The sequence below is a fragment of the Hippoglossus hippoglossus genome, chromosome 14, assembly GCF_009819705.1.
Source record: "Hippoglossus hippoglossus isolate fHipHip1 chromosome 14, fHipHip1.pri, whole genome shotgun sequence".
NCBI lineage: Eukaryota > Metazoa > Chordata > Actinopteri > Pleuronectiformes > Pleuronectidae > Hippoglossus > Hippoglossus hippoglossus.
Genome location: NC_047164.1, coordinates 14,842,556 through 14,914,644, shown reverse-complemented (window position 1 = coordinate 14,914,644; position 72,089 = coordinate 14,842,556). Strand labels below are relative to the sequence as shown.

The 72,089-nt window shown below is 41.2% G+C and overlaps 3 protein-coding genes and 4 long non-coding RNA genes across 10 annotated transcripts in view; 4 read left to right on the top strand and 3 right to left on the bottom strand.

Annotated features, from left to right (window-relative positions):
- Window positions 1–2,226: 2,226 nt before the first annotated feature.
- LOC117774616 lies at window positions 2,227–2,897 on the bottom strand. Its single transcript, XR_004616107.1, has 3 exons — window positions 2,737–2,897; window positions 2,505–2,613; window positions 2,227–2,409 (listed from the first exon to the last, which is right to left on the bottom strand). It is a non-coding gene; the product is annotated as an uncharacterized LOC117774616 (long non-coding RNA).
- Window positions 2,898–21,822: 18,925 nt separating this feature from the next.
- On the top strand, window positions 21,823–22,611 carry LOC117774619. Its single transcript, XR_004616110.1, has 3 exons — window positions 21,823–22,112; window positions 22,242–22,362; window positions 22,452–22,611. It is a non-coding gene; the product is annotated as an uncharacterized LOC117774619 (long non-coding RNA).
- A 3,226-nt stretch (window positions 22,612–25,837) lies between these two features.
- On the bottom strand, window positions 25,838–26,621 carry LOC117774618. Its single transcript, XR_004616109.1, has 3 exons — window positions 26,332–26,621; window positions 26,087–26,207; window positions 25,838–25,997 (listed from the first exon to the last, which is right to left on the bottom strand). It is a non-coding gene; the product is annotated as an uncharacterized LOC117774618 (long non-coding RNA).
- Window positions 26,622–31,808: 5,187 nt separating this feature from the next.
- Window positions 31,809–32,843, bottom strand: LOC117774617. The gene is made up of 3 exons (XR_004616108.1): window positions 32,725–32,843; window positions 31,967–32,087; window positions 31,809–31,865 (listed from the first exon to the last, which is right to left on the bottom strand). It is a non-coding gene; the product is annotated as an uncharacterized LOC117774617 (long non-coding RNA).
- Window positions 32,844–37,390: 4,547 nt separating this feature from the next.
- gucy2d (guanylate cyclase 2D, retinal) lies at window positions 37,391–49,249 on the top strand. Its single transcript, XM_034607220.1, has 18 exons — window positions 37,391–38,847; window positions 38,943–39,244; window positions 39,357–39,729; window positions 39,853–39,937; window positions 40,016–40,127; window positions 40,209–40,328; window positions 40,431–40,511; window positions 40,687–40,863; window positions 40,960–41,116; window positions 41,225–41,374; window positions 41,794–41,942; window positions 42,041–42,204; window positions 43,726–43,918; window positions 44,603–44,777; window positions 45,353–45,451; window positions 46,078–46,172; window positions 46,285–46,367; window positions 46,524–49,249. Exons 1-18 carry the CDS (start codon window positions 37,974–37,976, stop codon window positions 46,606–46,608), a joined length of 3,474 nt encoding a protein of 1,157 aa, XP_034463111.1. The 5' UTR covers window positions 37,391–37,973; the 3' UTR covers window positions 46,609–49,249.
- A 2,318-nt stretch (window positions 49,250–51,567) lies between these two features.
- On the top strand, window positions 51,568–61,416 carry si:ch211-284e13.4 (insulin receptor substrate 1-B). Its single transcript, XM_034606963.1, has 3 exons — window positions 51,568–52,460; window positions 54,214–57,327; window positions 60,963–61,416. The coding sequence occupies exons 1-3, from the start codon at window positions 52,112–52,114 to the stop codon at window positions 60,968–60,970; spliced, it is 3,471 nt and encodes a 1,156-aa protein (XP_034462854.1). The 5' UTR covers window positions 51,568–52,111; the 3' UTR covers window positions 60,971–61,416.
- A 7,305-nt stretch (window positions 61,417–68,721) lies between these two features.
- slc25a15b (solute carrier family 25 member 15b) overlaps window positions 68,722–72,089 on the top strand; it is a 4,993-nt gene continuing 1,625 nt past the window's right edge. Inside the window, exons 1-5 of one of the 4 annotated variants that reach the window (XM_034607558.1) lie at window positions 68,722–68,805; window positions 70,474–70,574; window positions 70,888–71,146; window positions 71,243–71,380; window positions 71,903–72,078. In XM_034607558.1, the coding sequence (XP_034463449.1) occupies window positions 70,520–70,574; window positions 70,888–71,146; window positions 71,243–71,380; window positions 71,903–72,078 (628 nt within the window). In that variant the 5' untranslated portion in view covers window positions 68,722–68,805; window positions 70,474–70,519. Of the gene's footprint in view, window positions 68,989–70,473; window positions 70,575–70,865; window positions 71,147–71,242; window positions 71,381–71,902; window positions 72,079–72,089 lie in introns of those variants that run through there. The other 3 variants (XM_034607557.1, XM_034607559.1, XM_034607560.1) reach the window with 3 other exon arrangements.

Genomic DNA, 72,089 nt, shown 5'->3' with positions numbered 1-72,089 from the left:
TGCAAGGGTCGACTGCAGAACAGTTGCAGTTAAAACCTTATCGAGATCCATCAGAGGGCAACATGTGGGGTTGAGAGGACATAAGTCAAAGCAATTCAGACATCAGGCAGTGGTTTCTCCAATACTGTCCTCAAGAGGTATGATCACTCTACTTTCACATACAGCACAGTCACTGTTCTCGGTCTTTCATCAGCATCAGAATTGTTGTTTATTGCCAAGTAGGTTTATTTACATTAATACTTTTGCTGTGGTTTGTTGGTGCAAGTATAAATATAAAAAACATTTAAAAAAGGGAAACAAAATATAATCTGAACATATTCTAAGCACCATGCAGGGAAGGGATTGTGCAATACGTTGTAAATAGACAGTAGAGAATGGACATGGCATTGTACAACTGAGTTCAACAAAGGATTACCTCAGCAAATTAATACTCAGATGTGTAATGGCCACTGGTTGATACTGTGACTCATCAGTGAAAGTACTTAAGTAGGCAGATGTAAATACAAACACACACATTCACAATAACAGGTAGGCCACATTATCTAATAATAACATCTTCATCTTTTCGCCTTCTCACTGGCATGTGTATCGTTAAGATATCAAGGAAGTGCAATGTCCATTTCGGTGCGATTTGTTCAATACTAATAAACAGAATAAAGAGACGACCAGCGCTCTATAGCAACAGCAGCTGGGACTCATCAACGCAAGTGACATTGTCCATCATGACAACAGCGAATTCGCACCAATGGCAACGGCAACTGATTCTCCATCTAGCATCACCACAGACCAAGCAAACAGCCTATTCCAAAGACATAGAATAGGCCCTGTTCTAGTTATACTAATTGGCATATCTTTTCTTTAGAAGCAACAGTTAAATTAAGCCTTTTTTCAGCACTGGGGTCAGGCAAGTCAACAGATTAGAAAATTTGTCTTCTCCAGGTTAGACCTATACTATAACCCAGCTAAACCAAACACTAGACCAAAGTTGTATGAGCTTCTCGAAGTTCTAACTCGATCCGTACATCAAGTCTCCCTTATTCTCTGTATTTAGCAGGTTGCTATTTAAGAACGTGGAGATGAAGGGCAATGGTATTTCGGAGTAAAGCACATAGGAAACTGGCAGGATCACTGTACCACATACTGGTTTTTCATTTACTGCAAGTCGGTAGCCTGTGGCGTAATCCCTCCACTGCCAAAGTCAAATCCTCCCCCTCACTGCAAAGCATCAATAATGATGCTGCTGGAGATATTATTTAATGAGGTGATGACGAGTCAGTGACTAAAATGATTACCCTGTATGCCTTTCAGAGATAATTATCCAACTGACCAGTGTTTACTTACATTTATTTTGTTAAAGTAAGATTATTTAGTTAAAGTCACTCATTTACTTGATTCATTTGTTATTAATTTTAAAATTTCTATTCATTTATTATTCAAGAGTCCTGGAGTGTTTTCTTAATGCTGTTGAATGTGCCTTTTAAACATTAAAATGTTTACCATACCATTGTTTTGTATCTTTTCCTGCACAAAATTGCATATAATACGAGACAATTAATTTTCAAAGTATATCATAACATATTGAGCCCCAAAATACACAAAAAGCATAAAAATCCAATATAGACAATTATGTGTTATTTTACTTAAAATATGATCAACGAAGTATTTTCAAAGGTAAATGCAGGTTTTACAGGAATTTATACGATCATATCTCTATTTTTACTTGGCCAATCAACACCAAGCACAAAGAAGCACACAGTGTCAAGTTAGCGCTTTCGACAACAAATTGAAGCCAGCGCACTATGTGGCTCTGTGTTTACACTGTGATGTCTTGAAACATGATTTGATCACTTGAACACTAACTCCTCAGGGTTATGCACACAATAAATGATGTAGAAAAAAAGGACTAAGATAAGGAAAAGACCAGATGCTCTTGGAACCTTAATTGTGCATCTTTTATTTTGTGAGATAACGTTTCACGCTTCCGTTTTCTTAGGGACCCCAAATGATTATCTGCTACTTCCAAACATGTTTCACATCAATTGCAAATCCCATCAAGCAGCAAATATGAGTGAAAACAAAGTATGAACTTTAACTGAAGTAGGAGTCGAGACAGACATGAACATGTATGCACTGTACAAAATATAGTTGTAGTTTCAGATATAAATTAAATTATCCTCTGACAAGTAATTCAAAATTAATTAAAAAAAATACAAACAAGAAAGGATGTTCAATGTAACATTTTATTCAAAGTCAGCCATTGAGCTGGATTGGAACCAGCAAAAGGTCACAAGTAGTGAATTTGTCATTGTAAAGTCGACAGAGAGAAAAGCCAAAACATCCACAACGATGCCTTCTGTCTGTCCCATCTTCTGTGATGCTTGGCTGAATCATGGTCTTTGTACGCAACACCTATTACAAAGAAAGGAATAATATTTAATTTAATTCCATGAGAAAACAAATATACAATATGTATTCATGTGCTGCATATGGACATCTGAACTTACATGTTGTCCATCTCACAGCCAATCATTCCAGGAGAGTATTCTGTTGACATGCAACTGTCTCTACAGACTCCATTCAACCAGGAGCATTGAAATGCCTCATTCTCTGCAACTGAAATCGCAGATTAAACATTTAGTGTGTTTTAGGTCAAATCGTTTTGCTGTGAATTAAAAAAAAAACTAAAAAGGTGCAGATATGAGCTGCACAAACACACAGAGATGTATCAAGACTCACCATAAAGCAGCAAGAGAACGACCAGCGCCAACACAGCCACACGATAACGAGACATTGTTGCTTCTGAAACTGCGTCTGTGTCCAAAATGATGTTTAGACCCAGGACGGTTTGTCTTATATATCTGCTCACCTCTGAGGAGGGGAGGAGTGAAATAGGGGGAAATGGGTTGCTTTGTTAATTATTTTCAGTCGTTATTATTATACAAATTTCCGACTGGTTCAACTGGAGCTGTATTAGTCAACCACCTGTTTTGTGTTTATCACCACAAACATCTGTGGCAAAATAAGGTTCACAACTTATTTTACTTTGCAGTGTTTAATCACTGCTTGCAGCTCACCATGCCGAGGAGGTTTCGGGGAAAGACAAGTTGTTTTCTAACAAAGGGGTTCAAATCCTATGTCATTACGTTATTTCTCTTTAAATCATTGCTATCGGTTTATATTTTCTAAAATGAAAGTTCATGACACAGAGCATAAAACATCCATGCTTGTCGTGTTCTGTCATTTTTAATGCTCGTTTTGGCTTCCACAGCTTTCATGTGACGGATCTGCATCTATAAACATCTGAAGTTTGCTCAATAAGTTAAACCAGAGAAAACCCACCGAACATTAGGACTATTAGTTTAACTAACGGCTGTTGGTCAGATTTTCTATATATAAAAGATGTCAATATATTTTAAGTGGAGACTTAATGATGTTGAATGGGCTCTCAACTATCCAGGACAACATCCTATAAATACCACTCAACTCAGTGGCAGAACAGGAGCTACACAAAAAGTGGCTTTATTGCCACAGTCTGATGAAGATCAGATATCTGCCGTGACCAAATTGAATCCAAATAATGATTCACAACTTCTAGGGTCAAAAATAAAAGTTGGGAAATGAGAAGATGGGGAAAATTATTTGTTCATGAGTTGTACCAGATCCACAATTTTGAAAGGATAAACTATTGTTTACAAAAATAATGTATAACAACTATAATTACAAGTTTCAGGTGCTTTTCACCTCTCACCCAAGAGTTCTGAACTTAAAAAGTTGTCCTTGATTGAACCGTTTCACAGAAAACAGTAATTACATGCCCTTGGCCAATGAAAATATTTACTTTTGGGGTCATTCATTTTCCTTTTTTTTTTTCACTAAAACAAACTGGAAACCACTGTCTGAATGTTTCATAGAATGTTACTTCTTTTGTTATTTTTTTTTAATGATTTATTAACAGGAATTTGGTGAAGAATTAAAATGTTTATGCTTCAGACATGTTGATTCTGTCACAATCATGAACCTGTGAACAGTGTAGTTCATGTTTCCTCATCACGACCTGAGACACAACGTTATTCAGCTCCTCTTAAACCATCTGCCAAATGTTTTTAGCATTTTATTAGCATTTAAGTTAATATACTGCCAGTCATTGTTTATTATGGCAGGATCACTGTAGCACACCCTTATCTTTCTCGTACTGCAAGTCAGGGAGCCTGTGGTGTAATTTCAATCGTGCCAAAGTCGAGACATCACCCTCACTGCAAGGCATCAGTAATGTCTCACATCACGAGTTATTTGGGAGTTAAAGGGAAAGGTAAGGCAAAATATGTCCTCAATAAAATGAGGAGTTTAATTTTGGTGGGATTTGCAAATTGCATGATTCTTTATTCTGTTTATCAAGAGAAAAAGATGCTTAACCATTAGTGGTACTGGTTTGTCCTCACAGTGATAATAGACACCGACCCCGTGGTCTTCAAAATCAAAAGGGGTTTTACCTCTAGGTCAGGGGTCACCAACTGGCGGACTCCGGTCCAAATCCGGACCGCGAGAGGTTTCCATCCGGACCGCGACTCTCCATTAAAAAAATATGTATAAATACTTAGGCGGCCTTGTTTGACTTTTAAGAGACTTTTAATCAGGCATAACGACGCCAGCCCAGTGGAGCCACTTGGGTCCTATGGGTTGCTATCATATACTGTGCAGCCGGGTTGCTAGGTAGAGAGAAGCACGCAGACGGAGACACACGGATGAAGGCGAAATATGGCGTTATCAAAAGTTAGGAAAGTTGACGTTGAAAACCGAGTCTTCCGAGCAGAGTGGACAGAAAAGTATGTGTCTGTTCTTCCTGCAGTGAGCTCAGCAAGACCGGTGCGTCTCATTTGCTGTCGAGTCTGTTGCGGTTGTCAAAAGCGGCAATTTGAAAACGCCATTATGAAACCAAACACAGACAGTTGAAGAGTCGTACCCGCAGCAGTCCGAGGTAAGGACCCGCAGAATCAATGAGCTCAAAGCCCAGTGTGAGCGATCTACGCGTCTCTCTCGTCCCCTCTCCGCACAACAGCGGACATACGAGTGTTCGCTGAGAATACAGTGGATTTTGGGACAACATAAAAAGCCCTTTACAGATGGGAGCATTGTTAAAGAGTGCATGAATGCTGTGTCCGAAACACTTCTGAATGGAAAAGAAAGACGTGAACTGACAGAAAAAATTCAACAAATCCCCCTCTCAGCCACAAGACGCACAGACATATTAGGAGAGGATGTTCAGTCACAGCTCACTGCTGCTATTAAGAGTGCACCTTGCATAGCTTTAGCAGTTGACAAATCAACTGATATTAGTGACAATGCTCAACTTTTGGTATATGTCGGATTTTACCACGCAGAGAGGAACGATTTCTGTGAGGACATTTTAGGCATCACAGCACTAACAACACACACCAGAGGGGAAGACATATACTTAGCTATAAAAGAAATGTTAAAGGCGACATAGCATGCCCATTTGACCACAAGTTGATATGGTTCCTTGGGGTCTTAATGAAATGTCTGTAACATACTTTGGTCAAAATACCACAAGGATCATTTAAAACAGCACCCTTTTTACCCTGTCTAAAACAGCCCTCCACAGAGTGACCTGTTTTGAGTGCCTGTTCCTTTAAATGCTAATGAGCCAGCTCCCCCCTCCCCCCTCTCCCCCCATGATTTTAAACGATATAAATTACATATTTTATATGATATAAATTATCAAATATGCATCCCATACTTTGTATTCCCCTTCTGTTGTCCTGGAGTTTTAATTTTCCCAATCACATAATTAAATGTCCCCCTCTGCCCATCCACTGCAAGCACACAAGCAGATAGACAGAGAGAGAGAAAGAGAGGGGTTGGGGGGGCTATGAAGACCATCATTTACCCCCGAACCCCGACATTCAACAGGTACAACAACAAGCGGAGAAAGCAGAATCGCGGGCTGACCAGCGCGGAGAAATGCACACATCTCGTGTGAATAACAGAAAACCGACACACAGCTGATATGCGGCGGGACGACAGCCAGTGAGTCGAGAGAGTTGGGGGATCGACAGTGAAGACTGCGAGATCGACCGGTAGATCGCGATCGACGGTTTGGCGACCACTGCTATACACGGTGCACACGCCTGATTTTCCGTGCGTGTTGAGCAACATGTGTCTTAAATGAATATAAAATTGATTATGGAAGCCTGTTGGATCAAAATACAAGGGTTAACAGAAAATGCAGCTACACTACGCCAGGTCCCTGTCTACAGCACCAACTGGTTACTGGTGCATGTAAGCTACAAGAAACTGCATGGCCTCCTGCGAGGGTCGACTGCAGAACAGTTGCAGTTAAAACCTTATCGAGATCCATCAGAGGGCAACATGTGGGGTTGAGAGGACATAAGTCAAAGCAATTCAGACATCAGGCAGTGGTTTCTCCAATACTGTCCTCAAGAGGTATGATCACTCTACTTTCACATACAGCACAGTCACTGTTCTCGGTCTTTCATCAGCATCAGAATTGTTGTTTATTGCCAAGTAGGTTTATTTACATTAATACTTTTGCTGTGGTTTGTTGGTGCAAGTATAAATATAAAAAACATTAAAAAAAGGGAAACAAAATATAATCTGAACATATTCTAAGCACCATGCAGGGAAGGGATTGTGCAATACGTTGTAAATAGACAGTAGAGAATGGACATGGCATTGTACAACTGAGTTCAACAAAGGATTACCTCAGCAAATTAATACTCAGATGTGTAATGGCCACTGGTTGATACTGTGACTCATCAGTGAAAGTACTTAAGTAGGCAGATGTAAATACAAACACACACATTCACAATAACAGGTAGGCCACATTATCTAATAATAACATCTTCATCTTTTCGCCTTCTCACTGGCATGTGTATCGTTAAGATATCAAGGAAGTGCAATGTCCATTTCGGTGCGATTTGTTCAATACTAATAAACAGAATAAAGAGACGACCAGCGCTCTATAGCAACAGCAGCTGGGACTCATCAACGCAAGTGACATTGTCCATCATGACAACAGCGAATTCGCACCAATGGCAACGGCAACTGATTCTCCATCTAGCATCACCACAGACCAAGCAAACAGCCTATTCCAAAGACATAGAATAGGCCCTGTTCTAGTTATACTAATTGGCATATCTTTTCTTTAGAAGCAACAGTTGAATTAAGCCTTTTTTCAGCACTGGGGTCAGGCAAGTCAACAGATTAGAAAACTTGTCTTCTCCAGGTTAGACCTATACTATAACCCAGCTAAACCAAACACTAGACCAAAGTTGTATGAGCTTCTCGAAGTTATAACTCGATCCGTACATCAAGTCTCCCTTATTCTCTGTATTTAGTAGGTTGCTATTTAAGAACGTGGAGATGAAGGGCAATGGTATTTCGGAGTAAAGCACATAGGAAACTGGCAGGATCACTGTACCACATACTGGTTTTTCATTTACTGCAAGTCGGTAGCCTGTGGCGTAATCCCTCCACTGCCGAAGTCAAATCCTCCCCCTCACTGCAAAGCATCAATAATGATGCTGCTGGAGATATTATTTAATGAGGTGATGACGAGTCAGTGACTAAAATGATTACCCTGTATGCCTTTCAGAGATAATTATCCAACTGACCAGTGTTTACTTACATTTATTTTGTTAAAGTAAGATTATTTAGTTAAAGTCACTCATTTACTTGATTAATTTGTTATTAATTTTAAAATTTCTATTCATTTATTATTCATGAGTCCTGGAGTGTTTTCTTAATGCTGTTGAATGTGCCTTTTAAACATTAAAATGTTTACCATACCATTGTTTTGTATCTTTTCCTGCACAAAATTGCATATAATACGAGACAATTAATTTTCAAAGTATATCATAACATATTGAGCCCCAAAATACACAAAAAGCATAAAAATCCAATATAGACAATTATGTGTTATTTTACTTAAAATATGATCAACGAAGTATTTTCAAAGGTAAATGCAGGTTTTACAGGAATTTATACGATCATATCTCTATTTTTACTTGGCCAATCAACACCAAGCACAAAGAAGCACACAGTGTCAAGTTAGCGCTTTCGACAACAAATTGAAGCCAGCGCACTATGTGGCTCTGTGTTTACACTGTGATGTCTTGAAACATGATTTGATCACTTGAACACTAACTCCTCAGGGTTATGCACACAATAAATGATGTAGAAAAAAAGGACTAAGATAAGGAAAAGACCAGATGCTCTTGGAACCTTAACTGTGCATCTTTTATTTTGTGAGATAACGTTTCACGCTTCCGTTTTCTTAGGGACCCCAAATGATTATCTGCTACTTCCAAACATGTTTCACATCAATTGTAAATCCCATCAAGCAGCAAATATGAGTGAAAACAAAGTATGAACTTTAACTGAAGTAGGAGTCGAGACAGACATGAACATGTATGCACTGTACAAAATATAGTTGTAGTTTCAGATATAAATTAAATTATCCTCTGACAAGTAATTCAAAATTAATAAAAAAAAATACAAACAAGAAAGGATGTTCAATGTAACATTTTATTCAAAGTCAGCCATTGAGCTGGATTGGAACCAGCAAAAGGTCACAAGTAGTGAATTTGTCATTGTAAAGTCGACAGAGAGAAAAGCCAAAACATCCACAACGATGCCTTCTGTTTGTCCCATCTTCTGTGATGCTTGGCTGAATCATGGTCTTTGTACGCAACACCTATTACAAAGAAAGGAATAATATTTAATTTAATTCCATGAGAAAACAAATATACAATATGTATTCATGTGCTGCATATGGACATCTGAACTTACATGTTGTCCATCTCACAGCCAATCATTCCAGGAGAGTATTCTGTTGACATGCAACTGTCTCTACAGACTCCACTCAACCAGGAGCATTGAAATGCCTCATTCTCTGCAACTGAAATCGCAGATTAAACATTTAGTGTGTTTTAGGTCAAATCGTTTTGCTGTGAATTAAAAAAAAAAATGTAAAAAGGTGCAGATATGAGCTGCACAAACACACAGAGATGTATCAAGACTCACCATAAAGCAGCAAGAGAACGACCAGCGCCAACACAGCCACACGATAACGAGACATTGTTGCTTCTGAAACTGCGTCTGTGTCCAAAATGATGTTTAGACCCAGGACGGTTTGTCTTATATATCTGCTCACCTCTGAGGAGGGGAGGAGTGAAATAGGGGGAAATGGGTTGCTTTGTTAATTATTTTCAGTCGTTATTATTATACAAATTTCCGACTGGTTCAACTGGAGCTGTGTTAGTCAACCACCTGTTGATAGAAACTTTTTTGCCCAGCATTTTGTGTTTATCACCACAAACATCTGTGGCAAAATAAGGTTCACAACTTATTTTACTTTGCAGTGTTTAATCACTGCTTGCAGCTCACCATGCCGAGGAGGTTTCGGGGAAAGACAAGTTGTTTTCTAACAAAGGGGTTCAAATCCTATGTCATTACGTTATTTCTCTTTAAATCATTGCTATCGGTTTATATTTTCTAAAATGAAAGTTCATGACACAGAGCATAAAACATCCATGCTTGTCGTGTTCTGTCATTTTTAATGCTCGTTTTGGCTTCCACAGCTTTCATGTGACGGATCTGCATCTATAAACATCTGAAGTTTGCTCAATAAGTTAAACCAGAGAAAACCCACCGAACATTAGGACTATTAGTTTAACTAACGGCTGTTGGTCAGATTTTCTATATATAAAAGATGTCAATATATTTTAAGTGGAGACTTAATGATGTTGAATGGGCTCTCAACTATCCAGGACAACATCCTATAAATACCACTCAACTCAGTGGCAGAACAGGAGCTACACAAAAAGTGGCTTTATTGCCACAGTCTGATGAAGGTCAGATATCTGCCGTGACCAAATTGAATCCAAATAATGATTCACAACTTTTAGGGTCAAAAATAAAAGTTGGGAAATGAGAAGATGGGGAAAATTATTTGTTCATGAGTTGTACCAGATCCACAATTTTGAAAGGATAAACTATTGTTTACAAAAATAATGTATAACAACTATAATTACAAGTTTCAGGTGCTTTTGACCTCTCACCCAAGAGTTCTGAACTTAAAAAGTTGTCCTTGATTGAACCGTTTCACAGAAAACAGTAATTACATGCCCTTGGCCAATGAAAATATTTACTTTTGGGGTCATTCATTTTCCTTTTTTTTTTTTCACTAAAACAAACTGGAAACCACTGTCTGAATGTTTCATAGAATGTTACTTCTTTTGTTATTTTTTTTTAATGATTTATTAACAGGAATTTGGTGAAGAATTAAAATGTTTATGCTTCAGACATGTTGATTCTGTCACAATCATGAACCTGTGAACAGTGTAGTTCATGTTTCCTCATCACGACCTGAGACACAACGTTATTCAGCTCCTCTTAAACCATCTGCCAAATGTTTTTAGCATTTTATTAGCATTTAAGTTAATATACTGCCAGTCATTGTTTATTATGGCAGGATCACTGTAGCACACCCTTATCTTTCTCGTACTGCAAGTCAGGGAGCCTGTGGTGTAATTTCAATCGTGCCAAAGTCGAGACATCACCCTCACTGCAAGGCATCAGTAATGTCTCACATCACGAGTTATTTGGGAGTTAAAGGGAAAGGTAAGGCAAAATATGTCCTCAATAAAATGAGGAGTTTAATTTTGGTGGGATTTGCAAATTGCATGATTCTTTATTCTGTTTATCAAGAGAAAAAGATGCTTAACCATTAGTGGTACTGGTTTGTCCTCACAGTGATAATAGACACCGACCCCGTGGTCTTCAAAATCAAAAGGGGTTTTACCTCTAGGTCAGGGGTCACCAACTGGCGGACTCCGGTCCAAATCCGGACCGCGAGAGGTTTCCATCCGGACCGCGACTCTCCATTAAAAAAATATGTATAAATACTTTGGCGGCCTTGTTTGACTTTTAAGAGACTTTTAATCAGGCATAACGACGCCAGCCCAGTGGAGCCACTTGGGTCCTATGGGTTGCTATCATATACTGTGCAGCCGGGTTGCTAAGTAGAGAGAAGCACGCAGACGGAGACACACGGATGAAGGCGAAATATGGCGTTATCAAAAGTTAGGAAAGTTGACGTTGAAAACCGAGTCTTCCGAGCAGAGTGGACAGAAAAGTATGTGTCTGTTCTTCCTGCAGTGAGCTCAGCAAGACCGGTGCGTCTCATTTGCTGTCGAGTCTGTTCGCGGTTGTCAAAAGCGGCAATTTGAAAACGCTATTATGAAACCAAACACAGACAGTTGAAGAGTCGTACCCGCAGCAGTCCGAGGTAAGGACCCGCAGAATCAATGAGCTCAAAGCCCAGTGTGAGCGGTCTACGCGTCTCTCTCGTCCCCTCTCCGCACAACAGCGGACATACGAGTGTTCGCTGAGAATACAGTGGATTTCGGGACAACATAAAAAGCCCTTTACAGATGGGAGCATTGTTAAAGAGTGCATGAATGCTGTGTCCGAAACACTTCTGAATGGAAAAGAAAGACGTGAACTGACAGAAAAAATTCAACAAATCCCCCTCTCAGCCACAACAGCCACAAGACGCACAGACATATTAGGAGAGGATGTTCAGTCACAGCTCACTGCTGCTATTAAGAGTGCACCTTGCATAGCTTTAGCAGTTGACGAATCAACTGATATTAGTGACAATGCTCAACTTTTGGTATATGTCGGATTTTACCACGCAGAGAGGAACGATTTCTGTGAGGACATTTTAGGCATCACAGCACTAACAACAGACACCAGAGGGGAAGACATATACTTAGCTATAAAAGAAATGTTAAAGGGGACATAGCATGCCCATTTGACCACAAGTTGATATGGTTCCTTGGGGTCTTAATGAAATGTCTGTAACATACTTTGGTCAAAATACCACAAGGATCATTTAAAACAGCACCCTTTTTACCCTGTCTAAAACAGCCCTCCACAGAGTGACCTGTTTTGAGTGCCTGTTCCTTTAAATGCTAATGAGCCAGCTCCCCCCTCCCCCCTCCCCCCATGATTTTAAACGATATAAATTACATATTTTATATGATTATAAATGATCAAATATGCATCCCATACTTTGTATTCCCCTTCTGTTGTCCTGGAGTTTTAATTTTCCCAATCACATAATTAAATGTCCCCCTCTGCCCATCCACTGCAAGCACACAAGCAGATAGACAGAGAGAGAGAAAGAGAGGGGTGGGGGGGGCTATGAAGACCATCATTTACCCCCGAACCCCGACATTCAACAGGTACAACAACAAGCGGAGAAAGCAGAATCGCGGGCTGACCAGCGCGGAGAAATGCGCGTCCCGTGTGAACAGCCCGGCGGCTGCGCGCTTGGGAACGGCGCTGCGCTGCCTCGCAGCCTCGCTGCGTCCGGTGTAAACCCGGCGTAACGAGTGTGGGGGGCGGGGGGGATGAGGTGGGGGGTGGGCCAAGGCCATGTAGGGAGACTTCCAGTGTATTGTTACGACACAATACACAGGAAGCTCATTCCAGTCACTCAAGCATGACGTTTCTGACTTAGAGGAACCATAACAAAACGCGCAAGTGTTTTTTTTTCCAGAGTTTTTGGGTTGGTAGACATGCCAGATACCCAAATTAACGTGTAGAAGCACTAACAAAGTGGAATTTGCATGCTATGTCCCCTTTAACACAGAGAGGTATCAGTATGAAAGATGTTGTGTCCGTCACCACCGATGGAGCTCCCTCCATGATGGGTAAAGAAAAATGAGGAGTAACTCGAATGAGAGAGGACAACCCAGACCTCTCCTCATATCACTGCATTATCCACCAGTCTGTTCTGTGCTCTACTCTTTCAGAAGAGTATGCAGAGGTTATGAATACTGTGATGAAACTTATCAACTTTCTCAGGGCATCGTCATCACATAAACAATGCCTCCTTCGAGAATTCCTGACGGAAGTTGATGCAAATTCAAATGACCTACTGCTGCACTGCAATGTTAGATGGTTGAGCAAAGACAGAGTTCTAGCACGCGTTTGGGCCATTAGAAATGAAATAAAAATGTTCCTGGAACAACAGAAGAATCATAAGGCCAGACAGTTTGCTCAGTTTTTGGAAGATGAGAGAAAAAAAGATTTTATGGCCTTCTTAGTTGACATAACCTCACACCTAAATGACCTCAACTTAAAACTGCAGGGCAAGAACAACTCTGTGTGATTTGGTAGCAGCTGTCCAGTCTTTCCAGCGGAAGTTGGAGATTTTCAAAGTGGATCTCCAAGAGAACTTTACACATTTTCCGGGTGAGAGAGATATTTCTTCTCATGTTGAGTTCATACAAAAACGGATTGGAAACTTCAGTGATCGTTTTGATGACTTCAGCCTGGAAGAACAGGTCCTCCTTTTCATTCAGAACCATTTTCTGGTCAAAAATGTGACCACATTTTCACAGGAGGCTAAAATTACCTTCAAGTGGGTAGATATGGCATCTCTACAGATGGAACTTGTTGATCTGCAAGCAAATGTAGTACTGAAAGAGCAGTGTGGAGTTAGTGATGCTGCCATCTTCTGGCTACAGACTGTACCTGAGAAAGTTTTCGCTGGTCTCACTAAAGTGGCAGTACACACCTTGACGATGTTTGCCTCCACATACAGTTGCGAATCCGCATTCTCAACACTTAACATTTTTAAGACCAAATACCGTTCAAGAATGACTAATGAACATTTACATGCCTGTTTGAGAATGGCACTGACCCAATTCCTCCCAAGGTTCAAAATACTAGCAGAGAAAGCTAAAGCCAATTTCTCCCACTGAATTAGGGAAGTAGGCTGACAGACAATAGGCTACATGTGAATGAACATATGAAAATTATTTCTTGTTACTTTTTCTAAGAAGTTTTTGCTTCAATCTTTAAGTGGTTGTTAAGCTCAGTTCAACCTAAAGCACTTTATATGTGTGTCTTTGAGGATGTTACATCTTTATGGTTAAAAGGAATGTAGGCCTATGCAAATTCCAAGACAAAATGTTTATTGCAACTTTGTTTCATGTTTGTCCAGCATAGGCATTGTATTTTGGCCAGTTTGTGTTTGATTTTGTATTGTTACAAAAGCAACCTTGTGCAATAAAAATGTTAATTAAACTGATTTAGTCAGAGCCCATATTTGTACGTCTCTAATTATCCGGACCCCAGAACGGGAGGAGGGTTGATGTCTGGACCTCTTGCAATTTTAGTTGAAAACCCCTGCTCTAGGTGGTATATGTGAGTATGGAATTTGTTCATCCCTCTTGTAGGGAGCATCAATCAAATAAATAAATATATGATGAACCAATCTATCCAGTAGAAGTTGATTTTACAGGCGTACAAGTGCATGAACCTTCTGAGTGATGGTGAAGATGGAAGAAAGGTCATGTTAGGTGCAGCAAGGTCAGGCAGGGTCAAAGGGCCTGTGTGTTTACTTCCCTCCTTCCTGTCTCTCTCTCCCGGGGGCTGCTGCTGCTGCTGCTGCTGATGGCTGCCACCTGTGTAGATTGAGCTTCTGCATTGGTTCAGCCTATCACAACCCAGGGCTCCAGAATAAAGGGAGCAAGCCCTCAGAGTTGAGGGTCTCTTTTGGACTCGGCCTCAGATCTGCTGCAACACGTTCTGTTTAGCTGTTTGCTCTTTCAACTATTTGTAAGGTTTGTAGTTTGTTTGGACATTAGGTAAGACAGGGTACCCTATACCCACACTGAGTCACTTGTATAGACACACTAGGTTGATTGGTGTCCCCTGTGTATTTTGGAGAGCTGCTTCTTTAGATGAGTTAGTTAGGCATTTTGGTTGTTTTATTTTAAGAATAGACAATAGATCATGTTTTGTAGTATTATTTCAGTTTCTTTGACACCAACCTTGTCCTCACCTCCCCCACATTTGAAAATCCCTTTGTTTGACTACACACTTGTAAATGTATGATCAACTGAATAAACCATCACAACTTTAACCTCAGGCCCGGTAACTTCCTATAACACATTCCCAGAGGAAGCACATGTGACCACTACATTTGTAAAATGTAATTATCTTATGTAAAGGGATTCCACATTAAATGACAAAACACAAACAAGAGAAGATGTTCAATGTAATATTTTATTCAGCCATTTGAGCAAGATTCAAATCAGCAACAAGTCAGCCAAAGCAAATCCTCCACAACGATGTCTTCTGTCTGTCCCATCATCTGTGATACTCGGCAAGTCTTGTAGCTTGGCTGGATTATGGTTTGGGTCTGCAACAATTGGGGCTAAAAAAGAAACAATACATACTTTAATTCCATGAGCAAACAAATATACAATATTTATTAATTGGTTGCTTCTGAGCATCTGAACTTACAAAGCCTCTCCATAACAGCGATGAGTTCCAACAGAGACTTCTGTTGGGAGGCAAGTTTCCTGACAGGTTCCATTTATCCTGGAGCAGGGGAAACGGGGTTTGCGTGTCTGACTCTCTGCAACTAAAAACACAGATAAACATTAGTATGTTTTCGGTCAAATCCTTTAGCTGTGAATTTTAAAAAATAACTGTGAAAATGTGCAGATATGAGCTGCAAAAACATGCAGATTTGTATCAAGACTCACCAGAAAGCAGCATGACAACGACGAGCGCCAACACAGCCACACGATAACGAGACATTCTTGCTTCTGAAACTGCGTCTGTGTCAGAAATGATGTTTAGACCCAGGACGGTTTGTCTTATATATCTGCTCACCTCTGAGGAGGGGAGGAGTGAAATAGGAGGAAATGGGTTGGTCTCTAATTCACATTCAGTCATTAGTATAATGCATATTTCAGGCTGGTTCTACTGGAGGTTTGTTAGTCAACCACCTGTTGATGGACAATTGAAGGTTTGCCTGTCAAAAGCTGCCTCTTCATTTCATATAAAATGTTTGTGTTAAAATATTGCAACGTTTTGTTTTGTCTACCACATCTTATTTTTTACATTTGTTTGGACAGGATTTTCTCTCTGTTATGATGCTCTTAATCCATATTTTCCTTCATATAATTGTCATGGCAACACAATCATTTAACTGTTCAACACCTCAAATGTGGCAAACGCCGAATTAAAACCTGAAAAGGAGGGAAACAAAACATGCTGTCACTGTTTAATATCAGCAATTTTGAATAGATATGGTTGTAAACCATAATTAACAAGTAGTATCTTGCTCTCAAACCTTAATACAAACCACCACCACAGGGTTCTATTGCTGCTGTCATCAGCTCAAGCAAGTGGTATTGATAATCTCTATGTTGAAGATATAAAATACTTTATCGTTTACCATTATTCTATTAATTATTTATTTATATCATATTATATTGATTGATCTGACACAATTTATGTCTTTTAGTTAATAAACTACCTTACAAAGAGTCTATGTTCGACATCTCATGGTTTCATTGAGTCCAACAGTCACACTCTCTTCCCCTCACTTTTTTTCTCCTTCACATCTACACTGATGGAAATCTGTCGTAGCAATGGAACATTTTTAACCCTCGAATAATATGATAACTAGATATAGAATAATTACCATGAGAACTGGGTGTAACTCACAACTTGTCTCCTTCATACTCGTCGGAACAAATTGCACAAGGATCATAGACAAACCAGATACAGGATAACATTTATCAACTTGGGTTTTTTCCTATTTAAGTACATTTTTGATATCTTTCCATTCTTCAGCTAATTTTAGTCGATACACAAGTTGATGTTTCAGCCTAACAACTTGTTCCTTGAGAAAATCTCCAGAGATGATAGAAGACATTTCATTCAGTTCAACTTTAAATACAAGGACAATTTCTTCACTTTACTATTGTCTCTCAGTGTTGTAGAAAACATGGTATTGGAGCAACAGTGAAAATAATAAACTAAGACTGGACTCCTCTGGGAACCAAGAACAAGATTCACAAGGCCCTACAGAATTAGACTGTTCAGGACCAGAAGGGTTTATGCTTAAGGACATTTCATTTTTCGTCCAAGACGTCTCCTTCAAGAAAGGTGAAACTTTGTCACGTATCTACAACCAAGTCCAGTTGCTATTGATGGAACCAGTTTTGGATAAACATGAGCTTGATGACTGAGAATCTTCACAGACGACTGTGTGAACCTGCCCTGAGCATATAAAAATATACGTGTTTGGCTCATTAACTGTCTTTTAACCTTTCAGACAGCCCCTCCCTTTGCCAGAATCCAACTGACAGAGTTTTACTTATGATAATGACATAATTCAACATATCTCATTTTAAATATCTGTGAACAACTCTTGTCTCCCAGCTGTCTTTTAGCAGCTGTGTTAAACTGTCAAATTCAAACTATGGAACTTTAGGTATATTAGAAACCAGCTCACTCTAGATGCAGCAAAACTATACATGCACTGAAGGATTTTTTCACACATCTCATACTGCATCACAAGCTGGGAAAACAACACTTGCTCCACTGCAAACACTTTACAAACAAACACTCAAAGCACTGGACAAAAAGCCAGCAAGTTGTCACCACTGTAACATCATTAAAAGACATCACCTCCTGACCTTTGACAGCTTTGTGTTTGTTGCTGATGTTATTCTAGATTATAAAGTGATCAAGTATCTGGCTGCTCCTCGACCACGAGGACGGGAAACCGGTCATCGTCCTGGACTACAACCGCAACAAAGGAGGAGTGGACAACCTAGACATGGTGCTCGGAACGTACAGCTGCAGGAGGATGACCCAAGCTGGCCCCTGGTCGTCTTTCACAACATCCTCGACGTCTCTTCGTACAACGCCTTCGTGATATTGAGAGAGATCAACCCCGACTGGATGCCGGGCAAGCGGAACAAGCGGAGGGTGATCATCGAGCAGCTGGGAAAGGCTCTCGTGACTCTGTTCATCGCACAAAGGGAGCGCATCCCCCGCACGGAAGCGTCTGCCGCGGTTGTCAAGGCTGTGAAAGCCGCCGCCGCACGGAGAGCTCTTGACCACCATGACGACGACCACGCTTGACCCGAGCGTCCGGCCTCCTCCCTAGCCCTAGTCGCCGCCGCAGCAGCCCCGCTCGGGGCGAGTAAGAGGAAGAGGTGTCAGATATGTACCAGGAAAAAGGACTGTAAAACTCATACCGTGTGCCGCGGGTGTAACAAATACATCTGCAAGGGCTGCTCACTTGTCTATTGCCCTACGTGTGCGTGCTAATATGTGGTGGGCTATGTGAGGGGGCCAACAGCCGGGGGAAGCAGGGACAACACAAGGGTTAAACAAAACATAAACATAGAAATATCTATTTCAGATTGATGTGGTAATAAAAAATTATTCACAACATACTGCATTGATATGTCACCTAAAAAGTGTTAATTTTGCCATATAGATATAATTTCGATCAACCAATGGAGACAAGAGGTTAAAGTAGGAATCTCAGTTATCTGAGAAATAAATCCTTCGACAGTCGACTTTGCTCTTCGTAGGATCCTCAGTAATACAAAACCAGAAAAGTTACATTCACTGATGTTAATTAGATAACTAAGTTTTTAAAGGGAAAGGTTCACTGAAAAATGAAATTCACTCATTATCTACTCAACACGATGCAGAGGGAGGGGTGGGTGAAGTGTTCGAGTCCACAAAACACTTATGGAGTCTCAGGGGTAAACAGTGTTGCAGCCAAACTGATCTTTATTTCTTGGTCTGCAGAGCCTATGTGATCCTCAAGCAAGAGTTTTCTTTTCCACTCACAAACCTTTTGTACCTTATTCCCTAACTGAAGTAGTTGGTATATGATCATTCTTCCATCATGTAAATGTGTTTGATGTGGTGTCTCCTGGACTTTTTTTTAAAGGGCAATAGTTAAGTCACTTGTTTGCATTGTATTTGGATCATGGGTGTGAGAGGGGAGCTTTGAGTTTCGTCTCATCAAATCGTGACATTACAGAGTTTCAGCCAAGCTGGAACCATCAATTTATCCATAACAAGAATACCATTCTGCTTAATAAACTCAAATAACTGATAATCCAAGGCTCATTTATTTCTTTTAAAATAATTCCACACACCAACAGGCACATTTTGAATAGAGTAAGACAACAATCACTGACTTGGCGGAATCACCATCTTTCTGTCCTTTCATTTTATTCACAACTACTCATCCAAATTAACTTTAAACGTGGTGCGTCACAATTTAGCTGAGAGCCCTTGGAGGTGCAGTGCCGACTATAAAGTTTTTCTGAAGTACAATTCCTGAAACATCAACCTTAACCCTAGACCCCCAATTATTCTTTTTCGCTCTTGAGAACCAGCCATAGAAAATACTTCACAGTCGACAGTAAAGTTCCCAAGATCCTTAGCAACACGACCATCGAGTTTGAAGTTGGTAGAATAAACTGTTGATGAGGAAAAAAACGAATAAACAGATGGAGAGACAGAAGAACTGTTGTAAGTGTGACCCTGTTCACATGGTATATATTCAGTTGTATTTTTATTGTTACTTATTTGTATATTTGACAGGGACAATGTACAGCTCCTTAGCAGTACCAGAGTTAGCTACAAGCTAATTTTCATCTGCACTCACTGGGCAGGATTATTGAAAGACAGCAGCAATAACAACAATACAATACAGATTGTCAACATTAAAACACCACTACCACAACAACAACAATAAAACCACAACATTAGGTCACCACAAAAACAACAAAAACAGGAATTCACAACATTAGGATCAACTGTCTGGGTTTATGTGTGACGGGTACATGATTGGGTTGATTTTAACCATGATTTCATTTTGAATTTAAAACCAGCAAAGCCTTTCCGCTCTCTTCTCTCGCTTGGAGCTGAGTTCCAGTAGTTTGTGGCTCTAACAGAGAAGACTGATCTGCCAAGTTCAGTTGATCTGTGCCGTGCTGCACAGTCACCTCTGTTGGTCCTAGTTCTCCTCCTATTGTCTGAGTGCAGTGATATGAACTCTTTTAATGGAGGAGCAGCCAGATCCTTGATCACTTTATATTGTAGAATAACATCAGCAAGAAACACAAAGCTGTCAAAGGTCAGGAGGTGATGTCTTTTAATGATGTTACAGTGGTGACAACTTGCTGGCTTTTTGTCCAGTGCTTTGAGTGTTTGTTTGTAAAGTGTTTGCAGTGGAGCAAGTGTTGTTTTCCCAGCTTGTGATGCAGTATGAGATGTGTGAAAAAATCTTTCAGTGCATGTATAGTTTTGCTGCATCTAGAGTGAGCTGGTTTCTAATATACCTAAGGTTCCTTAGATTGAATTTGACAGTTTAACACAACTGCTAAAAGACAGCTGGGAGTCAAGAGTTGTTCCCAGATATTTAAAATGAGATATGTTGAATTATGTCATTATCATAAGTAAAACTCTGTCAGTTGGATTCTGGCAAAGGGAGGGGCTGTCTGAAAGGTTAAAAGACAGTTAATGAGACAAACACGTATATTTTTATATGCTCAGGGCAGGTTCACACAGTCGTCTGTGAAGATTCTCAGTCATCAAGCTCATGTTTATCCAAAACTGGTTCCATCAATAGCAACTGGACTTGGTTGTAGATACTTGACAAAGTTTCACCTTTGTTGAATGAGACGTCTTGGATGAGAAATGAAATGTCCTTAAGCATAAACCCTTTGTGTCCTGAACAGTCTATTCCTGTAGGGCCTTGTGAATCTTGTTCTTGGTTCCCAGAGGAGTCCAGTCTTAGTTTATTATTTTCATTGTTGCTCCAATACCATGTTTTCTACAACACTGAGAGACAATAGTAAAGTGAAGAAATTGTCCTTGTATTTAAAGTTGAACTGAATGAAATGTCTTCTATCATCTCTGGAGATTTTCTCAAGGAACAAGTTGTTAGGCTGAAACATCAACTTGTGTATCGACTAAAATTAGCTGAAGAATGGAAAGATATAAAAAATTAACTTAAATAGGAAAAAAACCAAGTTGATAAATGTTCTCCTGTATCTGGTTTGACTATGATCCTTGTGCAATTTGTTTTCTGACGAGTATGAAGGAGACAAGTTTAGTTACACCCAGTTCTCATGCTAATTATTCTATATCTAGTTATCATATTATTCGAGGGTTTAAAAATGTTCCATTGCTACGACAGATTTCCATCAGTGTAGATGTGAAGGAGAAAAAAAGTGAGGGGAAGAGAGTGTGACTGTTGGACTCAATGAAACCATGAGATGTCGAACATAGACTCTTTGTAAGGTAGTTTATTAACTAAAAGACATAAATTGTGTCAGATCAATCAATGTAATATTATATAAATAAATAATTAATAGAATAATGGTAAAAGATAAAGTATTTTATATCTTCAACATAGAGATTATCAATACCACTTGCTTGAGCTGATGACAGCAGCAATAGAACCCTCTGGTGGTGGATTGTCTTGAGGTGTGAGAGCAAGATACTACTTGTTAATTATGGTTTACAACCATATCTATTCAAAATTGCTGATATTAAACAGTGACAGCATGTTTTGTTTCCCTCCTTTTCAGGTTTTAATTCGTCGTTTGAAATAATAAATTATATTTTGGATTAAATTATGTTTTAAATTGCATTTTGAATGAACTACAATCTACAACTAGACCACAGCACACGTGCTGATAAAACACTACAAAGTACAACAGGCTTTGAACTTTATTTTGCCACATTTGAGGTGTTGAACACTTAAATGATTGTGTTGCCATGACAATTATATAAAGGAAAATATGGATTAAGAGCATCATAACAGAGAGAAAATCCTGTCCAAACAAATGTAAAAAATAAGATGTGGTAGACAAAACAAAACGTTGCAATATTTTAACACAAACATTTTATATGAAATGAAGAGGCAGCTTTTGACAGGCAAACCTTCAATTGTCCATCAACAGGTAGTTGACTAACAAACCTCCAGTAGAACCAGCCTGAAATATGCATTATACTAATGACTGAATGTGAATTAGAGACCAACCCATTTCCTCCTATTTCACTCCTCCCCTCCTCAGAGGTGAGCAGATATATAAGACAAACCGTCCTGGGTCTAAACATCATTTCTGACACAGACGCAGTTTCAGAAGCAAGAATGTCTCGTTATCGTGTGGCTGTGTTGGCGCTCGTCGTTGTCATGCTGCTTTCTGGTGAGTCTTGATACAAATCTGCATGTTTTTGCAGCTCATATCATATCTGCACATTTTCACAGTTATTTTTTAAAATTCACAGCTAAAGGATTTGACCGAAAACATACTAATGTTTATCTGTGTTTTTAGTTGCAGAGAATCAGACACGCAAACCCCGTTTCCCCTGCTCCAGGATAAATGGAACCTGTCAGGAAACTTGCCTCCCAACAGAAGTCTCTGTTGGAACTCATCACTGTAGTGGAGAGGCTTTGTAAGTTCAGATGCTCAGAAGCAACCAATTCATAAATATTGTATATTTGTTTGCTCATGGAATTAAAGTATGTATTGTTTCTTTTTTAGCCCCAATTGTTGCAGACCCAAACCATAATCCAGCCAAGCTACAAGACTTGCCGAGTATCACAGATGATGGGACAGACAGAAGACATCGTTGTGGAGGATTTGCTTTGGCTGACTTGTTGCTGATTTGAATCTTGCTCAAATGGCTGAATAAAATATTACATTGAACATCTTCTCTTGTTTGTGTTTTGTCATTTAATGTGGAATCCCTTTACATAAGATAATTACATTTTCAACTAAAACTACAAATTAGTTTGGTATCCCATCGTCTTTCGTACATTTTACTATGCATACCTCTTTATATCTGTCTCCACCCTGACTCCTGTCCAATTTCATATTTTCTTTTCATTTATATTTGCTTCTTCATGTGATCTGTGGTTCATAAGAAAAATGTCGCGCCACCCACACGTCCCAGACCTCTCGCACGGCCGCCAATTTGTCCGTGGCTCGTCTCGTGCGTCTCGTCTCGCGGTCGTCGAAGCGCAGCAGTCTGGAGTACGTGTGGAAGAGTTTTAGGGGCATCATGGCACGAAAATATCGTCCGGCCGCTCTCGGCGTCCCACAGGCTGGCGGTGGCCTGGCTCTTTCGCGTCCTCTTCAGTTTCAGAGGATGGTTGCTGGGAGAATAGCTGTTGGAGAACCTGTTCTCTGGTGAAAGGCTCCTGACGTGACATCGTGCCATGGTCCGGGAGGGTGGCACACGGAGAATGGTGCGCAGGCTTCTATGTGGGTCTGATGTACCCCCCTAGATTACAATTGGAATCAGGTGTGGGTCTAAATGACCCCACAGAGCACCACAGCGCCCTCTCTGGGGGTCTAAATGACCCCCCAGGAGAATTGGATAATGACAATCCTTGGGTCACCCTAACCCTAACTGGCCAGGGCTTGTGTATGATCACACGCATGCACGCACACACACACACACACACAGACACACTCTGGGTCAATCCGACACATGAACATTTTTTTTGCATGGTTCGGCCTGGGACTTTCTGTGTGGTGTTTGCACGTTCTCCCTGTCTGTGTTGGTGCTCTCTTGGTAATTCGACTTCCTCCCACAATCTAAAGACATGCAAGTCTGGGTTAGGTTAGTTTGTGAAAAGCATGTTTTCATTTCCTTTTTGTTGGGGACCCAAAATGATTGTCTGCTTCTGTCAGGTTGGGGGAAAGCAGATGGACCCAGGATGCAGAGTTTTAAAACAAAAGTGTCCTTTTAATAGGGAAAAGGTCTTTAACAGAAAATAAAAAAAAATAAAAGCACGCAGTAGAAAACACTGGAGGTTTACACAAGGAGATGCAGAGGACGGGAGCTCAGGAGACAAGGGATACAAAAAGCACAGGCGATAACGACAGGCGATAACGACAGGCCATAACGATGACGATCCGACAAAGGGAAGCACAGAGGCTTATATACACACACAGGGAAGGCAGGGGCAATTGAACACAGGTGGAACACATGAGGACTGGTGCAGACAATCACAGAGAAGAAAACACACTAGGAACAGAGCCTACAAAATAAAACAGGAAACAGAAAACATGCGACACCGAAACAACTCAGACAAACATAAAAACAAGAAACACGAGGTAATAATTAAACAGAAAACACTCAGAGGCGGAAAAACACTGAAAAATACAAAACCATGACAGCTTCTGCCAAACATGTTTCATATAAACCACAAATCACATTAAGAAGCAAACACCAGTGAAAATAAAGTATGAACTTTGAGACGAGACAGATATGTAGATGTTTTCACATCAAAATGTATGAAAGATGATGGGATGAAGATGTTCAATGTAATATGTTATTCAGCCATTGGAGCTGCATTCAAATGGTTGGTGTCCCCTGTGTATTTTGGAGAGCTGCTTCTTTAGATAAGTTAGTTTGGCATTTTGGTTGTTTTATTTTAAGAATAGACAATAGGTCATGTTTTATATTATTATCTCGATTTCAGTTTCTTTGACACCAACCTTGTCCTCACCTCCCCCACATTTTTAAATCCCTTTGTCTGACCAAACATTTGTAAATAAACACTTTTGTCACTTACACCTTTTGGTTGTCATGTGTTTGTCTCTGTTTATAAAAAAGGGGACGTAATAAACTGCTCTATTGTAGAAATGGTCAGGGAAATCTTCACAAATATTGAGTGCTGCAATCACCATAATCAAATGTTATGTCAGACTGGCTAAAAGTTTTGGATATAAATATATAAACCTATAGTGTAGAACAACTGTATGATCAACTGAAAATACCATCACAACTTGAACCTCAGGCCCGGTAACTTCCTAAAACAGACATTGCCAGAGGAAGCACATGTGACCACTACCACAATCTATGGCTATAAAGGTTCATACACTACTCATAATTACATTTCGGGCTTTTAATTGATTCAAAGAAAATCACATCTGTGACAAAGGGTCGTAATGAACGCAAATCAAGCCATCAATGTATTTTCTATTGCAACAGCTGAAGTGCAGAGGCACTTTTCTTCTGATAAAAACATGCAGCTGATTCAATTAGAACAAATGGAGCGATGCTTGCGAGCAAGTTCAGGCAGCCAACTCAAGCTGCGCTGCTTCAGTCATGTGACATACATCACGTGACATACCTCACTCTCCACAATCATCTATAATACACACTCACCCTTTTGGGGGGTGTATTTAAGCAGAGGAAATGTCCCATCACTCCCTTTGCTTGCCCCGCTGCTGCCTCAGTATTGCTGCCAGTTGCTTCAGCCCCTCCACCACCCCAGCATCCACATGTAGCCTCCAACAGGGGGTTATAAGTATTTGCTCATCACTCCCATCATATCTATGTAATCATATCTGGGGGAGTGACTAAGTCGGAGCTTAGACGTCAAACACTAACATGTTCTACTGTTGCAACAAACATTTGAACGTGAGTTGAACTCTGATAGGGACAGATTACATTTTCCATTGAGGCAGCAAAGTGTTATTTTTTTCAACTGAACCCAAACCAGGAATAAAAAAGATTCACCATATGTATGTTTATGGACCTTTCACATGTGATATGTATTGATAAAGCAAGCAGTCCTTCCAATAAAGTTATGATTAAAGTCTCTGCATCTTGTGGTTTGTGAAAGCAAGGTTTCCACTTCCGCTTTGTTTGGGACCAAAAAGAAATGATCTACGCCGGCCTGACATGTTTCTTATGAACCACAGATCACATGAAGAAGCAAATATAAGTGAAAAGAAAATATGAAATTGGACAGGAGTCAGGGTGGAGACAGATATAAAGAGGTATGCATAGTAAAATGTACGAAAGACGATGGGATACCAAACTAATTTGTAGTTTTAGTTGAAAATGTAATTATCTTATGTAAAGGGATTCCACATTAAATGACAAAACACAAACAAGAGAAGATGTTCAATGTAATATTTTATTCAGCCATTTGAGCAAGATTCAAATCAGCAACAAGTCAGCCAAAGCAAATCCTCCACAACGATGTCTTCTGTCTGTCCCATCATCTGTGATACTCGGCAAGTCTTGTAGCTTGGCTGGATTATGGTTTGGGTCTGCAACAATTGGGGCTAAAAAAGAAACAATACATACTTTAATTCCATGAGCAAACAAATATACAATATTTATTAATTGGTTGCTTCTGAGCATCTGAACTTACAAAGCCTCTCCATAACAGCGATGAGTTCCAACAGAGACTTCTGTTGGGAGGCAAGTTTCCTGACAGGTTCCATTTATCCTGGAGCAGGGGAAACGGGGTTTGCGTGTCTGATTCTCTGCAACTAAAAACACAGATAAACATTAGTATGTTTTCGGTCAAATCCTTTAGCTGTGAATTTTAAAAAATAACTGTGAAAATGTGCAGATATGAGCTGCAAAAACATGCAGATTTGTATCAAGACTCACCAGAAAGCAGCATGACAACGACGAGCGCCAACACAGCCACACGATAACGAGACATTCTTGCTTCTGAAACTGCGTCTGTGTCAGAAATGATGTTTAGACCCAGGACGGTTTGTCTTATATATCTGCTCACCTCTGAGGAGGGGAGGAGTGAAATAGGAGGAAATGGGTTGGTCTCTAATTCACATTCAGTCATTAGTATAATGCATATTTCAGGCTGGTTCTACTGGAGGTTTGTTAGTCAACCACCTGTTGATGGACAATTGAAGGTTTGCCTGTCAAAAGCTGCCTCTTCATTTCATATAAAATGTTTGTGTTAAAATATTGCAACGTTTTTTTTCCATTCTCAAAGTATATTTGTTTTGTCTACCACATCTTATTTTTTACATTTGTTTGGACAGGATTTTCTCTCTGTTATGACGTTCTGTTATGATGCTCTTAATCCATATTTTCCTTCATATAATTGTCATGGCAACACAATCATTTAAGTGTTCAAACCTCAAATGTGGCAAAATAAAGTTCAAAGCCTGTTGTACTTTGTAGTGTTTTATCAGCACGTGTGCTGTGGTCTAGTTGTAGATTGTAGTTCATCCAAAACGCAATTTAAAACATAATTTAATCCAAAATATAATTTATTATTTCAAACGACGAATTAAAACCTTGAAAAGGAGGGAAACAAAACATGCTGTCACTGTTTAATATCAGCAATTTTGAATAGATATGGTTGTAAACCATAATTAACAAGTAGTATCTTGCTCTCACACCTTAAGACAAACCACCACCAGAGGGTTCTATTGCTGCTGTCATCAGCTCAAGCAAGTGGTATTGATAATCTCTATGTTGAAGATATAAAATACTTTATCTTTTACCATTATTCTATTAATTATTTATTTATATAATATTACATTGATTGATCTGACACAATTTATGTCTTTTAGTTAATAAACTACCTTACAAAGAGTCTATGTTCGACATCTCATGGTTTCATTGAGTCCAACAGTCACACTCTCTTCCCCTCACTTTTTTTCTCCTTCACATCTACACTGATGGAAATCTGTCGTAGCAATGGAACATTTTTAACCCTCGAATAATATGATAACTAGATATAGAATAATTAGCATGAGAACTGGGTGTAACTAAACTTGTCTCCTTCATACTCGTCAGAAAACAAATTGCACAAGGATCATAGTCAAACCAGATACAGGAGAACATTTATCAACTTGGGTTTTTTCCTATTTAAGTTAATTTTTGATATCTTTCCATTCTTCAGCTAATTTTAGTCGATACACAAGTTGATGTTTCAGCCTAACAACTTGTTCCTTGAGAAAATCTCCAGAGATGATAGAAGACATTTCATTCAATTCAACTTTAAATACAAGGACAATTTCTTCACTTTACTATTGTCTCTCGGTGTTGTAGAAAACATGGTATTGGAGCAACAGTGAAAATAATAAACTAAGACTGGACTCCTCTGGGAACCAAGAACAAGATTCACAAGGCCCTACAGAATTAGACTGTTCAGGACCAGAAGGGTTTATGCTTAAGAACATTTAATTGCTATTGATGGAACCAGTTTTGGATAAACATGAGCTTGATGACTGAGAATCTTCACAGACGACTGTGTGAACCTGCCCTGAGCATATCAAAATATACGTGTTTGTCTCATTAACTGTCTTTTTACCATTCAGACAGCCCCTCCCTTTGCCAGAATCCAACTGACAGAGTTTTACTTATGATAATGACATAATTCAACATATCTCATTTTAAATATCTGGGAACAACACTTGTCTCCCAGCTGTCTTTTAGTAGCTGTGTTAAACTGTCAAATTCAATCTAAGGAACTTTAGGTATATTAGATACCAGTCATTTTCTACATGCTGCAGCTTTATGGATATGTATTTATTTTACTATATTTAGTTATTTGAGAGAATGTTTATTTTGTTATTTTACTTGGTGTACCATGATCGAGGTGGCAGCCGATGGTGGACCCTGATGGTGGCAGTGGATCATGACGATGGATTGTGGACTACGGTGGCATCTGATTGTGGTGGTGGATCCTGATCATGGTGTCTGCTGATTGTGGACTATGATGACAACAAGACTGCTTGATAAACAATATGTCTATTACTGACAATAATTCCTCAATTCATTTACCTTCCATTTAGCTACAAACTGTTTTTTCTAATCAATTTTGTTAATACTCTTATTTTTCTAAACGTTCTCAGTTACACGTGGCATCTCTTGCACTTCTGTCCGTCCTGGGAGAATGATCCCTCACATGTGGCTCTCTGAGGTTTCTACGTTCTTTTTACCCTGTTAACAGGGATTTTTGAAGTAGTTTTCCTTACTCTTGTTGAGGGTTGAGGGCAGAGGATGTTGCACATTGTTAAAGCCCTATGAGACAAATTGTGATTTGTCAATATGGGCTATACAAATACAATTTGATTGATTGATTGATTGATTGACTTTTGTAAAATTGACTTAGGTAAGAAAGACAGTCATAGTCTGCTCAGCTAGCCAGAGTTGAATAAAAATAAATATAAAATCAGTTTAATGTTTTCAATTCAATTCAATTCAATTTTATTTGTGTAGTGCCAAATCACAATACACATTATCTCAAAGCACTTTACATAGAAGGTTACATTTTATTTTATAGAGAAACCCAAGAGTTCCCACAATGAGCAAGCACTTTGGAGAGGTAAAACTCCCTCATGAACTGGAAGAAACCTCGAGCTGAACCAGACTCAACCAAGCCTCGACCGGTTGGGGTGGGCAGGGAAAATGAGGGGGAGAGGAGAGATGGGTGGAAAAGAGGGGAGAGTGTTTTCTGTTCCTTGTTTATACTGTACCGAAAACAAGCCAAACTGTGATCTCAAAACCGAGGTACATACCGAACCGTGATTTCTGTGTACCGTTACACCCCTGGTTGTCCCTTATGTAATTGAGTTACACCCAGTTCTCATGGTAATTATTCTATATCTAGTTATCATATTATTCGAGGGTTAAAAATGTTCCATTGCTACGACAGATTTCCATCAGTGTAGATGTGAAGGAGAAAAAAAGTGAGGGGAAGAGAGTGTGACTGTTGGACTCAATGAAACCATGAGATGTCGAACATAGACTCGTTAGATAACAGCATCGTTATTGTAATGTATAATTATCAGTATCATTATTAAATATATGTATTTTCATTTTTTTTCTTCAACAAAATGTCCACATTGTTTGCAGAAAGGGTGCTGGCCCTGCTGGCACTTACAGTGTCTCTGCTGTGGAGAACACTCTCACTAGGGACATATGTTTATTAAGGGCTGGTATGACTTGCTGGCTGCAATGCTGAGTGGACAAGAGGGAACTTCGTAACGGGGCTTGATTGCTTTCAGCATGAGTTTGACCCCTGCGTTCTCAACAACAGAGAACAGTCACATATCCGCTGGGAGGGTCTTCACACTCCTGTTTGTCTACGGTCAATATGACCACGAGCCTACAGCACATCCGGTCTTTCGCTAAAGTTGTCCCTCGGAATTTGAGATCCATACGCACACAAATATGTTACTCACCTGGACTCCCTGCACTCGTGCATACCGAACCGAAAGGCCCATACACCCCTTGTGACAATTGATCAAGCTGAAGCAATTCCCTCAAGCGACTTGAGATATCACATTCAACAGGCCAAAAGATTGATATTTCAAGGTCACCATGACCTTTGACCTTTTACCACCAACATCTTATCAGTTAATCAGTGAGTCCCAGTGAACATTTGCTGCCAAATTTGAAATAATTCCCTTGAGAAGTTCCTGGGATTATACATTAACAAGGTTTGAGAGGTCACAGTGACCTTTGACCACCAAATTCAAATCAAGTCATCGAGGAGTCAATGTGAATTCTACCAGATTCAATTAAATTCCCTTCAGGCAATCCTGATAGATCTCGTTCACAGGAACCTGAGGTCACTGTGACCTTGACCTTTGATCTTCAGGCACCAAAAATAAAAAGTTCATCTCTTAGTTCAAGTGAACATTTGACATTCCCTCAGGGCATTCTTGAGATATCGCATTCGCAAGAACGGGATGGACGGATGTACAGACGGACGGACCACCCGAAAACATAATGCCTCCGGCCACTGGCAGATGCCGGGCCAGAGGCATTATGTTTACGGGAGGCATAAAGAAAAGATCCACAAGGCCCAACACAAATCTGGTTTTCATGACCAGCAGTGTAGATGCTTAAAATAATAATAGCTTCAATCTATATAGCGCCTTTCAAGAGACCCAAGGATGCTAAAGACATTTTACCACTTATCCAAGAGTTCTCTCATTCAACAGAGATGAAACTTTGTCACAGACGATGGTGTGAACCTGCCCTGAGCATGTAAGAATATACACTTTGGATTCATTAACTGTCTGTTTACCTTTCAGAGAGGCCACTCCCCTGTCTTTTTCCCTTCACAGGTACTGATCTCATACACGGAATCCAACTGACAGTTGGTTTTATGCTACCAATGGAACATTTTAATCTCTTTATTAATATGATAACAGCGTATTGAATATCTACCATGGGAACAGGGTAAAACTTACAAATTATCTCCTTCTGTCACTCTGTCCTTATATTTTCTCAACACCCGCCGATTCGACCGACTTCAAATTTGGTGGGTGTGTTGCTGAGGATCCTGGGAAGGTTATTGTTGACTGTAAGTATTATTATATAAATGTAGAGTTAGGGTTAAGGTTGGGGTTTCCAGAAGCACTCGACTGCACTTCCAAGGGTCCTCAGCAATACATTGAGCCCTGAGGGTTGAAGTGGATGAGCAGTTGTATGAAGGGACCTACAGACAGACAGTAATTCCTCCATTTCAGTATATTGTTTTAACCTTTTCAATATGTCCCTGATGGTGTGTGGGATTGTTTCTAAAGAAATTTACTAGCCTATGTTTATTGGGTTGTATGTGTGTAAGTTTTATTAGGAGGGTGGCCTCGTTGAATAAATATAGCATGTCAAGAGCAAAATTAGGTGGTTCTAGCTTGGCTAAAATACTCTAAGGTCACAATTTGAAGATACAAAGAAGCATAATCAAAGCTCCCATAATAACCATGATCTAGATACAATGCAAGCAAATTATTAAATGATTGAATTTTGGGTGTGAATCAACTCAAAATCAATGAAACCTATGTAAAATCAGTCAGTGAAATTGATGAAAGGCTATGAGATATCAACCAAGTAGTGTCAGATCTATAGATTTAGATACAAATCAAAGTTACATGAAAAAAATCTAACAAACATGTTTGATGTAACGTTTTATTCCATCTCAGCCATTTTAGATGGGTTAAAATTACCAACAAAGTAGTTAATTCTACATCCTAACATCCACAGGGTTAAAAGCCAAATGTTATCCTCCATAACAATGTCTTCTGTCTGTCTTATCTTCTGTGATGCTCGTCAAGTCTTATAGTGGCTGAATGATATTCTTCATGACTGCAGTGACGGATCAGACTTGTCTTCTCATGTCATTCAGGTGTCATAGAAAATGAGACACACAACACCTGGAAATAAAAGAAAAAAAGAAACAATGTATGAATCAATTTCACTCGCAAATACATACACAGAATGTATTCATATGCTGCATCTGGGTATCTGAACTTACAAGAAGCCTTTCCCACAGCCCAGGGGTCCAAAGAACATTTCTGTTGGGAGGCAAACCTTCCTACAAACTCCACTTAGACTGGGGCAAGAAAATGGAAAGGATGCAGCCTCATTCTCTGCAACTGTAACCACATATGGGAAACATCAGCCATGTTTAGGCAGTTTCATTTAGAACGCACATGTCATACACAGAGGTAGATTCAAGGTGCTGTACAGGGATATTAAAAAGAAAAACAGATCAATTTTAGAGGAGAAAATCACAGTTTAAAACAATTTTCAAGCAAAATAAAAGAGATTAAAAAGAGACGAATAAATGTTTAAAAATAAGTTAAAGGAGTAAAATAATACAAATGAAATTGATAGAACTGTGTAAAACAATAAATAGAAATAGAATAAAATACAATAATGGTAAGACCTTGTACAAAAGTTTAGTTAAAGGCGAGTGTGAATAAAGACATTCGATCTGGTTTTTAAAAACTGCAATGGATGGGGCCTTTAGATTTAGATTTTCCCTGGGTACCACTAGCAGACCACCCCCCCAAGTGATCTCAGAGGTCTCACAGGGTGGGATTGGACTAACATGGCTGTTAGGTGTTTGGGAGCATTAACAGATTTTAAAACGAGCAGTAAAACTTCAAAATCAATCCTGTGGCATGATGGCAGCCAGTGTAGAGATTTAAGAACACGGGTGACGTGGGCTGTATTTTCAGATTTGATTAAAGGTTAACATTAGAAAAATAACTGTGCATCAATACTTACCATTCAGCAGTAAGGCAACAAAAAGCACAAAAACCACCACGCGATAGCAAGACATCCTTGCGTCTGAAAGTGTTCCTCCGAAATGAAGATTTGGCCCCGGACTTTTTTGTATTTTGGTCAAAAGGGGAGGAGTGAATATAATAGGAAACATCACACTGGTCACTAGGTTCTGTATTACAGAGTTATTATCGTCCGTGAGAGAACATGCTTTTCTTAATCACATTTAAGAAAACAGCGTCACTGAGTCCAGCTTGTTTTGTGAGTGTTGTCATGAGGAGAACATGCTCTCTGCCGCTGATTTAAAACACATGCACATCCTTAATGCTAACTGCTCCCTGAGACTGAGGCCATGAGCACAGAGGGCAGCTTTTTATACATTAAACAATGTGTTCTCTATCGGATATCAGCAACACTCGCCTACTCAATATTACATCACATTACTGCTTCTTGGGTTGTGTGATTCATTTGTGATTTGTGTCAATTCCTTGTTTTGTGGTGGTGTCGTTAGTGAAAAGCAGGGAGCAGTTTTGTCAGTCTTCATCTGGGCACCCGGCAGAGACTTCCAAGACAAATTATTCTCAGGTGACTGTCCCGACAATTGAGTTAGACTAACCGAGTCACTGGCATTCCTTCTTCTAAGACAAATGTATTTAATTCACTAGATACATTTTATTTTCTGTCTCTCTGGCTAGAGAGAGAAAGAGAGGCTTGTAAGAGCAGCACTGCCAGTTTGATTCTTTTGACCAGTCCAACTAGAATTACCGCACTGCGGTTGTATGCCTCAGGTAGCCAAAGATCAAAGGTCACAATGGCCTCATAACGTATGTTTATGTTTTTCTTGAAAGTGATATCTTAAGATCAGCATGTGAGAATGTCCTGTAAATGTGATATATCGGGACTACAGGAAGGAAATTTCATTGCATGTGACACAATTCACTTGTTTTGCCTTGTCAATGTAATACCTCAGGAACACCTCAACCTAATTCTTTCAAATTTCTACTCAGATATTTAAATAGTGGCAGTTTACGTAGGTAAAGTTTTTCCCTCACCACTGAACAAATGTCACTGCCTCATTATTATCGCTTACTTATTGAGTGTATAACCTAATGCAGTAGAAGATGGGTAAAACAAGAATACTGTCAGAAGACTTTTTTTATTCAGCCGAAACAAGTTACCCTTTGGTTTAGTTTCTCTCTGCATTTATATGTTGACTTCATTATATTGAAATAAACACTACTGGCATAAGGGGACACAAAAAATCCACCACACAGACAAAGAGAGGCAATGGCGCTGGAGAAGAAGAAGAACATTTTGTGGGATTATGAAGGGCACCATTACTTTATTTAGTTTTCTTTAACACAAAGATCATCACATCCCTGCCCATTGGATTATTCCTGGCAGGATGCGTACACAAGAATGGGCCCATTAGCATCTTGTTTAAGTGGAAGACAACTGTTGACATATCCGCAGCAGTCCGCACTTTGTATGGGCCCCCACTGAGTCTGCTAACTTGAGGACTGTGGCCAGTGATTAGAGGAGGTGATCCAGGAGGCAAATGTCTAAGCTGCTCTATGGCTCCTCCCACGGGTTTTTCTTCAGCGTTTGATTAATCAACTTTGACAAAAGCTTCACCGGAGAAAGAAAATAATTCCAAGAGAGAGGTGTGCTTATAAATCACAGAATCACAGCGGTGCAAGTCATGTAACTGAGCACTGAAACTGTCCTCGAAAGACAAACGTGTGACATTAATATGTAAATTGATGGCATTTGGATTTATTTAAAAAAATCTGTAAAACAAGTCCCAAAACATATTTTTGCCCGAGGTCAAATCAATCTCCTTTTTGCTCTGCATACATAACATGGTGTCAAACCCCAGATGAATGCAGTCATGAACAAATCACAGGTCAGAAGTGCTGCTCTCCTCCTCTCAGCCCTGTGCTGGGCTGCTGCCTCTGTCGTAGGCTAAGCTGGTTCTTTGCTTGACCGGTGCCGGGCCGTGTGTCTGACCTTGCTTCGGAGTGATCTCTGTCAGCGCCGTTAGCCATGTCACTAAGAGGCTTGCGGGCAGCGGATCAGTTTAGCACAGCCTCACCTGACTAATCTGATTACATCAATGGGGCTGCTATGAATGTGCAAGACAGGACAGACGAGAACAAACACGACTTCACACTTCCATACGTGGTAGATCACCTTTGTATTCATGAATCTCAGCTGCAAACACAGAATCCGTGTGTTCCGATGTGTTTCCTGTGTCATCTGGGAGCATCTTTTTTTGTTTGTTTTTTAAATAAACGTGGAGTTTCCCTTCCCACCCCCACAGGCTTAAAATCCAGCTGTAGTACTGCAGTGTGGTGTTGGGTCAAAAGAGCACCAGCAGACTTTCAGTAGCTTACCACAAGATATTTTCAGCTCTTGGCTCCAGGTCAGATTGTTCTTATGCCTTCATTAGCATTGCCCCCCATATACAAGGTGCTCATATTGACCTTTACTCTGCAAATATTATCCCATCCAGAGCTCGGAGCCTCTGGAAGGAACCTCAGGAAAAGCTCAGAGGCTGTAGAAACGTCAGGGCCTGAAGCCTCTAGAGAACGTGAGGGGAGATGCTCATATTCAGGATAGCTAGACATAACAAAATCTATTCTTAATCAATATTCCCCAGTTTTTTTTTGCTAAATTGCAAGCTGTAATTTGCAGAATGACAATTGTTAGCTTCAGTTAGCATCTTGAGCTTCTACAGGGGAACAGGACAAAGCATGGGGAAAGGTCTCAGAAGGATTTGAAATGTAGCAGAAAGGTTAAATGAGGCAACCTACGCAGGCATCTTAATCACCGCCCCCGCTTCATGGCCCAAGTAATTACAAGCAATTCTATGATTCAATTATCAGCACTGCAAATTTTTCCTTTGTTCTCACCTGCATGAGTACGTTGGCTCCTTCTTTTATTTGCCAATTTATTAGCTTCAGGCACATTTAATAGCCATTTATGAGGATATTGTGAGTTGAAAGTGGTGCATGAATTTTGATGAGTGTCCCAAAAAATCCTCAGCTCTTGATTTCACACAGGTGGAGGTGGAGGAAGGAGCAATGATTGTGTCCAAGCTCAATGTTTTCACCCCAATCTTTCCCAGTTCCCACTATTAAAAACACACATTAATGGAATCGGCCTCACACTGCTGAACGTATGACGTATTTCCTCGGCTGCATCATGACCTCTGTTTACACCCTGTACAAAGGGTACAGGGCTGAATGTGCCTCTACTTTCACCTTCCTCTTCATCTCCTCCCTCCCTTCCTCCCTCCCTCCACATACACTCACACTAGTATGGATTAAAAGCTAAAGAGAGCTGAGAAGTCAAAGCCTGCCAGTCCTTCCCTCTCTCCCCCTTCTCCTATACCTGTTACCTCTCCCCAGCTCTCTGCCATATCTATTCTTTTTTTTTTTTATCAATCCCAACTCTGGATCAAGGTTGCGCTTCCTTGTCGAGGACCGACCCTTCCCTCTGAGGAAACGGGGTCTCGCAAGAACAAAAGCAAGACAACCAGGAGATGTGGAGATTATTTATGTACGTCTTGGGACTTGGATGCAAAGGGAGATAACTTATTTTTGTTTTCTTTTGTAATTTTTTGTGCTATTTGGATTACCGATGATATTTTAAAAGATCAAAGATCGGTTCTCCTGCTGTACACTTCTGTAAACTTAATCCACCTGGAGACGGGATGCTTGGATGGTGCTACTCAACGACAGGTGACACTGACATGGCTCCTGTGTAGAAGACTGCTCCGGGTCAGAGTTGATTCTTGTTAAACTTGTTTCATGTGATTGTCACTAATATAGTCGTGGTGTTGTGAACAGATCAGTCATCATCATTGTTCAGATCTGTTTGCAGCAGAGTTTCTCCTGTAGAGGTCAAACATCACAGAACAATTCATCTCTTTACTTGTATGCTTTTAAAATCGTTTAAAGTCTATACATGAAAAGTTGATTTGATCTATTTTTATTTTCAGTTAGAATATTCCACCCAGTGTTCCTCTTAACCTATTAGCAACTGATAAGCCAGCGTCAGTATTAGCAACTTTAGCAGGGGCCTGCTGCATTTCAGCTTGAAGACGTTGGAATGAATCAGGCTGTATTTCATAATTTATTGTTTATGTTTTTTTTGAGTAAATAAAATAAAAATAGTCACAGGAGGTTTCAAGGTTGGGGTTCAAGTTTTCCGTACAGAAAAGAACTCATTCAATTTCATATATAAAGACCTAAATTATTGATATTGATAAGGATATGCAACAACTAGGACTTAACTTTCTTTGTCATTCTTCGATTAGAGTTCCTACGTATAGTTCATAGAGTTCATACTTTAGTCTTGGCCTTAAGTTTTTAATTGGCCCTTATAAATCAATATTGTATTTATATTTCTTCCAAACTCAATTTAGCAACGTTAGCAACTTTTAGCATTCGATGCAGCTAAAATGTCCGTCAGGTTGGTCAGGCCTCGTGCTCAGCTGTCAGCATCAATACTCAGGACATGGGTAGCCATTTTGAAGATGTCTGAACACGAATGTAAAGCTCGATCAAACTGTCCTTTGTGTTCGACAAAAAGACTAATTTAAAACTGAGATATTTTTGGCAGTCGATACAAATTTAGACGCAGGTTTCAAGAATTTGGATTTGCAGAAGAGAAATAATCCAGAAACGGATAATTAAGAAGATCCCAAGAGATTGACTTTGGAGGTGGAAACAGATACTAAGACCAAAAGGAGACATCAAAGCCAGATTTAGCCCCACGTTACCTGGCACTTGATTTTAAACTCCATGGCTCCGACAGACCTAATCAGCTTGCTACTCACATGCCATTAATTCTCCAGGGAACAGCACCTGCACTCTGGGCACCATGTCCTCCTTTAAACAAAATCAGCTCAACGAGATGTAAGTTCAGGTCAGGGATCACATCTGTATCGTGACACTTTATGAACCCTGAGATGTCCCTGCTTGTATCGCAGGAAGAAAACTCGCATTACTTTGTGTTGTCAAGTTGCAAATGTCCTAATTCATTTCACCTTTTTTCTTTCTCGTTTCCTGGAGGCAGTGATGGCTCGGAGTTGTGTTGTCGCCTGTCCAGCTTTGGACTAGAGGCCTGCTGAGTGCCAAGGGAGGAAGTCCCGTACATAAAGACACGCTCACCGTCACACTACATCGCCATAAACTCTCCACTCCTCTTCTGTGTCCAAAGCTGCAGACTAGCTGTGCGAGAAAATGGCAAGTCACAGAGACATTCGCTTCCTGCACAACCTGTCCTACCACCCGCGATGGCAGCACGACTCAGTAAAAGTCAGGAGGAGAAGAAAACATAGACGGACAGTGGTTGCAAACAGCTGCAGCAGGCGTAGAGTGTTTCACCCATTATCAGCATCATCGTCGTTGACATCAAGGTCATTGACATCTAAACCACAGTTGCCATCGTCCCCTTTGCGACGCTCCAGGAGCTGGTGGGGAAACTGGCTTCTCCTGCCCTTACTCATTGTCTCATTTATGCCCTGTCAAGCCTGGGCGACCACTTTCAAGGTGGCCTTGATTGGACCCTGGACGTGTGATCTATTATACTCTAAAGCGCTACCGGACTTGGCCGCCCGTCTCGCTACGAGCCGCATAAACAAGGACCCCCACCTAAATAAAGGCTATTGGTATGACTACACGCTTATCAATGAGGATTGCAAGTCATCCCGCGCTCTTGCTCGCTTTGCTGAGCTGGAAGGTTATGGTGCTGCTTTCCTGGGCCCCGCCAACCCAGCATACTGCTCCTCCGCAGCTTTGTACACAAAAGAGTGGGACGTCGGGCTCCTTTCCTGGGGATGCCTCAAACCTACCATGAAAGGAAGCATGTACCCCACCTTCCTCCGGCCGCTGCCCCTGTCCTCCCGTGTACTTTTCACTGTGTTGAGGTACTTCCGGTGGGCCCATGTGTCCATAATTTCAGAAGAGACGGACATTTGGGAAGCCACAGGACATGAGCTTGCCTCTTCACTGAGGGAGCTCGGCCTGCCCGTCAACCCTGTTGTAACCATGGAGACCGACAAGGATGGGCCTCGCATAGCCCTGACAAAAGTACGGGAAGCAGACCGGGTTAGAGGTGAGCAGCAAATGTAGAGACCTTAATGTCGAACAAGATAAAGAGACGCTCTACATTGCTGTGAATCATGCAAATAAACCCTCTTCTCTCCACAGTGATCATCATGTGCATGCCTTCTGTTCTCGTCGGTGGCCAAGCTCAGTACCAACTCCTGACGACAGCGCTGTCCATGCGTATGATCGACCGGGGCTATGTCTTCATCCCCTACGACGCCCTCCTGTATGCGCTACCTTACAAAGATGCACACTACTACACTCTCGGCAATGACACCAATCTGCGGAAAGCATTCGATGGGGTCCTCACCATCACCATGGACTCTGGAGAACGCAATTTCTACGAGGCCTTCAAAGATGCTCAGAACAGCTATGAAATCCGCAGCAGCACACCACCAGAGGAGGTGAGACTTTGTGTCCTGTACTAATTAAGTCATAGTAGAAAATGAAGAGGTGAATGAAAAGGCGCTCAGTGAATTTAAACCCAAATTGTCTCATCACTATGTCCTCTTCTAGGTTTCTCCCTTCTTTGGCACCATCTACAACATGATGTTTTACATAGCAATGGCTGCCGAGCAGGCGCGGGCCAAGGGGGGGCGCTGGGTAACTGGTCAGATCCTGGGTGACAGCGAGGGCGGCTTTGAATTTGAAGGCTTCAATCAGCCGTTGAGGGCTAGCAGGGGTGGAGATGGCATGCAGGCTCGCTACGTAGTGCTGGACTACAGTGGCATAGGCACCTCTCTCTACTCTACCCATTCTTTGGAAGCTGCTTACACAGACGGTTGGACCGGGGGCCTGAAGTATCTTGGTCGTTCCATCCATTTTGCGGGCAGTACACCCTACAAAGACTCAAGCTGCTGGTTTAGCCCCTATTTTGCCTGCACTGGAGGTGAGTGCACTTGTAGTATCATCACTGTGTGAAATGTATAAGCTGGCATGGCGTAGATTGTTGAATTCAATGCATTTAAGCTGTCTGTCTATGTGTTTCTCTTCTCTTTTTCTCTTCCCTAAGGCCTGGATTCAGTATCTTTGTTTTTCCTCTTGCTCTTGTTCATTGTATTGGCTGGTTTTGGAGTCAAGGGCTTCTTGCAATTCAGGTACGTGCACTAGAACACCAAAGCTTAATGCATCATCCGGTGAGGTCTTGATTTCTAAAACGTGTTATGATTGTTTAGGAAAACCGGCAGGATTGGGTTCACCTTTGGCGGTGATGGTAACGGCGGCCCGACCAAGGTAGTTCTGACCCTGGACGACCTTGTCTTCATCAACACTCAAATCAGCAAAAGGGTCAGTTCAGACAATACTGTGAGTATTTTGCTTGGGTTGCATCATCTACTCGAAGCTGACCACTCCTCTTTGAACTTGCAGAAGCTCAACGACGAAAGCATCCTGAGGAGCCAGCTGGACATGAAGACGCCGCACCACTCTGTGTCGGGCCGCAGCTACCTGGCCTCAACGCCTGACAGCTCGAACATTGCCGTGTTTGAGGTGAGGCGAGTCTGATCCGATGTTGCATATTCAATAACTTTGTCATCTTTTTGGATGTCATTGGCTGCACGAAGACCACATGCTTTTTTGTTTACCTCCCAGGGTGACTGGGTTTGGCTAAAGAAATCTCCCAGTGGATCAGTGTACGGTGTCAACAGCAGCACCGAGATTGTCTTTGTCAAGGTGAGTGAATGCATGAGAGGATCAGAAGGAAATTATCCTGGGATCTACTGTATCAGCTCAAACTTGTAAATCCTGTGGACGAAGGAAATATAATCTAATGTCAGCATTTGAAATGAAAAGGCCATAAAATATATCCGAACAATCCTGACATTTCACATCTTTTTCTTCCCCTCAGCTCAGAAACATGAGGCAAGAGAACCTCAATCTGCTCCTGGGGCTGTTCTTCGACTGTGCCATCTTCGGCATTGTGACCGAGCACTGCTCCAGAGGAAGTCTGGATGGGCTGCTCAACAACGAGGAAGTGCGTCTTGATTGGATGTTCAAGTCCTCCCTGTTGATGGATCTGATCCGGGTAAGAGAGACAAACTGATCTAGTTAACTTGTGTTCCCATCATTTGTTTTTTGTTTTTTTCAAATCTCTTATTCTTTTTATATCAACTGTCATCAGGGAATGAAGTATCTGCACAATCACGACATCATCCACGGACGACTCAAATCCCGTAACTGTGTGGTAGACGGGCGCTTTGTGTTGAAGGTGACAGATTACGGGTACAGTGATATCTTGATTGCCCAAGGCATCGACACTGAACATGAAAAGCCAGAGGGTGAGTTTATAATGTGCATCCACAGACCAATTGATTGAGTTTATAAATATATTTTTTGTTTGTTTGTTTATCAATAATCTTGCATTTTTTCTTGATTAAAAATAAAAGATCTGCTTTGGACGGCTCCTGAGCTGCTGCGAAGTTATAGTTTGAGGAGGAAGGGGACTTTCGCAGGAGATGTCTACAGCTTTTCCATCATTGTGCAGGAGGTCATCTCTCGCTCCGCACCTTTCTGCAGTCTGGACATGCCTCCTAAGGGTGAGTGATGCTTTAGTAACCCCACATAAATAATAAAATGATTAAAGGTATAGGAAACCTGCTAAAGGTTGATTCATATTTGAAATCTTTTTGGCGAACCTGTGTTATAATATTCATCCTGTCCTATACAGAATGTTCTCTACCTCAGGAAAAGACCAATGATTGATGTGTAGGCACAATAACATACTATGAACACAATGAGCACATTCAAATTTGCTCTCCATCCACATTTCCCACAAATTATTCACACTGATCTGAAAATAAAATGACAAATATTAAAATTATTGTAATTATATCTGCTTTTTGTCCGGACTAGCAGTAAACGGAGGAAATCAGCAGCAGAAAATCTGTCCGTTTTTGTGCACTTCTGAGTTTGCTCATCATCCCTGTGTCGTCATGCTGTGTGGATGTGTTGACAGAGATCATCAGCAAGGTCAAAGAGCCTCCTCCTTTGTGTCGGCCTGTGGTGTCAGTGGACGAGGCCCCTTTGGATGTGATACAGGTTATGAAGCAGAGCTGGACTGAAGAGCCAGACAAGAGGCCAAGCTTCGAGGAGATCTTCAAACAGGTGACAACATAAGCTGCTAACAGGTCTGCTCCTCCCTCCGTTGAATCTTGCTCTGTACGAAACGTTGCGAGCTGTTCCCTGTCTTCTTCATCCGACAGTTCAAGAGCATCACTAAGGGAAAGAAGACCAACATCATTGACTCGATGCTGCGGATGTTGGAGCAGTACTCCTCCAACCTGGAGGATCTGATCAGAGAGAGGACGGAGGAGCTGGAGGTGGAGAGACAGAAGACCGACAACCTGGTGGCTCAGATGCTGCCCAGGTGAGAGTCCAGCATCTTTCACTGACACGCGATTTAACCGTGTTGTCATGATCTAAGTCATATTTCACTTTTCTGCACACACAGCCGGTGATGCTGATGAGCAGCACTCGCCTCTGGAGGCCTGTAAAGCAGCAACACGATGACAATACAAATGTGTTGCTCAACTGATTAGGAGGCAGAATAAGACAATGAAGCTGGTGCAGACTCAGACAGAGAGGCCTTAAGTTTTCTGCAGACAGTTAAAAATGACCAGGCCAGCTGTGCAAAACGTATCTGAATCGAGGTGAGACGTTGTGAGAGATGGTTAAATCCGAGCTGTCGTCTCTGAAAGAAAACAAAACACAAATTTGGCAGCCAGGGTGTTTTATCTGTCCGTTTGTCAGTATCTTGTCGACCAGAATATGGTGGACGCTCTGCTGTGGGAACATTTACTGCAACAGCCAACACTGAGGATGTGACCAGGGACCCGTCTAAAGCAAAAATCATCATTCAATATAATCAACTTTTTTCATGATCATATCAATTATTCTAAGCTTATAATAATACAACTTTGTTTATATTGCAACAAGGTTACAAAGTGCTGTAGAAAATACAACAACACAAAGATATGAAAGAAATTGTTTAAAAAAATTAAAAAACATCCAGTAAAATATCTGGCAGTAAATGATGTTTAAGCTTAAATACAACATTTGACTATTGTATGAAAAATATTCAACTGTGTCCTTCTATTTGATTTTAATCATTCACTGAAATTTGCCACAGCTTTTCCACCACAATATGTTATTTGAATCGGTAATGAGTACAGTTCAATCACCAGGCCTCCAAATATATAAAGCTAAACTTTTAGATGATGTGTCTCAACATGTGCGGCAGGCCAGTCACTTTCCTTTTGTGTTTCTCAGCTATGGATGTTATGAGCAGTCAGAACGAGTACACCTTAACAAAATAACACTTTAACAAAACTAGAATGGCACTTGAAGAGCGTGTACCTCCACAAAGGCCCAACAGGCATCTAAAATTCAAATGAGCTGCACCAAAAGGCACACACTTATAGTTACTAGTTCCCTAAACACATCAGATTTTTTTTAAAATCAAGATCTATGAAGTATATTTTTCCTAGGAAGTCAGTGAAAATGTCAAAATAATGCCCTATCTGGCAATGTCAAAGAATGTGATAAACATTCCTGGATCCGCCCCCTGATCCGGATCCACACCAACATTTTATGGGTTCTTCTTTGACAAAAACCACATCCTTATACCAAGTTTCGTCTTTTTTGTATAATCCTCCTAGATATCAGACAAACCCACCAACAAATAAACGGACAAGGGTGAAAACATAACCTCCTTAAAATAAGCTTTTCACAGTAGTAAATATATCTCTGAATGCTGTCATCTCAAATAATTAATGAGAGGTGTCTTTCCTGTGTTTAACACTTGGCTGAAGAGAAGAGAGCATCACCATCCCTCTGAAAGCTCTGACTCTCCTCTAATTCCTCCTCCTCCTCCTCTTCCTCCTTCAAGGTCTGTGGCCCAGGCGCTGAAGACAGGCAAGCCCGTCAAACCTGAGCACTTCAGCGAGGTGACGCTGTACTTCAGCGACATCGTGGGCTTCACCACCATCTCAGCCCTCAGCGACCCCATCGAGGTGGTCGACTTACTCAATGACCTCTACACATGCTTTGATGCCATCATCGGGCTGCATGATGTCTACAAGGTGAGCGTGGAGGGGTTTTTGCATTTAGTAATGAATGCTTGGCTTTTTATTATTTTGGTTTTAGTCGGTTTCACTCACAGCAAAACCTTCAGAGGTTTTTTATACATGACACACACATTTCTTTTTATGTATTTGGTTGAGTTATAATTTTTTTTACTTCTTTTATTGTCTTTTTAAACATACACAGTAACATAACACAGTACATACTAATTCCATGTAGCCTTTCCAATCCATATTCAAAATATGTTTTACATTTGAAATTGTAATAATGTAAATAGCAGTATTCAGGATCAGTCGGTATTGAAGAAAGCAAAACAACATACAAGATATTTGGTTGAACTATTTAATTTCCAATTATTAGCAATAAGTAGCACTTAAACTGACAAGGAAAATAATGATTATCTCTTATATTGTGAATTTTATGAATAAATATATAAATTATCCAAAATAAATGTATTTTTGTAATTCCTTTCACAATGTCTATAAGATCTAGGATTATCTATATTGTTGATATTGCAAACATTGTGTAACTCAAACATTTAGTCTGATCCAAATAAATACCAGTAACATATTTCCTTCTTAATTTCTTAATTTGTACACTTTTTATTAAAGCCATTTCTATGAGTTACTGCATTTTGAGAGAGAAAATCCAGATTTATATATATGTGTGTGTGAATTTCTCAGGTGGAAACTATCGGAGATGCCTACATGGTGGCCTCAGGAGTCCCCAACAGGAACGGCAAACGTCACGCAGCGGAGATGGCCAACATGTCTCTGGACATCCTCCACTGCATTGGGACCTTCAAGATGAGGCACATGCCTGAGCTCAGGGTCAGGATCCGTATCGGCCTGCACTCTGGTGAGCAACACGTTCAGCCTTTTCCTGCTGGAATAAAACTGCTCTAACCGTCACGATTTATAATAGTAAATGCTGCGCATGAAGAATGCTCTCTAGCGTGACTGTAATGATTTGGAGAGTCTCATACATAGAGTGTGTAATGAGTAATATTTCAGGGTGAGTAAAAGTCAATGTGTTGCAGAGGAACAGGAATGCAGGAACACAAGCTACTAAGGCAGGGAGGTATTTTTACCTCCTTTATCTCCGTCTGGAACTTATTCCTGGAAGAGAGAGACACTATCCACTTAGAGTGCTGTCATCCAATTAACACACTCCATACTCTGGATCGCTAAGTCCTCACTATGAATTTCTTCATGCACAGAGAAGCACAGCTTTAAAGTCATGCACAGGGATAGGACGTGTGCACTTCTATTGAAACGCCAACAGTTTATGTGTGTCCACCAGAAAGCAGTTTTTAAAACTGAGTCCACAGTTATTGTCACATGTCACAGTGTTAAACTTTGACACACAAACTGGTTCACTATTTCAGATAAGATTCATTGATTCTTGCATGTGTGTATAATGTGTGTGTGCAGGCCCGGTCGTAGCAGGAGTGGTGGGTCTCACGATGCCTCGGTACTGTCTGTTTGGAGACACCGTCAACACAGCATCTCGAATGGAGTCCACAGGGTTGCGTGAGTGTCTCATACATTATTAATTACACAAACCAGACACATCCGTCATCCTCTTGCTTTTTAAACTTTATTTTTTTGTATTGACATGGCTCCTGAGAGGGCAGGTGTGTGGCAGTGTGTGTGCATGCTGCTTGAGGCTAAACAGGGCTTTAAGCGAGCAGTCCTGACTAATCCTTTAAGACCATCAGCAGAATTAGAGGCCAATTGGAAGTTTCAGTGTAAATGTCGTCAATAACCAAGTTTGCCTCAGTGACCCTCTGCATGGCGTATAAATAAAATAGAACTTCAGTGATAAGTCATGAACTCACTTGCACTACTACTTATGTTTAAAAATAAAGTTCTCACATTTCATGGATCTCCCATGATGATCATCGTGTACTGAGAGAAACGATTCAGATTTAAACTGGTCAGTGGCAGATTCCAGTCTAATTCATCATATCTGAAATAATTATGCATTTATACATGACTGTACTGTTTCCATGCCAAAGTGGTAATGGGTGATATACTGCCACCAAGTGGATTCATGCCGAAACAACAGCCTGACTCTCGCAGACGTTACATATACGTTACTGATATTTAATCAGTTTCAGTGTGTAAATGTTGACACTGTGTGTTTGCGATCCCAGCTTACAGAATCCATATCAACCAAAGCACAGTCGATGTCCTGAACAGCTTGAAGCTGGGATACAAAATTCAAGTCCGAGGCATGACGGAGTTAAAGGTAAATGAAATGAGAAAGACTTCCATAATACACACAGACGATATGTAGAGTACCTACTGTAGCACTGGCCTTGTAAAAACAGTATCCAATGAATGCCATTGTTTATTTCTAGGGAAAAGGTATTGAGAACACATATTGGTTGGTGGGGAGGGAAGATTTCGACAAGCCTCTGCCTATTCCTCCAGACACTCAAGGGTAAGTCGACATTTTCTTAACTCCTCCATATATCACATACAGATGACCTGCAGTTCATTATATAATTATTGCTGCGCAACTTTCTATCATCAGTGTGTTTGTATGGAGGCTCTGTCGTGTTCTGCTCTATATGAAAAGCTGCATTTCTCATTACAGGGGAAGCAATCACGGTATCGGTTTAGATGAGATACCTGTCGACAGAAGACAAAAATTCCTGGACCGGCAGAAGAAGATGGGTTAGCCTCATGTTTTCCACTGAAGCCCCCAGTACTGGGAAGTGATATTTTCTAGAACAATACTGTTTGTCAGTGAGAGAAAAAACGCAGGGAGATGTCTGAATGAAAAGTAAACAGTGCTACGCTCTTAAAATGATCCACAATCGACTGTAATTTCTGCTCTAAACCAATCCCTGAACCAGTGTCATGGAAATTCATTTGTCAAACTCATATTTAGACTCAAATAGGCTTTCCTGGAGATGATCATTCTCTTTGTTTCTAGTCTTAGCACATCAGTGCCATGATCAACTCTGGCTCCACACTGCAGAAATGAGCCAAACAGACAACTGTTCCGTATTTGTTCAGCACTTGTTTTTATACCAGCAGAATATTTTTTAATTAACAGCTTCAAAATGTGTTGGCGCCAATCGCCGAACAAGCTGATGGGTGTGTCTAGACAAAGGAACACAGTGTGACATGCAATACTGGTGTTCGCCATGTTCTGTATGTATTTATACTGAGCTCTGTGATTTGTAGAGAGGTTGGAGAGATTGTATCATGAACACGATACATGTGGAAGCTACTACTGCTGGACTATTCATCTTGGTTATAACAGATGTGTGTGAGACATTAGTCTTTTACAACAACAGAATTAGTACATTTAAACCTCCTCGCTGTAATTTAAGCAGGGAGACGCTGGATAAGTTAGAGCTTAAGTCGAGGATTGCTCTGATTTTTGCTTTTGTTGTGCATCAACTTGATTATTCAGTGAAAAAAAATGAAGCTATATTATCAAAATATATCAAAGTATCTTTTTTTGTTTATTTAATATTAGATCAAACTATTTTCATACGTTTTTTGTTTACAGGGTCTCTTCAAATATTAATCCATTACTGCGGATGTGTCTATTTGACTGATAGTTCTTATTCAATATCAATCTAGTTGTGTATCTCAACACAAAATGTGCTCTAAAATTTAATTCACATGACTTGTTTCCATGGTAATTACATTAATATACATATCTTTAGGCCAAAACTTTTGCAAATCAGCAAATGTTGTATAAATGCAAACGCTAAATGACACACAATTATTGGAGAAAATCCATGGGACGCACATGATATTGTTCTTTAAAGGACTCATTTGTAATTTCAATTTGTGTGTATTGTGTGTTTAATGATGTGTGTATTGCTTTAATATGGGGCTGACATTTTCCACGCAGCATGCAAACAGGAGCCGAACCATTGCTCGCTGAAGTGATGCATGGTCATTTACATGTTTTGTACAGCGTGTTGTATGTTCTTCATGGGACAGCAATAGAAAGACAAACACTGATACGCAGAAAATCAACTGACTGGAATGATCATTTCCAATTATGTGCTTCAGCAGATTGAGCGTTTTCATACATGTCGCCCTCTTCTGAAGGAAAATGTCCTGCTGTGTCTGACTTTTTAAGGCATTATCTTCTGACCACTGCTGTTGCTTGGGATCCGAGAACAAATGTTCACTAATTCCACCTCCCATGCCCACCCCCAGGGGGGTCCTAGCTGGAGGAGGGTGGCATGAATATGAAAAAAGGGGGAAGGACAGAGTCTTCAGAGTCATTCCTTTTTGGCCTGGGGATGTGTACTGTATATACTGTACATTTGTACATAGTTTGTCTTTGCATGCTACCGGGTTATAGGGAACAATTTAGTGTTGTTTCTTTTCCCTAAACCACCTGACACAAGAGGAGACATCAGCAAAACACAACAGGCACACGTTCAAAAGGGAAAAAGCAAAGAAGCAACCACATTGTTCACTCACTCACTCACTGTGTGTCGGTTTGCTAATTGTCCGCTGCAGCACTGATATTGAAGCAATAACAGACGAGCGATGTCAGTGTGTGATTTTCCTCAGACAACATTTTTTAGTCTGCAGACATTTTCTCCTCGGGAGCTCAGTGCTGACCACATCCAATGTGTCACACTAGCGTATAGACAAAAAGAAGAGAGGAAAAAGAGAGGAGTAGAAGGGACGTCTGATGAGTTGATCATCGGCCTGCTTCCTTGTGGTGTAGTCTTTCACACCATTAAGTGTTTAGCACCAGCACTGGCTGTTCATGCGTGATTTAAACCAGAGAAAGAAGAGGAGAAAAACGCAGGATTCTGAGTCAGGATGAAGAAGATGGGGGACACTGTCTGAATGTTTCTTTTGATCTAAAGAACAAAAATGAGTTATTCTAGAAACACATAGATAGAACCCACCTTCCTTTTCTAGATTTTTAATCAATTTGCCAAATAGATAGATATACTCCAAAGTGAATGGACTGTATTGTTCATTTTGAAAGTGATTTCAATGTGTTTCTGTAAATAAACTATGGTTTTAGTGAAGCTCGTGTCTTCAGTCTGTATGTGTTGAAGCTGTTCTCCAAAATGGTGCGCTGACACATCAATAAAATATGAGTGCACCAATAAATCTTAAGTTCAATAACGGCCAATAAATCACACTGTAAAGGACAAGAGAGCCAATTATATCCTGATATTTTTAAGTTAGTGGCTTTTTATCTATCACATCTGATTCATACTTTTCAATTGTGACAAGCAATATATGGGCAGGGTGTGAGAGAGGACTTGGCAAGAAGGAGGAGATGGCAACATTAAAACTCCCCTCAATTATGAGGAGACAGTAATTCAGTGGAGGTCTTACCTCACCCTTTCACCATAAATCCCACAGCAAGTTAGAGTAACGCTAACAAGCTTTGGGATGGTTTTGCTCGCTCGGGCTGGTGTGACTCTGGTTTTATTCGTCTGTGGAATAATCCAATGAAAGTGTAAGAGCGGCTTTACATAATGCAACTTCTGTGCAAGACGCTGCACAACATAAACAAACCCTCTAAGTGTTTGCTTCACGGTTTCGTCCTGAATGGTGGAACATTTTTCGTGCTGAAACTACAACCTCCGCAGAGCTGGAGTTGTAGATGAAGCTGCAGCTGCCTCCCAGTGTGTTTCCCACAGGTTTAGAAATGAAGAACTCCAACAACATAATCATAAGTCAGTGTTAGAGTTTTTGGTTTGAACATGGGGAGGGGATGAGGTTCAAATTCTCTGCATAATGTCTAAATTATTACTTCTTACACTTAAGAGTTTTCTCAAATAATATTGTATATGTCATACTTGCCAGATGATACCAACTAGCTAGTAATAATAAATAATAATCATGATTTTTGGTCATATTGCAACAACAGGAAACGGTTAAAAAGCAAACGATAATGAACAATTTAAAAGCAATTAGAGGTTCACACAGAATTAGAGCACAGATACAGAAACAAAAAATAGTAGCCAAAGTAGCTTCAATAAAATTGAGGGTGGTTTTGATTATTGGAAGAGATGCCACCCCCTTATCCCACCCATAGATTAAGCCCTTGCTGAGGATAATATTATACTTCGCAAAAATTATTTAAAATGTTTATTTTATCCGGTTTGGAATATGCAGAGATCATGTGTGCTTTGCTGGCAGGGACACGTGCATGTGAAATCACTGCCCTGAGGACACAGCGGCCCAAAAGCAATTCCTATTCCTGCCACACGGGGGATGACGTGAGGACAACTTGGACAGTTTGCTATGCCAAAGCCTTTTTGGCACTTTGATGGTGCAGTCACACCCTTGATTTAACCACACACTGTGTCATCTATGACAGACTTTCCCCTCCACACTCCACAATGGTGTGTGGTTTCTTTGTTGCTTAGGGTATTCATTATTTTAGGCCATTAGTGCCGAGCTTTGTTGCATTATTCAGTGAATGTTCTGTCTGTATGTGTGGGACACATAATATAAAATCCTAAAAAAAATACCTCAGTCTGCATTTAAGAAGCTAATCACAAAGTGATATTGTGTCTTTCCTTCTGCAAAGAAAGACCATTAAATGACAAATTAATTTTAATATGTCAGAGGATATACATTTCACTTGTATACATGAGCACACATTTAATTGGATCAGTGTTGCATGTTTTCATCGACTCAGTCTGGATTTTCTTGTAGCAGGGTGTAGAAGTGGTTGCTGAGATATTCATTTTGATGAAAATTAAATCAAACAAATAAAATCTCATCATTATAAATAGCCAATTTTGCTTTCACGTTATACCTACATGTATATACTGCCCCAGACATACACCAGGCCTGTCGCTGCATCAGCCCTGACCAGTGCATGCAGCTGCAGGTTCTGCTGCCCACTCCTGCCTGCTCTCTCCACACACCGTGGAGTGAATCCCCTCCTGATACATGATGAATCCAACGACACAGACAGTCTGATCGTCCACATGATCACAACCGAAGTCTCCCTCCCCTGAACACCGTGTTCTTCTGCCTCCTCTGCGCCCCTCATTAGCCCGAAGCCCCGCTGGCATTTGACTGGCACCGGCTCGGAGGTGCCAGTCCAGCAGAGGCAGAGTGAAGCCACCCGGAGTCAACCAGGGGGAGACCGGAAAGTAATGTTGGCTTTTCACAATTAAAGCACATTAGGGTTGCCATGCACTTAAGGTGATGTATTGGATCATGATCTTATGAAAGTGTAGTTGATTGACATGCATGTTTAGGGTTATTAGTTATGTTTTACTCTGAAAAGGTCGTGCTGTAAACACAGATGTGAGGGTAGGATAACTTCTTTCTGAAAGCGGGTCAGCGGAAAAAGATTTCCCACCGTTAAATGAGGTTGTCTTGATTCTCTCCTGTTAACCTTCAGGAGAAAAATCCCCTGCAGTTGGTACTGATGGGAAACGTGTGCATGTGCAGGCCTGAGCAGATATAGACCCTATATGCATATTCTGCATGTGCACTGTACTTAAGCTACTAATATATACTGTATATAAAGGTAGAAATAAATAATTGATCTTCTAAACAGCCCCATTTGTGTGGGGGTACTTAACCATCTAAATGTGCAATTAAAAGAGGCACTATTGTATATGACTTTAATTAAAATAAAATAATATTAGTAATGAGTTCACTTTGTGCACTCCCCGCTCCAAAAGAAATGTCTGTGCACGGCCCTGTGCATGTATTATGTGCATGTATTATATCCTTCAGAACCTTTTTCCATTGAGCAGGTGGATGTTTAGGCCTAATCCAGATCAATAACCGTTTTATTTTGAAAACCTGTACCGGATCTGCCGCGTTAACCTCCTCTAGCCTGACAGGGGGGGTTCAGATTGACGGTGTCAGCCTCAGACAGGTGGAGGAGACGTCCTCCAGCACCGTGGTGGCTGTGGACCGGGCAGGACTGGGCTGGGGCTGCAGGAGCGGTGGCCGCTGTCCGGTGCTCGGATCCTCCTGCAGCCGCTGGATTCACAGTATGAGAGCAGATCCGTGCAGAAACATGCAGTGTTCGATTCTCCCGAGCCTCCACACGCTGGACACTTCACCGTGGACGCGGGGAGGACGAGGGATGTAGCAGCTGTGGATTAACGAGGAGCACACATGGACTTGGCTTTTTCATTTATGTTTCTCCCTCTCTGCGGAGATTGTCGGCTGTGATCTTGAACCACCCTCGGCCCGGCCATGGAGAACCCAGCAGCCGAGCCGCAGAGCTACGAGGACGTGCAGAAGAGCGGGTACCTCCGCAAGCACAAATCAATGCACCGGCGCTTCTTCGTGCTCAGGGCGGCCTCGGAGCACGGTCCGGCTCGGCTCGAGTACTACGAGAACGAGAAGAAATTCCGCAGCAAATCGCCCGTGCCCAAGAAAGTCCTGAGCCTGGAGACCTGCTTCAACATCAACAAGCGGGCGGATTCCAAGAACAAGCACATGATCGTGCTCTACACCCGCAGCGAGAGCTTCGCCATCGCCGCAGACAGCGAGGAGGCGCAGGACGAGTGGTACCAGGCGATGCTGGACCTCCAGGGCGACTGTAAGATGCTCGTGTCTGTGCCCGCATCCGGCCTGTCCTGCCCCCGGGCTGTTTGTCCTCCACACACTCTGTTTGGCGCGGCCATTCCCGATTGTTCCCCGCGCACCACTGGCTCGAATGGTTCTGATCCATGTTCTGCAGATGGTTTTTAATGTGGTGATTTGAGCTGATGCACCTCGGTGGTGCGGTTCGGGTGGTGTGTGTGTGTGTGTGTGTGTGTGTGTATGTGTGTGTGTTTTCCACCCGGAGGCAGGTGCACTATGATGGGGATGATGGTGATGAGCAACACGATGGGCGGCATGTGCTGTGTTTGTGCAGCACAATCCCAATGCGCGCTGGTCTGATACGGTTAAAACCTGCGGATCGTTTTTCGTCTGCAAAAAAGCATTTGGGATGCATCGCAAACAGCATCCACGTGCACTAATATGTGCACGCTCGCCCTTTTCTGAGGCGAACGCAGCCCGCTTCATACGACGGTGTGTTTTTGCATGGCGCAGTGGGCATATAGCAACCATCCAAGGGACGCATCATATAGTAGTAGCCTATCGCCGCGCACTCCGCTGCAGCCCGTGTTTTTGTTTTTCTGCCGCTCGCCTAACCTACATTTGCGCTGCTGGCAGGGAGGAGACGGCATCATCCGCGCGCCCTCACTGGGAAATGTGTTTCTGTGGCGTCTCCTCGTGTTTACGTCGTTACATATCCTTCGTGCTGGAGCCCGAACCCGACCACCCACCCTCCCTGTTGTGCTCCTCAGTCAGTGGAGATTGATGGGTTTGCCCAGCTCCGGTGTTGTCACGCTGTAGACTTTTAAAACAGATGCACACATTAGAGCGCAGAGCCCATTTTGTTCAGATGGTGTCTCAGGGACCGCCACAGTAAAAATACATATCTGTAAGTCTGTTCATAATGTACGGACAGGGACGTGCAAATGGAGATCAACACGTGTTGACATATAGGTTATATGTGGGGATCATTTTTTAATGAATTCAATATTTGTCATGAGAAAAAAAACAGCTTTTCATTGCAGTGGCGGATCTAGGATGTTTCTGCATCAGGGGCCATAAAGGCTCCATGCACAATTCCAGATTCAGTAAGGTTCACATTTAAGCCTTTCCCTGTTTACTGTTAGCTCAATAACTCTGAGCAAAGCCACACATCATTGATATATTTTTTTAATTCCTTGCTCATGCACATTGTGTACTTCAAAAAACCTAAGAAAATAAAAAATTCTTAACATATTATCATATTCATTGTTAGTAAGTGACCAATTATTCAAAAAGATGTACTGAGAGGACAGGGGTGCTTCAGGGGCCAATCAGTTTTTAGCTGGGGCCAGTGCCCCCCTGGCTGTTTCCCTGGATCCGCCCCTGGTTCAGTGAACATCCCAGTGGCTGTGGTTAAGTAAAAATATAAATAAATATATAACCAATTTTTTCACAATCAAGCATGGTGTTTTTTCTCAGTAGATGTATTCTATACCTCCAAAGACTCTATTAGTTATAGAGCTGTAGCTTGAGAGTGATGGTGATGAATGAGCTGCAGCACCGCAGCTTGGCAGACACAACACACATCATTGTATGTAGCAATTTAGTAATGATAGGAAAACAAAGTATTACTCATTAGTGTCACCTGCACTGCTCTGTCATTTTAGCTGTGATTAATATTTCAACTGGTTATATATGTTTTTTTCATTTCCTGATGTATGTGTGATGTCATGTAGTTTTTATTTATATATTCTTTCTTGTCTTCCCAGGTAAAACTCCTGAAGACTATGGCAGTAGTGGAGAGTGTAGCTCTCCGTCTCCTGTTCCAACCTTCAAGGAGGTGTGGCAGGTCAAGGTTTGGCCTAAAGGTCTTGGACACGCCAGGAACTTGGTGGGCATCTACCGGCTGTGCCTAACCGACAAAACTGTCAACTTTGTCAAGCTTAACTCGGATGTGGCCGCTGTGGTGTTGCAGCTGATGAATGTTCGCAGGTGTGGCCATTCAGAGAACTTTTTTTTCATCGAGGTGGGTCGCTCGGCGATAACCGGCCCTGGAGAGTTCTGGATGCAGGTGGATGACTCTGTCGTGGCTCAGAACATGCATGAGACCCTGCTGGAGGCCATGAAGGCCCTGAGTGAGGAGTTCCGTCAGAGGAGTAAATCTCAGTCTGTAGGAACGTCATGTGGAGGTGGTACCGCCTCAAATCCCATCAGTGTTCCGAGCCGTCGTCATCATCCAAATCTGCCGCCAAGCCAGGTGGGCTTCTCCAGACGAGCCCGCACAGAGACCCCAGGAGGCAGCAGCACGAGCACTTCACCTACATCACGCCACGGGTTTCCGAGGGCGCGAACAGCCAGCATCGGGGCCAGGTCGGAGGAGAGTGGAGCAAGTGCCAAAGGGACATGGGCCAGTTCCAGTCCAAGTCTTAATGGATCCTGCTCTACTACGCCAACGCTGAGGACCAAACCCACCAGGGCCCCAACCCCTGCTAAGATTACCCTCAGCCTTGCACGTTACACGCCCAACCCTGCTCCCTCACCCGCACCAAGTCTGTCCTCCAGCTCTGGTCATGGATCAGAGTGTGGCCTAGTGGGGGCAGCAGTGGGAGGCATCACGGTCTGCTCCTACCCTCGGGTTTCTCAGAGAGTCTCTGTTTCAGGCTCACCAAGCGACTACGGCTCCTCAGATGAGTATGGTTCCAGTCCTGGGGAACACTCTCTGCTGGTCCCCAGTCTGTCTGGACATCATGTACACGGAGAAGGCTCCTCCAGCTATATAGTCATGGGACAGCGAGAGGGTCTCCTCGGTTCCCACCATCGCTCCAAAGGCCGACGGATTACGCGGCGCTCATCCAGTCGAGAAGCTGAGGCAGAGCGCAGACTACTAAGTAAGAGGGCGTCCCTGCCTTTGGCAGCCCATGAACGGCTGACTCCACACAGAAAAGATGAAGATGAGGAAGATGAGGAAGAATATGCCATCATGTCACAGAGTGCTAACAGGCAGAGAGCTGATTTGCACCATGCCTCAGGGGGTCTGGCAGGTGGGGGTGGGCACCGTGATATAACAGGGGAGAATAGGAAGAGGGCTGACAAAAGCAGGGGAGGGGTGGATGCAAGAGCAGCTGTGGATACTGGCTACATGTCAATGCTGCCTGGAGTGACTTCTCCTCCTGGTTCACTTCCTCTCTCAATAGGTATGTCTGAATCTAGTGCTAAACCTGGGGCAGGTGATGAGTACATGGCTATGACCCCCAACAATAGTGTGTCCCCTCCTCAGCACATCCGCCAGCCCAGCTCAGAAGGCTACATGGTCATGTCCCCCAACAGCAGCAGTTCCACAGACCTGCATGGACTGGGCATGTGGGATAGCGGGGCCAGCATAGAGAGCCGGGCTGCCAGTGACTACATGAACATCTCACCTGTCAGCAGTCGCTCTGCCTGCAGCACACCGCCGTCCCACCCTGAGCAGCACCAGTTGCAACCAAAAATGTTCAATTCTTATTTCTCCCTGCCACGAGCTTATCAACACACTCTCTATACTCGCTTTGAGGACGACTTGAACAAAGTGGAAGGAAAAAAGGACATCAGTGGGCACGGTGTTGCTGGAAGGGGAGGGGGAGTGGGATACAGCAAGAGAAACAAAATTGCAGTAGGCTCTGCAGGAGGCTGCCAACTCTCCATGTCTTCCTCTTCTTTCTCCTCCAGCTCAGCCAGCAGTGAAAGCCTGGAAGACAAGTCCATATCAGCAGGCAGAGGGTTAAGTTTATTAAGAACTGGCGCAGAGTACATGAGTGCGGGAATATGCACAAAAGATGGACGTCACCAGCAAAAACGTGGATCAAGTAGTAAGAGCCCAAAGCAGCAAAGGAAGGGTCGCCCCCTCAGTGTGTCCTCAGATATGGCTAAAGCAAACACGCTGCCACGGGTGAAGGAGAATCTGCCTCCATCAGTGTCTCAAAACGTTGGTGAGTATGTCAGTATCGTCTACAAGGAGAAGAATAAGTATGACGGAGGACACAGACATCCTGTGATCCACGGAACCCTCCGGCCTGTGAATCAACCGCTTCTCTGCCACAATAGTCCTGCTAACCTTCCCCGCAGCTACTCGGCACCGCTGTCCACCTCTGCCGAATACGTCACCATGGACTTAGGGAAGACCTCAACACCCCTGACTCCTGTTAGGTCCACATTCAGCAACCCACAGGGCCCACCAGCTGTTGTCCCCAAGGCCCAACACGAACACAGCACAGAGGGCAACACCGGGTACAGAACAAAAGTAAAGATGGCAGCAATGCCAACAGATGCCTCAACTCCATTTACAGACAACAAAGGTTCAGATCCCAGCATTTCAGCAAGATCTGCCGTGCACTCTGGTCCACCATCGTCCATAGAACAGGAAACAGGTTTGGGTTTTTCCCCGGTCAAGTCCTTCAAGTCTCCTGAGCGGAGCACCAGCAGACTGGTCCGAGGTGACCCGCAGGGACGGTGGAGTCACCGCTCAGAGACGTTCAACTCACCTCCCTCTCTACCACGCCACCCACCCTCTTCTACCTCCCTCTTCACGGAGGGCAGCCAGGCAGCGAGCCATCGGCATGGCTTGGACTGCTCACTGTGGGAGAACGGACAGGCAGCAAGTTTGTCTGCCACGCCTCCACCGCAAGCCTCCACCTCATCCGCTGTACAAGGCCTTAACTACATTGACCTTGACTTGGCCGTTAAGGAGAGCCCTCAGGCTGGAGTGGAGCGCACCCCTGCCGCCTACAACACTGGAGGGGGTGCTATGGGTAGCAGTGCTGGCTCCAGCCTCAACACTTATGCCAGTATTGATTTCTACAAGTCAGAAGAACTGAGAGCACACCAGAGCAGTAGAAAGGACGGTCAAGGTAAGAGCTACTACTGCAAGCCCATCTCATGGGGAACATGTTGATCATAATATTTTACATCTGACAAAGGTTTATCAAATATTGTACTGATGATCCTTAGATATCATCTTTTATGATGTTATTGGTTGAGACTCTTTCATAATGTTGCAGTGTCTGCAGCAGCACCTTCATTTGTTCTCGTGGACAGTGCGATTATTGATGTGAGCTCTGGCCTCACGCCTCAGTTGCTACTGCACAAAGGACCATGTTTTTAACACAACAACTTAAAATCTATCAACATAGCAGTTGATTCCATAATCACATCATTAAATGAAACTTTTAAAACATATGATAGATTTGATTCTGATGTGAAAATCTGAAAGGTTACATGAGGAGAAAAACAGCCATTTGTCAGCAAGAGTGAAGTCGAATAAGCTCGATTAACTGAAAAGATTTTTAGATAACAGAATGCATTGCCTTAAAATGGCAGATTTTCAGAAGAGCAGTGAGATTTCATTTAATTAGTTAATCAGTCGATTAGCAGAAAATTATCCAGGTACTATTTTGATAATCAACATTATTTCATACATTTTTCGTGCAATCTCTTTTTAGTCTTTTAAATGTGATGATTTGTCAATTGTAATGTTGAAGTGATGGTCACATTAAAAAAGGGCATTTTTCAGTATTTTCCTTCATTTCATGGAGCGAACAGTTAATTCCTTGATCAATTAACCGTTAAGACAACAAGTGAAAGAAATAATTGGAAATGGGTGAAAGGAAAACCTTATATTTCCTGGTAATAATTGTGGAGCTGGGTGTAAGCTTTAGATGTGATGTGCATAATCCACAGACAGAACTCTGTCTGGCTCTTAGTCACTCCTCCCCTCTCATCCTTTACTGACGTGTACCTTCGCTTCGAGCTGGTGGGCAGCGCCACACTTTCCAGGCAGTGGGTTGTCTGCAGAGTCTCTTATTATCACAAGTGGGTGTTCAGAGAGCAAAGCCAATTGATTTGTCTGCTGGTAATGAGCCATTTTACATAAATGGAGGAATATGGGCCAGGTGTTTATGTTGTATGTGTGGGCGCGCTGTTGGCTGCAGGATTTCACACGGCAGCTCTGAGGTTTCCCCTCACACTGCACTGATGACAGTTGTTAACGTTGGTGGCTGAAGCACATTTTGATGGAAATGCATTCGCAATCCCTTGCTTTTTACATGTGGAGAATTAAAAGCCACGCTATAGGCAGTATATTAAAATGTTAACATACAGGTAAATCTGAATATTAATCAGAGGACTCAATGGAACAAACAACTCATGCAGCTTATTTATTCGAAGCACCTACGACATTTGCATGATTGATTCATCTAATGCTTTCCAGTCTTTACGTGCACATGCATAATCATCATGATTGCCTTATTATTTTAATCGGGGAATAGTTCATGTATGCATTTAATGTGAATAGTAAGGGGAAAAGGCCTCATTAATATTCTGTTATTAATTTTTCATTAAAATTTTCACACTGAGATTTATGATTGAATGTTTTCCTTCCTCTTAGCTTCAGTGTTTATCTGCAGCATTATTATAATAGAGGGACTCGTATTGGAAGGCTGCAAATCGACAAGATGGTGGTTGTGCTTAAGATTCTAAAATCTCAGGCTTGATTCTTTGACGTCCAATCAACACTCATATATCACCATATATAATAGAATTTTCATCAGACGTCAAATTTCAATGTTTATTAATATATCAGAATTAGATTAAGAAGTCTGCGTGTATTCTGTGTTATGAAATGAATGTGTTCATGTAAACATAGCTGGCTCTTTGGCTCTTTGACTCTGTGATGTATCCAACGTTTGTGAATAATAATAATAATCTTTTTATAATGGCTTGTTTTGAGTCAACCGAGTGCACCTTTCAATAAATCATAAACAAACACAACGAATAATTAAGGTAAAACCAAGGTTAAAATCAGGCATAAACACAAAACACTTATTAGTTTATTAATGACAAATAGTTAATTAGCTTTATTTGAGCTATTTAGACTAATGTGAGCAGTTATCAGTGGAGAACACTTGTTCCGACACCGAGAAACTTCATAAACACATAAAATAAGAGCTGTCTGTCTGCAGCAATCATCTTTCTTTAAAACAGTAGGAAATATAATAATGAATACAGCAACCAGTCCACGGTTCATGCTGCCCTCTCACCTAATGTCCAATGGGATTGGTTCCAGCCTCCCCCCCCACAACACTCACAGGATGAGCAGTATAGATAATGGATGGATAGATGGATGAATACATTCTCAACACAGGTTGACAAAGAGTAGGTGCACTCAGCTTTATTATTCAGCCCACCTTGCTAAAACTAATGCAGGCTAATAAAACAGCCCTGCAGTAAATCCTGGACCATGAAGGTTTAATGGTCAGTTTTTATTGGAACTATATTAAAAAGGTGTTGACTCAACTATATGGTCATTTTGGGGGACGTGGTTTTTTGCAGCTGTTGAACTATATTGTGTTATTGAAAGGTGTTTCAGTTTACTTGCCTTTTAATGATGTAAATATGGTGGATAAAATCATAAAGACAACTGGCAGTGCTCTGATTTGACACAGTATTGTGAACATCCAGCGTTGTAGTTGCAGAGCGTGACTCTGAAGCTGTGAACTGTGAGTTTACCTTTCACATATGAAGAAGTCGGCAGGAGATTGTCCCCGACAGACGTGTTCACAACAGCAGGAGAATATCCGGAAGGCGAGGGGGGGGCGCCTGTGTAGAGCACGCAGGGGGCTAATCAACACCGCTGTCGGCCCTCATAGTCAAGAGCTCTCGAATCTCGTTGTCTTTCCCAGTTGATATCTATCCTATTTTTCATGCTTAGAACAACACGCCCACTCACTCCCAGGGAATTTTCGGACATTTTCCTGCTGCATTCTCTCATGGGCTCACTCGGACATTTTGCAGACAGTTTACCAAGGAGCAAGCAGGAAAATGTCTGAAGCAACTGACTGACTTTTCAGAACATCCAGAACATTACAGGAAACATACACTCTTTTAACTTCGGTGCATGTGTGAAAGCATCATGAGAGTGGTTGGAGCGGGTGGTCGGACTGTCTCAGAGACAGCCAGGTTGATATATCGGCACTCTCGTCTGATGTACACAAGATAAATGAGGTTATACATGAGGTTATTCTTTAAAAGGCAATCGCGCTCCTCTGTAAACCACATGAGACCGAAAAAAAGAAAAAATCTTCGCAATCGCAAACTGACAATTACGATGCTCTGATGTTCACTCGCCGCCTCTGTCTTTATTTTGCTGACGCGATCAGTACTAGAGTTGCACCGAGCTCTTTGTGTTGTGTCAGGGGATCGTTAAAGAGAAGAAAGTTCAAAATCCCTGGAAGTGATAAGACAACACACGTAATATTGACGTCTGCAACAATTCAGTGCATGAGACTGAAAAGAGCAAATCCTTTAAGAGAGATATGAAGCGTCATGTGATATTTACCCAAACAGTCAGCAGGAGCTCCAGATATCAAAAATCTACACTCATAACTTCAGCAACAAAAAAAAGAAAACCCTTTGAAAAACAGCATTTTTGAAAAACCTTTCTGTGCTAAATGTATGATTCTAATTCCTTTTTGTTTTCTCCTTCCAGATTGTTGATCATCATCGTCCTGGATCTGAGTGAGACGCCGCCGCTGTGACTGCTCCACGCTCACTCTGTGTCCCGACCTGTTACCATAACAGAGCGGGACACTGAAGTCCTAACACTGAAACCATGGAAAACACATCCCCATCCTGTCTGCGGTTTTCTGTCAACCAAATGTGTGCCAAACACACACACACACACACACACACACACACACACACACACACACACACACACACACACACACAGGAAAGTGTTTTTAGCCTTGTTTTGAAAAAAAGTGACATTTGATCATCATTTAATTTCAATAGATAGAGGATGACAGTTAAATATGTAATTGTGCGAGTTCTCAGGTGGTCTCATTACGCTGATCATGGCAGCCCTGAGTATGTGGAGGTATGCACTCTATGGCACTGAGTAGAGCACATACCTCCACCGAGGCCCAACAGTCCCATTCCTTAAATTCCCTAAATTGAGCCTGCTCTAAAAGTTAATGGGTTCCTTCTTGGCCCATACAACACGTTTCAATTAAATGATTTCAGATACTGCAAATTAACCTCCTTGGCAGAGGGAATAATCATAAATCACATGGCAAAAATGTCCATCTGTGAATTTTTTTATTTCAAACACATTTGCATTTGTTATTAGTGCATGAGCTATTTTCTATCATATCATTTAACTCAAGGCTCAAAATGGCAGGTAGTATTTTAATGCCGCTTTATCCTTTGTCTATTTTTAAAGTCAAATGCTCATCAGGTGTCACTTTGACTCCAAATAAGAAGAGAGGTTTCATACACTCACACATGCTCTGTCACTGTAAACATATTTAATTTGTTGCATACAGTTGCCCAAAAAAGCCTTTATACTTCTTGACCACTTTTACTGTGCTACTGAAGGACTTCAAAGTGTGCTTAATGTCCGAGGTACAATTTAATGACATGAATTCAATGGAGATATAGTTTCCCGTTTATTTTAATATAGCAGGAAAATGACTAAAATCCCCAAAACCTTATGCAAAAGTTAGGTATCAATTTTCTGGTCATAATTTATTTTCAAGTCATGTTTATTTATAAAAGACATTTAAAACAACCAGAGTTGAACAAAGGGCTGTACGATAAAAACACAGAGAGAATTCAATTTAATTCAATATTCAATATAATATAGAGGCCATTTTACATCATTAACATAACATTGTTCTGCCCAGGGCTGCAGCTTTTAACAATAGTTATACTGTAATTCTGTGTTTTTCACACAGAGTTAAGTTTTGTCCCTGAATCTCCAGATGTGCACACACAGTGGATATACAGGATTTTACACATCCAGCTTCAGTTATGCAACTAAACTAATATCCTGTCATGTCATACGGATGATTTTGAAAGGAGGCAGTCTGAATAGTCAGTTGGATTTTAGTCTCAAACTACACACCACTTATGAAGCTACACACAATTTCTAGTAATACGAGACTAGATTATATACAGTATTTGGTTTGTATTTGATTATATCTCATATTAATGCATTTTGAAGAAGTGTGTCTCAGTGTAAATACTTTTTTGGCAACTGTGCTTTTCTATTCTATTCTAACTGTATATGATGCTATAGTTTATACTATAGTACACAAGTAGAAGGACAGAAACTCTAGTGCATACTGCAGGTTGTTTTCCTCAGTTGCACAACAGTGAACACAACTCTGATATAAAGTGACACATTACAATGGTATATAAGGTAAACAGTATACATATAATGATTAATACTATATAGCCTAGATAACTATATACTCTTTTATAAAGTGCCTCATTTTTGATTGTAGCTGTTTTTACACAGGTAATCTTAAAATGGGTTGTGAAAATGGATAAAAAAGGAGTGTTGTTTCTCTCTCGAGTCGAAATCCTGCATACGTTCAAACTTTTCAGAAGACGGACTGCAAACTTCTACTGCTATCAGTCAACCATGATCAAATTGCCTTACTTATCAGAAACAGGAAAAAAAAAATCTCATTATTTTTTGCAGTGCCTAACACATCAGCCACAATGTAAGCACTCCCTCACTCTTCTGTTTGGCTTTATCAAGCTGAGGTTTGGCCAGCCCAAAAAAAAATAATATAATAAATCATTAAAAAAAAGAAGAAAAAACAAAGCAAAGAAAAAAAAACATCTATTTCTCTTTCACGCTCTGGGACGTCCTCCTCTTCAGGCCCCGCAGTCCCGACTGTCAGCTGATGGCGTGTCGCAGATTCTCCATCTGAGGCTGAGTATTTGTCGACACTGTGCAGCTGGAAGCTCGTAGGAAAAAAATAAGGATTCTACATTGTACAGATTTTAAATCAAGTTTTTAAGGACCTTCTGCAGTTTAACTTTCCCTCTTTTTAGAGCAAGTTCAAGAACCAATACAGTTAAAACAGGATCTTACTCAGTATTAGACTAAAAATCTAAATTTTGCACTAATTTTTTGAGGTTTGCAGGATATTTTGAACCCGAAACAAATATCGACTCCTCAGTGCTTATCTGGGCTAAAACAGCATTAACACACTCGTGTGTTGCTCTTATTATTTAGATGTGAATGATCGAGAAGTGGATTCAGTTCTCAGGAGGAGTGAATAGTTCTATTTCTCTCTCTGACTTTATTTTTCTCCCTGCACTCACACATAGGACTTGCTTTAAACTATGAGCCAGTGTCACTCCAGCTCACATTACTAAACAAATTGCCAAAAACCACAAAGTCTAACAACAATTCAGAGGTATACTGTGAGTAGATAGGCACTCAGAGAGCGTACACCTCCGCCAAGGCCCCACAGTCTCCTCGTGAAACCACTAGATCTGAATTCTTTGTTTGATCTGCACCAAAGTGCTCATACGCATAAATATCAGTCCCCTGAACATGTCTGATTCATAAATTATTCTCTGAGAAATCAAGAAAAATGTCGAAAACCCCTTTTCTCATAATGTTAAAAAAAATTATCCTGATCTGCACCAAAATTAAATGGGTTCATCCTTGATTAATGTTCCAGCCCTCCATAAAAAAGCAAATCGGTTCAGTAGTTTTTGCGTAATCCTGCAAATTTACACACAAACAAACTAGAATGGCATCATAGTGCTTAACTCTAACAAGGCCCAACAGTTCCCTTAATTTAAATCAAGCTGCACCAAATTCCAGTTCCCTAAATGTGCCTGATTTTTCTACATCAAGATCCATGACTTATTCCCTAAACAAAGGGGGGGATTCCTGGATCCGGATCCACACCAAAACGTAATGGGTTCTTTCCTGACCCATACGTCATCCTTCCATTAAGTTTCGTGGAAATCCGTCCTGTAGTTTTTGTGTCTTCCTGCTAAGTATCAAACAAACACAGAAGAAGACACAACCTCCTTGGCGGAGGTAGAGATCATTTGCAAAGAGTAGACACACAAACTCAGTCAGATTTCAAATTGCCTCTGGGCCGAAGTATGAGTTGTTAAAGGTCAAACTGTTCTTTAAGCAAGCAGTGTTTTTTCTTGAGGGTGTGTTACTTATAGTTTAAGACTGGTTGCGTACTGTATCCAGAGCCGCTGGTGGACATTGGTGAATCAACATGTGTTGCTAGCGAATATAAAAAAAGAAAATGTCTACTGGATGTGGTTTTGGTGCCAAACGTTTTCACGAATCGCTGTGACCAAACTCGCCAGTCCAGGGCTCTGGCTGCGTGTATACAGGGTACAAAGAAAGAAGGCTTTCTTGATGTGTTTTTCACACCGGTAGCTTTTCCCACATTTAGATTAGAATCTTCTGTTTTCTGGTTCACCGGTCGAATCCTTTTGACCCCGGTTGCAGATGCATATTAGATGCTCCACTCGCCTGCATGCTGTTACAAGTGAAAACCAATTTGAGCGTTTGAACCCTGAAGGTAAAAAAAAAAGAAAAAAAGACCCAGATATTTACTCTGCTCAGTCCGGAGGTTCCTCGGTGACTGACCCAGCCCTCGACTCACATCTGAAAGTGCCTGGCTGTGATTACTGGTGTCATGATTCAGTTACGTTTCCGTCATACCAGCTCCTGGAGAACCAAGTCTTCCACACGCTTCTTTAGTATTCAGACGGAGAGATGTGCCCGACACCCGGCCAACATCTCCCATGTACAGGACGTGTTTCTGGTGCCAAAGTTTTTACATATACAGTCTGTGACCACGCAGGACTGAGGAGTGCTGACACAAACTAACACAAACACATTTTGTCTGGCGCTTATACGTCACTGTTTTTAATCTTATGAAGTAAAAATGTATAGTGTTTGAGCACAGCCCACTACTGCCAACAGTTTGTGCTCAGTACTGAGAGCCTTGTTTCCAAACTCTTGTATAACAAATCCATACAAATACGTGGACTGGTTCCACTTTTCAGATTCTTGGACTCTTTTGTTAAAGTGATCTTTTATAATCTCTTTGTTATTCCGTCAGTGTAGCTCTTCTAATTGGGGATTACCGAGATTCTCTGACTGTACCTCATAATCTCAAGTCCGAGCAGACGTAACAGTTGGTCCCAAAGCCCCTTTGGAGAGTCTGAGAAGGGTTCAGGATATTACTGACGCCACAGAGGGAGGAAGGCACCAAATCAAAGCTGTGGAGTTTCTTGGGGGGGGTAAATATCATTCAGTGTGTTGTGTATTCAGAACAACTTTAACAGCGTGAAGCTCTCTGCATGCATTTCCATCCTCATGACACGCAGGAAAATGCTTCTCGCTTTACGAATCATCAGAATCCTGCCGAGCATTTAGGTTTGATGACACAGAGAGAGACTCGCGTCGTCTCCTCGGAACATTTTGTAAACGCATCGTTGAAAACGAGGCACGTAAATTTGCTCAACAGGCTCTAACTGTGGGAAATGATACTGTATGTACAATCAGGATAGCTATTATAACTACAATGGAAAGATGTATTTTAAAGCTATTGATACTTTGATAATGATGTAAAATGTAAAAAGACTGAACAGGAACTATCGGGATGTAAAGTATACTGTGTATAGAGGAGTTAGCTCCAGGGGAGGGACGGGCATGGGGTTCATTCTGTTCATGGCAAAAATGGTTTAACACAGAATATTGATGATTCTTGTCTGTGATGTAGACAACGTCAATGTTTTTGTTTGTTTTTTTGATAAAAGGAAAACTGATATGAAAAAGAGGAAAATCTGAGTCTTTCATTGACTGTGTGTCTGTTGAACTTATAAGTTTGAGGTGATGAGGTGTTAAAACGTGAAGTCAACTGAGTCTAGACCGCTGTAAGCCAGCGCTGGTCTGAGTTTGTAAGGATAAGCCTGTGGACAGAGGGTGCACGTGTTTAATCCCCAGCTACTCTGTTTAAACAGATGGTATTTTGGCAGCATTTCAGTTCACAGGTGAAAAACAGCAAAGGGGCTTTTTATTATTCTGTAGATTTAATCACAAACGTAAAGGTGAACACAGTAAAACACGAGGAACAAAGGGCTGGTCAACTTGCTATTGCTCAAGTATTTGCAGTTTATCAATTAGGGCTGGGTGATAAAACAATATTATTGATTATTGATTATTGCAATCTAATTCTAATCTAAACTACATAACAGTTTTATATATATATATATATAAATAAATATATATTGAGGAGATATAACACATAATTGAGATATAACGCATAATTGGTCTACCTCAAATTTGTAGAATGTTTTACTGTTTATGAAGTTTTTATCATTCTGTCCTTAAAGGTTCAGTGTGTAGAATTGAATGACATCTAGTGGTGAAGTTGCATGTTGCAGCTGAATACCCCTCACCTCACCCTCCCCTTCCAAACATGAAAGATAACCTGTAGCCTTCAATTGTCATAAAAACTCAAAAGGTGTTTAGTTTGTCCATTTTGGTTTACTGTAAAAGAAACATGGCGGCCTCCATAGAGAGGACCCGCTCCTGATGTAAATATAAAGCACCCATTCTAGGGTAAAGAAAAAACACAATTAATACAATTTAGATTATTACACACTAATGAAAACATCACAAGGATTATTTTATATTCAATTCCAGCCAATAGATCTCTTTCACCTAAATCGTACACACCAGACCTTTAAAGAAGAGTTTAAAACCACAACCTTCACTCAGGAGCAAAAATAGGTCTTTAAACTTTTACTGTGATAACTATCAACATCCACTGACACTAACATCTTTATATTGATAACATTTTTGCCCGCTCAGCCCTAATCAGTCAAACTAAAAGCTTTTTCATCTGTCTACATGTTATCGATTTCAAAGAGCACAAACACATTTTCATTATTGGTGCCTTTCTCTTTTCATGCAAACAGCATAGAAACAAAATAGAATTCATAAATATAATAATAAATATAAACTTTGTTCATATATGGAACCATTCAAAATACAGCTACAGGTGCTTTACGAGTTAGAATTAAAAGTTATAGGCAAACAATAGTAAATATATGTGTATAATTATTTATTTGATCTTGTTTTACTCTATCTGTAACATTTTGTTTGTATTTGTGCTCAAATGCTGTGTCATAAAACTTTATGAAGCAAATCATAATCTCAAAAATAACAACAGTTTTGGACATTTTGTCTGTTGGATCGAAGAGAGCAAATAAAACAGAGTTTGAAAAGACTGTAAAAGAAAGATTTAACAACTTCATTTGGGAACAAAACAAATTTAGGTTGGTCCATTCAAACTTATATCAGAGCTCCATGGATTGTTAATAATGTGGTGGAGTTAAACAGCAGGAGAGGTGGTATTAAAAGAGTGAGAGGAAAAAGCTTTTCATTGATCAGCTGTTTTGACCTTTGTCAGCCTCATCGTTCACATTCTCTTCATAACACGAGTCGAGCCGCTTTCGACATTTTGGTAACTGACACACGGCAATACTGTGAAGGTCTTTACAAGCTGAGCAGTGCAGAGACAACAGACTTGCAAGAACCCCTGGAGCTGCAGGAGGACGTTCTACATCAGGAGGAAGTCTGGACAAACCTCTGCACCAGGGTAAAGATGGTATCTGCTCCAGCATGTCATACTCTCTCTCTCTCTCTCTCTCTCTCTCTCTCTCTCTCTCTCTCTCTCTCTCTCTCTCTCTCTCTCTCTCTCTCTCTCTCAGCAATAATAGATTCTGCCAATCCACTTCACAATTTAGTCCAGTAGGTGGCGGTGATTTACCAACCACCACTGAAAGAAGAGGAGGAGGAGGAGGAAGAGGAACATTCCAGATGTTGCTGGTTACCATGTTGTTTCGAATACCGTTCAAGATGTTTACACTATCTTTATTTTTTTACCCATATGATTTATGTAGTTTTCTAAACGTGATTTTGATACGGAGATATTACATTAACTCGTGATGGGTTTTTGTTTGATGTTTATTTCAACGACACCTTCAGTGTATCACCGTAATGTGCCTCGTTGTCTGGATTTATTTGTCAGGATTTCAATGCCTTGATATTTGTACGTTTCAAGTTTTCAAATAAACAAAACAACCTCTCAAACCGGAAGCTTCAACATAGATCCTAAATTGAAAAGATGACTCAGTTGCAATATCGATTATATATATTTTTGCCTTTGAACATTTACATTACTTTTTCCAAGAGTAAATAAAACCCAAAGAAGAAATAACGGTATCTTACATGTTTTACAACTACTACATGTACTTCAACAAAAACACAATCGAGGGAAAATGTATCAGAAATACTCATAACGCGAAGGTGGGTTTGGTACCTGGAGTTTCACGCAGAGTGACACCTCTCGCTTCTCCTCTTCTCTCCTCTCCTTTCACGCAACAGCACGCGGCAACCTCCTCTTCTCGCCCCGTCTCGTCCAATCACAGGCGGCCGAGCCCTTCATCGAGTGAGAGGAGCCGGGGCTGCTGATGCTGTATGTGAAAAAACCCGGTCAGGTCAACCGTGTGTGTCTGTTCTGCAGCCGCGTCAGTGACTTATATTCAGTTAGTGGTCGGTGAGCATGCGGCCAGCCGTGGTTAGCATCGCCCTGCAGCAGCAGCAACTCCCTAGGTTCACGTTTCAGTGTGTGACGTGTCTCTGATGCTCCGGACAAAAGGTCTGTTAGCTAACTTTAACACCACCTGTGTAGCTGTTATACTTCCATCAGCTAACGTTGTTTTTCTAAAGAAACCAGCAACTTTCCAGAAGCTTCCCACCTTCACTTATGGGTGCTGTTAGCATGCTACATGTCTTAGCCTCTTCAAGGGAAACGCTGCTTGACCTTGTCCCCTCATTTGCCCGATAACAGTGGAGGCTCACACGTGTCACGTGCCGGTTTGATAGTAAACAAGTTGATAGTGTGTGTAGATAAGTGGGGAAGTGATCGTAACCCTCTGGTGGTAAAGAAGCGTTAGATGGAGGATCGTGTGTCCAGGCAGTCACAGAGCACCTGTGTTACATCAGCAGGGACAGGAGCTCTGCACGGTCCTGTTCACCAGAAACACCGAGGTTTACGTTTGGTGGAGGAGAAAGCTCTAAGATTTATACAATCGTATGTGTGTAAAGAGTGTTTTTAGATTGGGTGACATTGGGATTCGTCATTTTGACCTCTTCAAAAGGCTGAGAGGACACAGTGAACCCCATGTTGCTTCATCTAATATAGGAAATGTCAAAATGAAATACTATAGAAGATCTTATCTAAGTGGTTGCTAGTTGCCTGTGCCCTCACATATCAATAAACTCGTTCTGTTTCCCTCACTGTTGCCACTATATGGAAACAGTATCTTGTTTAAAGCTCTGATGCCAAATTTAGACATATTTCCGAAGATGTCATTACCCGACCCAGTACATTTATGACAAAGAAATGTGATTGAGGCTCGATATTTTACAGTTTAACCGTAAACATTAATGTAAATAATTATAGATAAACACAATAACTTTATTTGAATAGCTTCTTTCCAAACAACCTTCACAAAGAGGACAAATGAAAACAAGAACACGCAACACCCAAGACAAACTACAAATAAAATACTGCCACATCATTTAGAATTAATGGCAAAAGAAAGGATAAAATAAACATAAGTTAAAGCTGCGAACAATCAAGTAAAAGCTATTTGGCCAAAATAAGTTGACAGATGATTAGTATCAAGTTTTTCAAGTTTCGAGTTCCAAAACCTTCCAGAAGAAAACACAAATACAACCATATACATAGAACTAGAATTAAGAACATAAACACATTTTTTTCTTACAATATATCCCAAAAGCACATCTTTTCTGCTTTGTTTATTTTGTAAAATATAGGTTTTCATATCCTCGCATATCGTCAAACAAATGCTGATTTGTCTGTGAAAGGCTCATATCAGCTGATACGCCGGCTCACCAATATATAGGTCAGGCTCTCATTGTTTCTTTATTGCAGTTAACTTTATAATCCTTAATAACTTTGTGTCTCGGGAGTATTTGAAGAAACAAATGACTGCTTTTTTTCCCCTGTATGTTTATTATAATGAAAGTGCTCTGATAAGATGCAGCGGTGTTATAATGTGAGTGGAGTGATGAGGTGAACTGTGTGTGTAATGTGTGTGTGTATTATCTTTACTAGGTAGTTGATTGAAAGAGAAACCTCTTCTGACAACCTTTCTGACACCATGGCCCCCCACCCGGCGGTCCAGGCCATCATTGATCTCTCTGCAGGAGCCGTAGGTAACTACAGGACTTTGTCTCAAACACGATCACAGTGTTATAACAGTATTCAATCTCTAGGAAGTAATCACACTGCTTTTCTGCAGCTTGACTGATCCACTCAGTGGCTTTGTCTGATACGTTTTGATGACTCCTGTCTTTTTCCGGCTTGTTTCTCTCCCGATTTCTATTGAGTGTTTATACTGCTCATTGAAACACAACCCTGTGTAAAGCCCTCCATGATTCTTATCTCGCTCCACAGCACACACATTGATTCCTGCAGTTTGTGTAACAGCTGTTCTATTGTTTAAGGATCGCCTGTTTTCTCTCTAAGGGGGAGCTGCGTGTGTCTTCAGTGGGCAGCCCCTGGACACAGCAAAGGTCAAGATGCAGACCTTCCCTACGCTGTATCGGGGATTCGTCCACTGCATCATGTCCACCTACAAACAAGTGGGTCTTCGTGGTTTCTACCAGGGCACCACGCCGGCACTGATGGCCAACATCGCAGAGAACTCCGTGCTCTTCATGAGCTACGGCTTCTGCCAGCAGGTCATCCGCTTCACGGCTGGACTGAACAGTGAAGCTGTGCTGAGGTAGAGCGACAGCAACCAGGCCGTCACTCTTGTTTGCACTTGTTGTTAAATATCACTGAATAAACGTCTTTCTCTTTAACTTTCCCTCTCGGTTAGTGATGTGCAGAAAGCCTGTGCTGGCTCAATAGCATCCATCTTCTCCTCGCTAGTACTCTGCCCCACCGAGCTGGTCAAGTGTCGGCTGCAAGCCATGTATGAAATGGAGGCGTCAGGAAAGATAGCTAAAAGCCAGAAGTAAGTGGTTTTTAAATAGTCATATATTTTGTAGGTTATTAAGTCTTACATGATTTGTTTTGGTTGCATATTGTCTTATTTAGTATCTGAAATTATGCTAAAAAAATAATACAGCTAATATGATATTATACCAATTTAAATTGAATGTAGTTCTGAGATTAAATGAAAGATATATATATATATATACTGTAATTTAATATTTAAGAGCTCAAATAAAAAAAATACTGACATTTAAAAAGTCATTCTAAAAGTAATATTTTGGACACGTACAGATTCAAAGATGTGAAATAAAAAATCTGTTTCACATTCACTGTTCATCTCACAACTTTGACCATGGTTGTTTGGTACATTTCTTATCGTATATAAAATGTATAAGAGCTTATGTATATAAAGTATATATTATATAGTGTGTTATTAATGTAATACTGTGTGTGATATTTTTCGGGAAAACATATTAATCTCCAAATAACTATATGTTGTTTGTGCATTGACCGGTCCCTACTTTCCTCTCCTCTGTTAAAGCTCAGTCTGGTCTGTGGTGAAATCCATCATAAGGAACGAGGGACCGCTCGGCTTCTTCCAGGGCCTGACCACCACCATAGCCAGAGAGATCCCTGGTTACTTCTGCTTCTTCGGCGCCTACGAGCTCAGCCGCACCACCTTCGCAGACTACATGAAATGTGACAAGGACGACATAGGTACGGAAAAA

Coding starts and splice junctions, on each gene's coding strand:
- gucy2d (XM_034607220.1), top strand. CDS start 37,974: ATGGCAAGTCACAGAGACATTCGCTTCCTGCACAACCTGTCCTACCAC. Junction 39,245..39,356: donor GCAGCACACCACCAGAGGAG/GTGAGACTTTGT, acceptor GTCCTCTTCTAG/GTTTCTCCCTTCTTTGGCAC. Junction 40,512..40,686: donor CCGAGATTGTCTTTGTCAAG/GTGAGTGAATGC, acceptor TCTTCCCCTCAG/CTCAGAAACATGAGGCAAGA.
- si:ch211-284e13.4 (XM_034606963.1), top strand. CDS start 52,112: ATGGAGAACCCAGCAGCCGAGCCGCAGAGCTACGAGGACGTGCAGAAG. Junction 52,461..54,213: donor GCTGGACCTCCAGGGCGACT/GTAAGATGCTCG, acceptor TTGTCTTCCCAG/GTAAAACTCCTGAAGACTAT.